This window comes from Micromys minutus (genome assembly GCF_963924665.1).
Source record: "Micromys minutus genome assembly, chromosome: 1".
Taxonomy (NCBI): Eukaryota; Metazoa; Chordata; class Mammalia; order Rodentia; family Muridae; genus Micromys; species Micromys minutus.
In genome coordinates, this window is record NC_137969.1 from 17,465,415 (window position 1) to 17,537,503 (window position 72,089).

The window sequence follows — 72,089 nt, forward strand, 5'->3', positions numbered from 1 at the left end:
GAGCACATCGCCCGTCGGGCCGAGTCCCCCACCTGTTGGCACGTTCCCCCGAGCTAGGTTTTGGACACTGTCCACGGACAGGGAATGTGACAGACGATCATAAATATGCAGGAGGGATGCAGCCAAGACAGCAGAGCCACCGGGTCGGCGCCGGCGGGAGCCACAGAGCTGGAGCCCGGCCCCAGTCGCCGCGCAGCCAAGGCCAGGCGGGTCGCGCCGGCGCACTCCGGCCACCGCTCGGGCCCGAGGGGCTCAGGCCGCGCGGACAGCCACGCCGAGCCCCGCCGACGCCCGCCGTCCCCCACCGCGCGACCGGGCGGCATGGAGCCCGGCGCCGCCGCGCCCCGGCCCGCAGAGCCCGCAGCGCGCCACGGCGACGGCAGGAAGAAGATGGCGGCGGCCGTGGCGGCGGCCACCGCGGCCTCCCACGCGCCGCTGACGCCAATGGCGCGCGCCGGCCGGCGGGCTACGGATGGCGGCTGCCCGGGCTCGGGCGAGGGGCGGGGCGAGGCGGCGAGGGGGCCGGCGGGAGGCGGAGGCCGGGCGGGCGGCTGGAGGGAGGTGGCGGGGACAGTGTGTGGCTCTCGGAACATGGCGGGCGTCTGCGACGCGGCCGCGCCGGGAGAAGGCGGCGGTGGCGGCGCGGACGGCCCCGAGCGGACCGGCCGCGGCGAGGCGGAGCAGCCGGGTGGTGGCGGCGGCCATGGGCCCGCGCCCCAGCACACCGAGACGCTGGGCTTCTACGAGAGCGACCGGCGGCGGGAGAAGCGCCGCGGCCGCGCAGGTGAGGCGAGCGGCGAGCGGGCGGGCAGCACTAGGCCGCGGCGGGATGCCGGGGGGCCGGCCGGGCTGTGGTAGCGGGGACACCAAGCGTCTTCCCTCGGCGCGCGGCTGCCGTGGCTCCCAGGTCCCCGCGGCCGGTGACAGCTACCCCGGCGGCTAGTGCGCGCGGCCCGGCGCTCCCGCGGCCATCCCCGAGCCAGGTGCTCCCGGGAGATCGTCGGTCCCCGGCCGCTGAGTGCTCGCGGCCGGCCTCAACAGTGACAGGCGTCTCCGAAGGAGGTCACAAATGGGAAACGCGGGGTTTGCTGGATGATGTCAATGCCAAGGTGACCCCCTCCCCTTGTGTTTTATGCGAAGTTGAGTCTCGGAAACCTGTTAACTTGCCCGCCGAATACATTTTTCATAGGCTCAGCTGACAGTGTGGTCGTGACCGTGAAGTTCAGTAGTTTTCTCCGGCTCAGAGATGCGCGGCATCCCCTAAAAATGTTAGGTGTGGAGTTTTCAACTAAAACTTAAGCCAGAAGGGAAGAAACAGTTTTGTCACACAAACAAAATACATACCACTTTTAAGCCCTGCTTGTCCATAAACTCTGAAGCATACTGTTAAGACATTATAATACCCGAGTGTTCAAAGATCGTATTATTTTAAAAGAATTTTTAATAGCTTTAGCGTTTATACTGAAGCTTTGTATTAAGCCCGGAAGCAAAAGGGAAAGTTTTGACATGGCCGTTTCATTGAGTATAATAGTGGTTGCATTTTAATTCTTACATCGTAGGTCCCAAGATTTTGGACAGCAACTTGATGTCATTTTCCCCCCAACTTATTCTGAGCTAACTCAATGGAAAAAGGTCCTGCAGCTTCAAACACACGTTGAAGTTACCAGGTTGACTGTTCACTGTGGGTTTTGAAATGATAGTCCTGTAAGCCTATGAGACTAGTGGATAGATCCTGATAGACTTGCTAATTCTCAGAATTGGACATAGAGTTTTGCATCAGTCTCCACGTTTTTTTTTTTTTTTTTTAAACTCCAGCTCAGGCTGTGTGCCTTGTTTGGTCTTCTTCGTTTAGCCAATTAAAATTTCCCCAGTATTCTCTGTTTGGTTTAGTTGTCGGTTAAACACTTGCTTGCAAGAATGTTTGCTTTCGAAATTGGCAAGACCTAAGAAAGACGAAGTCTTTCATCTCTCAGCTGCTTGCTCACTTAGACTTGACTAGGGCAAGCAAACAGATGTGACCAGGCTTCACTACGATTTCTTTGAAATCGTTTTAAGCTTCAGGAAAGCCGTAACTGTTGAAGCCTTTATGTTGTCTGCATGAAGAAAAACAATGAAGCCGTGAAGAGCCTTTGGTGAGCACAGACCTTGAATTTGTGACGGGAATTTCTTCTTCCCTGGCACTACCACAGACCTTGAACTTTTGAAATGAACATTCCTGGGCTGAGCTGGATTCTTGGACTTATATAAAATTGACATCATATCACACACGCATTCTTCACAGAGGTGGCACATTGAACATCATATACTTAGCAGTTTAACTGCCAGTGGTGGAAAATCCTTACTAGGGAGATGGCATCGAGCCTTTGCTATTGGGATGTCCCTTCTTGTTCCACAGTCCCAGCAGTCTTGTATAAGGGAGAAGGCAGTAGGGACCTAGGCAAGCATACCAGGAGCATTTCAGTTAGAGGTACTGTGTGGACTGTGTAAACCACTCTCTTCTGACCCCTGGTGTCTTCTAAGAGCCAGGCAGCTCTCGCTGTGGCCGACGCATGTCCACCTGTGACTGACTGGCTCTGCAGTTGGCTATGGCATACCCACTAGCTTAGAAATCCAGGCATTCTTTTTGTTCACCTCCAAGTGCTTCTTTCTTCAGCTTGGTTATCTTTTTTGCCTCCTAACCAAGAAATAGGAAATGGGTTGCCTGGGCCAGAGGGTACCACGTAGTGTCAGACAACTCTGAGTCGGTTAGTGTGGGGCTCATACTAGAGCTCTACTTGTCCATTCTCTGTAAAGGTGCCTCTGCAAGCTAGGGCAGTGTATGCCATTCTTTTTGACAGTCATAATCTTAGTGTCTTGATGGCCTTAACACTCACTTAGTTCCAATCCCTTTTATTAATTTCCCCAAGGCATTCAGGGCTCCTTTATATTCAAAGGCATTTATTGGTTGGTCCTAGCAGTCTAGTGTTCTCTTTAAATAAACATACAGTTAGAATGCTTATCCATACTTTGGTAAAATAAAAAGAAAGTTTAGTGTTTAAGGTTCACCCTGATTTATCTGTTGAGGAAAATATGTAAGTGTGTTAGAGCATATGCAGTGTGAATATGTAAGTGTATTAGAGCATATGCAGTGTAAGTATGTAAGTGTGTTAGAACATATGCAGTGTGAATATGTAAGTGTATTAGAGCATATGCAGTGTGAATATGTAAGTGTGTTAGAGCATATGCAGTGTGAATATATAAGTGTATTAGAGCATATGCAGTGTAAGTATGTAAGTGTATTAGAGCATATGCAGTGTAAGTATGTAAGTGTATTAGAGCATATGCAGTGTAAGTATGTAAGTGTGTTAGAACATATGCAGTGTGAATATGTAAGTGTATTAGAGCATATACAGTGTAAGTATGTAAGTGTATTAGAGCATATGCAGTGTAAATATGTAAGTGTATTAGAGCATATGCAGTGTAAGTATGTAAGTGTATTAGAACATATGCAGTGTGAATATGTAAGTGTATTAGAGCATATGCAGTGTAAGTATGTAAGTGTATTAGAACATATGCAGTGTGAATATGTAAGTGTATTAGAGCATATGCAGTGTAAGTATGTAAGTGTGTTAGAACATATGCAGTGTAAGTATATAAGTATATTAGAGCATATGCAGTGTAAGTATGTAAGTGTGTTAGAACATATGCAGTGTAAGTATGTAAGTGTATTAGAGCATATACAGTGTGAATATGTAAGTGTATTAGAGCATATGCAGTGTAAGTATGTAAGTGTATTAGAGCATATGCAGTGTAAGTATGTAAGTGTATTAGAGCATATGCAGTGTGAATATGTAAGTGTATTAGAGCATATGCAGTGTAAGTATATAAGTATATTAGAGCATATGCAGTGTAAGTATGTAAGTGTATTAGAGCATATGCAGTGTAAATATGTAAGTGTATTAGAGCATATGCAGTGTAAGTATGTAAGTGTATTAGAGCATATGCAGTGTGAATATGTAAGTGTATTAGAGCATATGCAGTGTAAGTATGTAAGCGTATTAGAGCATATGCAGTGTAAGTATGTAAGTGTATTAGAGCATATGCAGTGTGAATATGTAAGTGTATTAGAGCATATGCAGTGTGAATATGTAAGTGTATTAGAGCATATGCAGTGTAAACATGACATCCATCTATTTCAGTTATGTTTTCTTTCTGTTTCTTTGGAAACTGCTGTTATTTGATTCTCAGCAGCACTTTTTTATGCATGGACTGTGACAAATGCTACTTACAGCTTAACACACTTAGAGATGGAGGATTCACCATTCCCGTGTGTGGTGACTGAGCTGGAACCCTGGGGACAGTGCTCACCAAGAACTGCACGCTCACCTTGCTCTTAACTTTATTGCCACGTCACGTTGCAGCTTCCGACATAGACCAGATTAAGTGACGCCTATCGTCCGGTTCCTGTGTTTTTCCCTCTGGGCTCATCCGGAGAGTTCTAGGTGAGAGAGATTCTATACAGCCAGGTACAGCTTTGGGAGTCACTGCTGAGCAAGTCAGAGCTGGACCAAGAAGTAGGCAATGTGTCTTAAGTCTCGTAGTTGTCTCGTTCTCAGTGGAGACTTAGCCGAGGCTTGGTGTAAGGTAAACACTCAAGTGAGCACGAGGCAGTTCCCTGGGAGGCAGGAGGTGAGCAGATAAGCGTTGCTTGGACAACGAGAAGGCCTGATGCCAGGTGTGGCCACAGCCAGTGTTGTCTGTGTTGGAACAGTGCTGGGACTGTTGTTCTCTTTGTAATGCTGACTTGACTTCTGGAACTCAACTTGTCTGATTTGTTTCTCTCCTGGCTTTTACACCTGCGCTGTATCTCCAGGAGAAGAAAGAAAAACTGAAACTCAGAAAAGCCAACTGGTTTCCTGTTAGCAGTTCCCACAGAGATTGTCAGTGGGACTCAGATTCCTATTCCTTGCCTTCTAGTGTGTGTGAACCTGAATTTTTAAGCTGGCTGGGGGGCTATTGACACCTCACACTTTTAATCCTTTCCTTTGTTAAAAGTTGTCACTTTCACTTTTGAACGTTTGTCTCTAAGCATATGACTGCTCTGCTCTTTACTGTTCTAAAGGAGACCATAAACTTTTTTATAGGGTGGGAGGCAGAGGTAAGAAGCTCCTGAGTTCAAGTCCAACCTCAGCTACATGGAGAGCCCATATCTCCAAAACAACCAAGCTTCCCCCACCAAAAAAAAAAAAACCCCAACAACAACAACAAAAATCATCAAGAACCTGAATGCTTCTTCTTACATTTGACTTAGGAAGGCAAAATTATTGTATTGTCTCCTAGAAAAGTTAATTCCTAGTTTCCCTGTATAAAAGTATGCCTGTGTGTAAGAAAGGTTCATTTACTATTTTAGATACCTGGTTAAACTTTATGAATACCCCTTTTACTTGGTTTCTTAACAGTCAACCAGTATTCCTTTCCGGTCTGCTTTTTTAATGTGCAGTGCTATTTTAAGAAAGATATATTTAGACATATTGCTGAATATGTAAATATATGTATGATTACTCATTACTTTTAATAAATACTTTTGGATCCCAGCTTCTTATTTCTAAAGTAAGCTGTCTCCAATGAGTAAGACTAATAGTTCTTATTTTAGGAGTAAAGGAAAAGAATTTATACTCTTATTTCTCAATTAAAGGTAAAGCATTGCAGAGTGTTTTGTGATAGATGAATATTAAAATATACTGGTGGAATTGATTTGGACTTATGACATATTATTTTGCTTTTATTAATGTTCACAATCTTCTAATTATAAGACGCACTTATAATTAAATAGTAAAATAGCTCTATTTTCAAAAGACTGTACCCAAAGTCATAGGACAAGTAAATTCATATAAATCTATAGAATGCTAGAGAAAGTTTAGCAAAGGCACCATGCACAGGTGCAGTGAATATCTCAACAGGAAGTACGGGTGGCACACCAGACAAGCAGCCAGGCCAGCTTGACGGGTCAGGTGCAAGGTAGTGGAAGCCCCTTCTTTTGGCATGATTGAAAAGCGTACTGTGGCCAGGTCTTTTTCTCTAAGATAACCGCGGGTGACTGGTGTGAGTACGGTGAGAGAAGGGAGCTGCATTTCAGTCAGTTCTGGTCTTCGCTCTCATATGTGTCCTTTTAATTGAGTTCCAACCCGGTCTGTTTATTTTCTGTCTCTTTGTTTGCATATGTGAATATCTTTAAGTCTCCTTTTCAGTTATAATTGTTATGAGAATTACATAATGAACACAAGACCCTTGTAAACCTCCTCAGAGTAGAAGGATCCAGTCCATTAGACCTGGTCTTACCTGTAGGAATTGTTGATACGGAAGCAAGTTAAGGACTCAGGACAATTTCTACCGCGGGCTTGGGCCTTTAGTCCTCCTTATTGTACTGTACCTTTAAAAACAGTTCTTTGGTCTGTTAGCATCATGTTGGGTGTGTGCAGAGACAGTGTTACACTGGAACTTACTAGGATGGACATTGGAAAAATAAGGTACCTGGTACTTGGTTCATTGTCTTATAAGAGAGTGTGCTGTTGGGGTGGCTGCATAGAACCCAAATTCTATGGACTTACAGAGAATGGGAACTGATGACATACTAGATTTTCCAGGAAATATGCAGGTGTCTGCTTTTAAAAGTACTTAGTGCCGGGCATGATAGTGCCTCATGTCTGTAATTCTGGTACTGTGGAAACAGAGGCAGGAGGATCACTGCAAACTGAGGCCAGCCAGATTTATATAGGCCAACCAGCCAGAACTCCATAGCAAGTCCTTGCTTTAAGAAAGAGCAGTAGCGGAATGTGAAATCTAATGGTGAAAAGCACTCTGAAAAGACCAGAACTCTGACTCTGGTCTACTGCTTGCTTTCATGCAACCTTAGATGATATTCTTTGCCTCTCTGTGACTTAGAGACAGCCATAGCTATAGTTTTATAGTTTTGAGTGTTTGTACTTAAAGAATACACTTTCATTATTTAATGCTTTACTATTATAGAACCTAACGTGGTAGGGCGAGATGGCTCAGCAGTTTAGAATCTAACTTGGCGTTTAACACTAAGATTCTTGCCTTTCTAGGGGGAGTTTTCTCACAAGGTCCTCTTTTCTATTTATAATATTGCTGACATATTTTTTGTTTATATCATAACCTGTTTATGAAACCTAATTAATTTAGGTCCCATCCTTAGTCAAATATGCCTGTGTTGCTTCCCACCATAGAGCCAGGACGGCAGGATAGCATTTATAGATTTAGATGACAACCACACCAGAAATGGCTACTGTTCCCATCATCATACAGAAAGGAACTGGAGGTCGTGACACCGCGTCACGCCCTGTGGTTTTCGTCTGCTTTCATACAAACTGTTAAGTGCCTCGAGGATCTGTGTGGAAGGCGAGATACAAACAGGTGTCACTTACAGAACTGGCAGAAGGCTCCGTTTTCCTTTCGAGAACTTGAGATCTGTGGTTTGACCACTGTGGGCCTAAAAGCTGAGAGGGCTGGTGGTGCCAAAGCCCCTTCTCCAGTTGACCCCACATTTGTTTTGTAATGCTGTGAACCAAAATACTGATTACAGCAAAAACTGACCTCAGCAGTCACCAAGGTAGGTACCACTGTTGAAGAGAATTTGCCAGGCCTTTTTGTTTTAATTTGCTTTTTAAAATATAAAACTACTTTATAATGACCTGTCTGTGTGCCTCTTTGACACAGAAGACAAACTCCTGATCTGCCCAGCTTCTGTCTCTTGTTGGGGACGGAAAGCCTCCCATCCTTGCAATGGCACCATGGCACTGCTCTCGGGAGTTAGGCCCAGGCCCCTTGGGCTGTCGTTTACAGTCATGATCACCGAGGACCATGGGCAGAGGCCCAACAGCCTTCATTCCCTGCTAACACCCCAGTCTCGGAAGAGTGCCAGCCCTAGCACCCAGCAGCTCTTCTAGAGAGTCCTGTCCTCTTTCGACTGCAGTTGTCTTATAAAAGTGTACCATTGGTATTTATTCAGTAGTCCCAGCAATGCTGAACACTTGGCTTCCTCCTACTTTTTATGTTCCTATAGGTCATCCTTAGGTAAAGTCGGTGTTAAATAAGATTGGATGGAAAGTGCCAAGAGTTGGCAGTGAACTGAGTGTGCATAGCTTTCTCTTTTGCAGGGCAGTGCGTAGGGCTTTCTTCTCTTCAGATTTTTGTCATAGTTCTAGAAAGCCCAGTGTTTTACTCTGTAGATGAGATTACATCATTGCCTTTAAGACTGCGCAGCCATTAATATAAGCAATAGCATTTGGACCTTGTGTCTACTTGAACGTTGACTTAAGTATAATCTGAGAAAGGAACGCAGGATCCCTATGGTGCACCATGACCCTCTGTGCCCTATGCCAACCAAAAATGGGGAAATGGTGACATTTCTCACCAGGAAGGCTTACCTTCCCCCATTTCACTCCCGGATACTTCTCAGTGTATCACTAATTCTGCAAATGCATTATCAGTTACATGTATAGAGGTGTGTGTGTACTTACATAGAACATATCACTTTAGCAAAAATAAGTGTGCGATGTGAAACTGTTAGAGCCAGAGATTCATTCCAGTGTTGACAAAAGCAAGCTCTGTCCACCTTTTGACTAAGCCTGCTTCTGCCTTCCTGGCGGCTTTTTGAGCTTCATCTTGACTGTCTCCACTTGGTAGTGCATTTGTTAGAGAAATCATAGAGTAAGCTCAGAAATTAGTGTGAAAACTTTTGCGGTCCTGGAAGAAAGTTGAGCCTCGTGCAGCTCATGCAGAGTCAGAAGGTGTTGGTCAGGTAAGGGGTTTGGAGAGGTGGCTGAGATGATGGGGTTAGGAGAAGCAGAACATACCAGAAAGAACTGAGCTCAGGAACCCCGCATTAGCTTATTAACTTCAAGTCCTGCAGAGCAGAACGCATATCAGCTACTTTTGCCTTGCCTTCCTCTACTGATACAAATGCTCGGGATGAATTTACATCGCAGAGCAGAGGCAACGTGGACTAGTGGACAGGGACAAGCCCTAGGAAAGAAAGGTTCTGCTTTGTGTAGCTAGTGATTTCATGGCATGGGGAAACCTTCACTGAGCACGAATACACTTTCATAGGGAGACGTGCTGCTGCTGGCTGGCTTCTGCAGGATCTCCGGGCTCACCCAAAAAGAAGGCAGCTGACCTGAGTTTGGGTGGCTGGCAGAATCGTGGGCTGAAAGCAGTGCTTTCCAGAGCTGCCTTAGGACTGGAATCTTCACAGTTCCTCTTCTGTCTCTGCAGTCCAGGCCTATAGCACCGTGACACCCAGGACTGGTCTGGAAGGTGTTCTTCGGCTCTGTGGGCTCTCAGCAGCCATCCCTTCCATACTCCGGTGGCATTTTCAGCATGCAGCAACAGCAGTGCCCTAGCGCCACTCTCCCGCCACTGGTTTCCCTTTCTCATAGGCACAGACCTGTAGACTGTATATTCCCCGTTTGTTTTCTGTGTTTTACCTATGGCCCCAGCCTGTCAGTTCTTGATAAACATTTCCTTTTCTTTTGTATCATTTCTTTTTTCTGTAGAATTGTCATTATTGAGATTCCTCAGTGCTGAACTGACAAGAGGGTACTTCCTCGAACATAATGAGGCCAAGTATACGGAGCGAAGAGAGCGGGTGTACACGTGTATGCGAATACCAAGAGAACTAGAAAAGGTACTTCTTTTTTCATTTCCGAACATCATTTGAAAATGTTGATTATGAAAAAAAATGTTCACAGCTTCTGTTGACTTTTTAAAATATCGGAAATAGCATGGTAAGTGATCAAATGTGTTCTGGGGATATAGGTTTGCTTTACAGAAGGCAGCTTGTAACAGCTGGTTTTAGTATGAGTGGTTTTACTGGATCTCTTCACGCCTTCACTTCGATACGCATTTGCGTCTTATCCAAACAGCCTTATGTCAGGGTTTCCTCTCCATCCCTCAGCCTGTTCACTTGTTTGCTTCCAGAATAGCATTTTCTCTCTCTCATTTTTTTCTACACTTAATTTAGTTTCAACCTTTTCTGAGGTTTCAGTTTCTTAGAATAGTCACGTATTTAAGGACATATGTGACAGACCACCAAGGAAGAAGATGACTTGCTAAACCTTGTCACAGAAAGCCCCCTATTAAAGACAGAATAAATAACACCAGGTCCTCAATATCTTCTTGCAGAGGCAGGCAGAGGACAGGAATGCCCTTTTCCCTCTAATGCTGCAGGGCTTAGGAGTCCTGTGAGAGTCTAGATCTCATTACAAGGAATCTAGGAGCTAACTCATGGATTTTCATAGTCGCTGCTTCCTCAGAACTGTGATTCATATTAGACTGGCTGTGGGAAGCCTCCCCTGCATGTTCTCAGTGCATTGTGAAGCAAGAGGTGTGGCAGGGGGTGGGAAGCTGCCTCCCAGCCTCCATGGCTGAGAAGAAGCTTTACTTCATGTAGGTTCTTGGTAGTGCCACCTGCTGAAGTGGGAGGGAGTTTAGAAAACCGCTGAGCTTGCCTGTGATCCTCACTAAGGAGGATGCAGGTTCCCATGGAGGAGCCTGAGGGACTGATAGCTGAGAGGCAATGGGAAGACTGAGGCTCTGCGTTGTCCTCCCTCAACACCAGAGTACCTGCATTTTCTCTTCTGAGATTCAGCTAATATTGTTAGCTGGGCAGGTGAGACAGATGTTTCTCATTAATAGGATGTAAGTAGATAAAAGATGAAACCAATTCTTATGCTGGGAGGCACGATTAGGTTGTTTTTCATTTTTATTTTATTTTATTTATTTATTGGTGTGTGTGATAAACCATGGTGTAGAAGTGTGTGGACACATGAGGCCAGGGTGAAGATAATCTGCTGATGCTAAATCTGTGTGAGACAAGACCAACATATTCAGCCTATACCCACCCAGCCTTAACACTCCCTGTGATCAATCCTGGATGCCATGTTTCTCTGGAAATACTAGAATTTACCTGCAAACGCAGCCGGACTTCCTGAACGCAGCCAGCTCTCCCTCACACTTAACCTGATGTCTTTATTACATCTTCCATTAGTTCTGTTCGTCGGAGCGGGCCCACTGCACACATGCATTTTCCTTCCTCACAGCTTCGAAGTGGCAAGCAGATGTCATGTTTCATGGCGAGGAAATACCCACAGGTCTTGATAAGACTTAATACAAGCCAAGTGCTCTTGAACCAAGGTCCACGGTGAGACCACTGTTGGGCTGAGTAATGTATGTGGTGCATTGCCATCAGGATTTACCTTTTCAAAGAGAGAAACAGTGAAATCTCAGAGAGCATTGTGGTACCAGGAGTTAACTGTTTCTAAAACTGCAGTTATATGTGTGAAGATGAAATGCATAGAACCTCAGTTTGAATTAACATTCATTACTCAGTTACTTCGCCTTCCGCGGAAGGGACTACTGGCTGCAGGTATTTCAGGAACATGCAGAATGCTTCAGAAGAGTGGGTATTCTTCATTTGACTACACTTCTCAGCTGCTAACATAGAAGCAGGAATTCACATAAAGCCTAGGAGACCGTTTGGCATTCAGGTTAATCTAAATTCTTTTATTGTCTCCCTTCTAGTGAACATTGTCTATACCAACATATAGTATCTTATTGGCTGTTTTTTTGGTAAATGCTATATTTTCACATAACATCATCTGGAAGAGGTACTTGAAAATCAGAGAGCTCTGTGCTTTTCTGAAGTCTGTAAGGACTACAAAACATTGATGTTTATACTTTGAGGTCAAGGAAAATCAGCTCAGTGTCTTGCCAAACCTGTGGACTAAGGTGGAACAAAATAACAGCAGGATCTGCATGCTATGTCAGGGACCAACAGCTTACACTTGGCACTGCTCTGTGCTCGAGCTGTGCCTCCCGCTTTGCATTAGCACTCCTTTTCATCCTAGAGTGCTTCCTTAGTCTGGGTGGCATCAATTTCTTTTCTTTTTTTTTACACAAACCTCCCTGTCCTGCCTAGCTCTGGGCACTTCCACAATCTGCTACTGGGTGCTTATGATCCACTTCTGGAGTGTTGTTCTGTCTCCCATAAAACTGAGGAGACTGGCTTCTCTGGTACAGTGAGAGGCAGAGACATGCAGTGGCTCTCTAGCAGGCTGCTGCTGGCTTCAGTCCCAGCTCCACTGCTTTTAGCTGTGCCGCCTGTGCTGGGGTCTCCTGCTTGTGGGTCAGTTACATATGAACCCTGTAGAAATGTTTTAAAATCGTTAACAGCCTTCATTTTAGCACCTTTTGAGAAGGGTCCTGCCATGGAACAAGATGAATTTCTTCATCCACAGGTTTCATTCTTAAGCTTTCAAGACACAGCAGGAGATGCTTGGGAGACCTGGTTCTAAGGTTCCCCTGGGTCCTCTTTATCTCCTGCTTTGCTTTAATTAAACATGACTTTGCTAACCCTGCAAGAGATCACTGTCAGACTTTCTCAGATTGCTAACTACACATAGAGAGAGACCCTAGGGAAAGTTTGTTTCCTCTCTTCTTTAACCAGGTTCTCTTGGGTAAAGCTGATCTTGTTCAAGAAGGATTTACTATGTAGGAGTACTAGGTAATGCTGCCTACAGTTGGTTCAGAGCTCACCACTTTTAGAGTGTATCTTCAGGGGGTTGCGACTGGAGACTAGCTGAGGACAGAGACCCATGTCTTCTGGCCTGTGGGGCAGTTCCTATTGATGACTTTCAAACTGAGTTCACTTTCCACCAGATTTTGGTAGATGCAGGTACTAGGGAATGATTTACTATGTGTCAAATATGTAATTATCTCTTGTTCAAGGCTAATTTTGTTGTCTTTGTGGATCTAAAATTATAATTTTGCAAAAATTAAAAATTTTTAAACCATAAAATTGAAAAAAAATCCTGTCCATTATAACATTTTCTAAAATACCTGATTAGTTTATGTGCTAATTTAAGGAGGGAGATAAAGATCATATATTTATTAACCGATCTGTTCTGTCTTCAGTACTTCTGGTATATCCTAGGCATTTGTAGCATAGAAGTACATAGCTTCAGATTTTAGCATTGTGGGAAGTATTGAGTTATAATAGAAGGTACAGAATGGGAAGTGCCATTAAGCAAAATAAGTAAAATGCTGCTAAGAATTTCCAGAAGGGCCAGATGGTGGTGGTGTGTGCCTTTGATCCCAGCATTGGGAGGCAGAAGCAGATGGATTTCTGAGTTTGGAGTCAGCCTGGTCTACAGAGTGAATTCCAGGATAGCCAGAGTTACACAGAGAACCCCTTGAGGGGTGGGGAAGGGGTGTTGCTTAGAAGGCAAGCTGTAGAAATAGTCAGGGGCAGGGCCTAAGAAGGAGCTGTGTGGCAAAGGCAGGAGGAGGTAGATTGTGTACATGCATCATAGGGCATGTGCACATGTGCCAGGTGGTGTGGGTGAACGTTCTGGAAAGATTCAGAAATGGGGATTTAGGTATGGACAAGGAGCCACAAGAACTAAAAGATGGGCCAGGTCTAGATTTGTCTCATGGTCAAGCTGAAGAGTTTAGAACTTGGGTTTCAGAATGAGACTACACAGGTTGTATTCCTTAGGATGCTCTAGCTGTGTAGAACAGAAAGCTAGGCTAATAGAAGCTAGAGAAACTCCGACAGTTTCCTCTTTCTTATGAATGTTATCAAGGGAGGTGTGAGTTGGTCCAGCAGGCTAGTGACATGCCATGGCTGCAAGACCTTGTCTCACCCAGTCTTGGTCACTTAGCTTTTGGTTCTCCTGCCTAATGATTTTAAATAGAAGGTTGACAACTAGAAGTATTGAACCTTCATTATAATCAGGAAAGAATAAAAAAAAGAGTGGCCGATGGTGCCCCCTTTTGGCTGAGCTTCATACAGCAGTAAAGCTTTTCCAGAACTTACTGTGTCTTACTGGATGGATAAACACATGGGCAACCCCAGCTGTAGCACAGGAGACTCAGATAGTAAACAAACACTGAGCTACAGAGAAAAGGATTGGGAACAGTTACTCACTTAGCCTCAGAGCTCTGCTTTTGAAAAACTAGGACAGCAGCAGTCAATGTGGAGTGGAAATGAACTTATGTTCATTTCCTTATGTTCTCTCTCTCTCTCTCTCTCTCTCTCTCTCTCTCTCTCTCTCTCTCTCTCTCTCTCTCTTTCTCTCTCTCTCTCTCTCTCTCTCTCTCTCTAAGCAGCTTCAATTGATTTATTTGCCTCTTATGTCCTTTATTCCTCATGTTGGACAGATATAGGTTGCAATAAGTATTATTTTTATATTTATATATAAGTGTAGATACTATAAGTATAAAAATATTTATATTAGTTTATAAAACCCACTTGTTTATGAACCTTGCCTGTCACCAAAAGCTAAGCTACAATGAGAGTGTACCTTGTAATTGTGAGCTTTGAACAGCCATTTATTTCATACTTAACATACGTTGTACATTATACTTTTAAAATATATTTTGTGCAAACTAAGTTGCACTGTTTAGTCTTAAATGTAACTACTGTTTTTAAAGAATCTTACCAATTATTTATTATTATTTATTTATTTTGTCATACTAAGGATTAAACATGGGGTGAAATACGAGGCAGGTTTTTGCAGCTGAATCCCCAAGTCCTGTTCTTGTCACCTGAAAACAGATCTCACTAAATTGCCGACTTACTGTGTCGCCTAGGCTAACCTCAAAACTGAGGGTTTTTTTTTTTTTTTTTTTTTTTTTTTTTCTGCTTTTAGCAAATCTCACAAATTTTTATGAGACTTAACTGTATGGGGTTGAAGGTTATAAGGAATGGTGTGTATTTGTGTTGGTCAGAGTCTTGACACAGACATGAACAACTAAGGGAAGACAGAACTTACATGTGCACACTATTGTTCAAGTGCATAGGCACTGACTCTGGCTTCTGGGTTGCTAGAGAAGCAGAACCTAGTGACGGGAGTGGATGTCAGAGGCATAACCTGCCTCTTCCCTGGACTTTGCCTCCTAAACGTCTCAGGGTCTCCTAAAATAGTGGCATCAACTGGGAACCAATTGTTCAACACATGAGCCTTTTGAATGCATCCACAAGATATGTGGAGTTGTGCTATTACTAAACATGAACTGTTAACCAAAATGGAGAGGAGTTCCCTAAATACTAGAATCATGTGATCCAGCATCAGCTGCTTGCTCATCTGAGTTGCCTTAGGACTTCACTTTCTTCATCTAAGATGAGAAGGTTGACAGGGACATCTCAAGAGGCCTAATAGATATGAACCTGCCTTAGTTACTTTGCTGCTGCTCTGAAGAAACACTGTAACCATGACCAAGACAGCTTACAAAAGGAAGCATTTCATTGGGGGCTTGCCTACAGATTCAGAGAGTTAGCATGTGACCATCATGTGGTGTGGAGGATGGAAGCAAGCAGGCAAGCTTGGCCCAGAATCAGTAGCTCAGACTTACCTGCAAATTGGAGGCAGTCTTGGGAACTGAGACTGGGCCAGTATAGACTTTTGAAACTTCAGATCTCACCCCCAGTGACCTCCTCCAAGGCTACATCTCTAACTTCCCAAAACAGTTTCACCAACCAGGGAACCAAGCATTCAAATACATGAGCCTACAGAGGCTGTTCTCATTCTAACACCACAGACTGTTTTATGAGTTTGCTTCTGAGGGACAGAGAAAACGGATGGTAACAGAAAAATTTCAAGAAAGGGAAGATTTCAGTATCTAATGGGAGAACTTAATTCTTTCCCTTTTGGGGGTAAGCAGGGTCAGTGTAACAGAATGATTCAAAAGTTCATTTTATAGTAATAAACTTAATTTGCCATCATGTGAAGCTGTTTTTGTTTTATTACAAGACATGGAAAGAAACATAATAAAAGCTATTGGATCACTTTATTTTAGTGAAACAGTTCTCGATTTTATTGTGAAACTGACATTCTGCTTACTTAGACCCTTGTTTATGTCAGGGACTTCTCAGTCACCCTCTGGGTTTCTAATTCCATGAGAATACATTTATAGAAACGTCCTCTAAATCTGTCTTGGGATGCAGACTTTCTTTGTCTGGGATTCAGCCTTGTGGAGATTCCCAGTTACAGAGCTACTGGGAAAATTGCAGGTCAGTGCAACCTGACTGAACCTCAGCACTTTGGTGGGACTTCCTCCCCTTCTCTCCAAGGCATATCCCTGCCTATGGCAACAAGGACAACCAGCAGCCCCCCCCCCGCCCCCCCCAGAAATAAGGCTTGATATGGTAGGCCAGCCTCAGGAAATTCCCAGCTACCTTGCATTGGGAAGTTGCTGTTACCTGCTGGGCACGTAAGACCATCCAACAAATCAAAAGATAACTTTGTAAACTTACAACTTGAGAGCTGTTTGTTGGAAACTCCTTTCTGTAGTATTGACTTTGGATGTCTTAGGTCATGCCATTATGATCCCTTACTTAAGCCATTTTGACTTTAATTGCCCTGACTGCTTAACTGCTAGCCTAATGAGGCTGATCTCTTCCTGAAAATCAGATCTAAGCCTAAAAAGATATCATCTCCCATTGGCTGCCTTTATACCTGTAGGAGCTGTGAAGGCCTCAAGTATTGTAACCTTCACCTACTGCAGGGCTTCAAGGACATTCTTACTGTACTGCATCTGGTCAGCCTCTCAGGGGATCCTGTACTACTGCAAGATATCTGATCACATCGTCAACCCCAAGACTGTGTCATTTACTGAAAACCTGTTTCTAGTTTTGGTGTGCCTCAACCCTTAGCACACATCTTTAATCCCTCTGGCTGGAATACAGACGTGTCCTTAGTGCACAACTTTAATTCAAACCAAGTTAGTAGGCAAAGTTAGAGGGTAACGTTATTTTTTAGAAGGAAGTGTCCGTGTTTGAAAGTGATGTCTAATTGAGTGGCAGACAAAGTGACAAATCAGAGAAAGAGTTGACAGAATAAGATCTACCCAACTGTCATGAGAAGAGAGAGGAAAAGGAAAGCAACTTGAGGGGCAGAGAGAGAAGGGGAGAAAACATTTTTACTGGTACAGTTGTACAGAGACATGTTGCAAAGAGAGAACAAACTAGACACAGGTAAATATGGACTGAGTCAGAGACCAGAGAAGCCAGATTGAATTGGTTAACTTGGAGAGGAGTTTGAGCCAGAATAGCTGAGTTGAACCGGCCAGTGAGAGATGAGAAAGAACTAGAAAGAGTGAGCTTATTCAGCAGTAAGTCTCAGAGCCAGAAAGCATTCTAGGCCTACACAAGATTGTACAGAAGCTAGAAGCTTGTAGGACTAGGCCTAGGTTAGTGGACTGAGGCAGTAAACCTCGGAGATGAAACTACTGCAGATGAATAAAAGATACTTTTACCCTCTGCCCTGTCTGTCCCATTAAGAGTAACAAGTAGTAATTCCACCTTGTGTATTATGAAGAGTCCTAACCAAGTTAGTGTAAATGGGTTACCTAGGGTTACCATCAGATAAAAGGCCAGAAAATGGTACGGACATTCATTGTACATAATTGTTCTACAAATTAAATTCTAAAGTTTATTTACCTTCCAAGAAATATGTGTACTGTTAAATGTAGACATAGATAGATAGATAGATAGATAGATAGATAGATAGATTATGTGCCAAATGTAGATTATGATGACCGTGGTGCATTGATTGAGATTCTTCTACTCTCTGTGGTTACAGATGTGCACATAAACTCACCCATCACCACAGAACCCAACTCAGCAATCCATTTGCTGACCATCTCCTAGATTTCTTGGGGACACGAATTTTTAAGTTCAGATACATAAAAAATATTTACTCTATAGAATGTACAGCAATTGCTTTCAAAGTCAGATTCCTACATGTAGGTTTGTTGGAAACTGCTGGATAAGATAACAGCTCCTTAGCTGTTAACTGAAGATGGCCTTATCACTCTTACATAACTGTATTCACAGCTACACCCTACAGTGCCACAGCATGTGTGTGTGTGTGTGTGTGTGTGTGTGTGTGTGTGTGTGTGTGTGTGTGTAGAATTCTGATTCTCTTTTCTTTGCCCTGCAAGGTCTAGTCTGAGTGTTATGTCGTCTGTGGAGACAGTATTGTCTTGTTTGAGACAAGACAGCTTTCCAGACTCTTGGGCATATGCCTCAATGCACTCCACAAACTTCCCAACACTAACACTATACAAACCTGAGCTTTCCCTGAGCTTCCAAAGTAAATAGTTACTTTAGATTTAATTTGTAGAAAGATTGTACATAATGAATGATCCCTAGGTTGTCTGGCCTCTTTACTATTATGTAGAACATTGTTATATCCCAGGCCTCCATTATACCCACTTGCTTAAGACTCTGCCTTGGCTAACCACTCACTACCCTGGCACTTGCTGCACTATTTTCTTTTAGTCCCCAAGATTCTTAACACCCTGTGGAGCCTCTGTCCCAGGGACCACTTAACCCAAGCATAGAACCAGACCTTTCTAGACAGTGGTGTTTGGGGCTGGAGGGAGCTCTTCTAGGCTCTTACATTTCCCGGCAGCATTCCAGGCTGCTCCCACAGTGCCTCGCCACAGTGGATGATACTTTCTGGCCCAGCACAGGAGATGGTGCTCAGAATTTCAAATGAGCATTGAAGAAATACATTCCATAGCCAGTTTTGCTACTTTTTAGTCATGGAGTTTTATATATTTTGAAATTTCAAATGACATTAAGGAGTTTTTTTTTCCAACTTACCAAAATTTCCATGGATAGAAGCTGGTATTTTTGTTTTGAGACAAGTACTTTGCAAACGGCTAAGAGCAATTTAGTAGATTGTTTGTAATGCTTAAGAGCAATCTTAGACCTTTTCATAAGTGTTTGCTGAGTATTGCCCTACAGTGTTGCAGAAGCATTACCATTCTACAATATCCCCAACAGAGACTATCAGAAGCCTACAAGGAATCTTCTTTTCTTATAGAAGACTAGGAATCAGCAGTAAGTTTGAGTATCAAACTGGTGCAGTTTTCTGCAGACTGGCTAGTATCTTTACCATGTCGCTACTGCTCAAGGATGTATCCTTAGGGTCATTCAGAGTTAGGTGCAGTAGCCTGCCTGAAAAGGTGGCAGTAAGAAGGAACTGCACCTGAAGAGGCCCCAAAACAAGATCTCCCAGAGTCAAACCAACAGGTACCTATGGTCTCTGGCTGTTTTCACCTTCGGAATTACAGGGGCCACCTCATTACTTAAGCCCTTAATTAATTTTGAAGTCAACTTTTTAATGCACATTTGGTGAATCTGTGTTCTGAGAATAAAATGTAAGGGGATATGTGAGACTGGAGTGTCTGCTGTTTGTTATCTGGAACTGTACTCTAGCAAAGGCCCACTGTCTTCTCGCCTGCAGTTTCCCATCAGGAGGGAGCCAGACTTTAACTTGCCCACCTTCATAGGCTCTGAGTTTTATACTGAGAGTCAGATAGATTAGTGCCTCAGGGAGTCATTGAGAACACTATCTGAGTTGCTGCTAAGGATTGGAGGTGGCATGGTTTAAAAGGAGAAATAAAAATCATCATTCTGTATATAACCAGTGTCTGTGGAAACCAGAAGAGCATGGCAGATCCCCTGCAACTGGAGTTACAAATGGCTGTGAACATCTTTGTGGGTGCTGGGAACAGAACCCAGAGTACCGTGTAACAGCCGAGCTATCTCTCCAGGCCCAACTCTGACCTGCTTAACGCAATAGACACTGTTCTTACTGTTTTGCTGTTGTTTGCTTGCTCTTTGTTTTCTGAGGGAAATAGTTTGATTTAGTAGTTTTTCCCCTTTTTTGTTAATATATAGCCCAAACTGGCTTGGAATTCACCGTGTAGCCCAGGATGGTTTGGGACCTCCTTTCTTACTCTCCTGAGTGTTGTGTGTAGGTAGGCACCACTGAGCCTGGCCATGAACATCTGTTTTATTCCGTTGTCAAGATATCTGCCTAGACAAAGCTCTCCAGTGTTTGACTAAGGAAAGATGACCCTAAAGAGTGACCTGGCTCAGGGAAGGTACTCACTCACCTAAGACCTGTGTCACCTCTTACCTTTCTTCCCTGGGAAAACACAAGTGCAGCTGAATGCAAAGAGGTGCAGCCCTGAGCTCCTGTGTGTGGTTTCTTTTGAGTACGTGGTCTCTACCTCCTGCTTTTGGGGGTTATTTTTCTACTGTATTTTTAGTTTTGTCTTTTTATCTTATATGTGAGTGCAGGCAGATGCCATGTTTGTCGTAAAGGCCTTCATGCTGAGCTGAGAGGTAGGTAAGTAAGAGTTCCCTTTCTCCAAGAGAGATGAGGTCACGTGGCTGGCAGCAGTGGAGCTGAAGGGGGAGAATGGGAAGAAAGTGACGGGTCAGAGATTTGATGTCCATCCTGTGAGCATCCACTAGGCTGACAGACCGGTTCGGGGACACATCCAGAGTCACTGCTGTGTTGGTGTCACAGCAGTGCATGAGTCCTGAAATTTTAAATGAATGCTGAAGGAAGACAGGAGACTCTTGTGTCTCAGATAAAAAGCTATGTGTCACTGGTATCATTCCTTTATAGTCCCACTTTGTGTGCTGGAGAAGAAATTCAAATTTATATTTACTAACGGACAGTTAAATAATTTATAGTTATTTAGTCTAAATAAGAAGAAATAGAAATCACCTGTCTTCTCAGGATCCACACCAAGATTTGAAAGTATACATTATTCTAACTGATGTGTTCTCAGAGCTTTTAATTTGTAACATATTTTAAAACTTTAGAAGACAGTCAAAATATTTGATTCATTAAATTCTTGCATTTTTTTAAAAGACAGGAAGCAGATTGAGATATGGTAGCCAAAAGAAAAGCCACCGTAGCTCATGAAGCATGTAAACATAGTGGAGGTGGTCTGCTTGAACTGCAGACGATGGAGATGGGACCGTTTGACCAGACAGACTTGTTAGCTCCTTTGCTCGTACACAGCCTCGGGCCAGCATTCATCCTTCACATCCCCAGCTTCCTGACGTGTCAAGCAGAGGTGATCATTTCCTCAGAGAGCTGCTAGAGCATTAAGTGTTTAACACCTAACAGCTGCCTGGAACACTGCAGACACTGGCAGGAGACCACAGCGTCCTGAGTCACCATGCGCATGAAGGGGGTGGTGGACAGATTACATTCCGCACAGGCCTAGGCTTGCACTCCATACATGTCTCGTTTCTTCCCTGTGTAAGGCAGTGACAAGAATGCTGTTTAGGAGAATGTAATGCCAGAACAGTAAGGACTGTCCTGCTTCCACGGTTCCAAATTAACAGGCTTTTCTGTTCCTTTTCCCTTGCATTTTGTATTCTCACATTTCTGAGTATTTATCCTCACTTAGCTGAAATGTCCTTAAATTGCAGCCACATGCTCTCCTCTATCTTTAGTGAGGTCTGTTGCCAGCTCCAGTGGTCTGGTTACAAGGCCTGCACAGTGTAAGAAAGAGTGGCCCCTCTACTGGGTTCATGTGACAGGCTTGCATTGTGAAAGGAAGGCCATTAGCCTTTTGCTCTGTGTGTGCCATGGAGGGTACTAACACACAGTCTGCTGAGTGGCAGGAGTTTTATTCTTCCCATCCTTACTGTCCATCTCTGTGGTCTTGCCAGCACCTCACAGCAGTGGAGGCATTCTCCCTACCCCTGTGCCAGGCCATCTTTTCTGCTCAGCCCATCTTCTGTGAGTGACACATGCTCATCTCCTCAGAAGTTATTTAGGTGCTTATTGTAAGTTTTTCCAGGGCGGTTTGGCCATTGGCCCTCCCCCGTTCCTGCACACTCAGGTCTGCCGTGGCGCTGTTAGCCAGCATTGCTTCCCTCTCTGACGGTTACCAACTTCCTAAGGGAGTACCACCTTCTGCTTCCTGATACCTCTGTGCCTGCTGGGCTGAGCATGTTACATGCCCACAGTCACAGTGTCAAGGCTGTTGGCTAAAGGAATACAGTGTTCATCCCAGCATGAGCTCAGGAAGAGATAGGTACACTCCTCTTCCTAGCATTTTGGGTTCTCATGTAGACATACCCAGGTTCCTCTTAGAATTTGCAGACAGGAGGAAGTTGTCAAGGGCAGGAGAGTCGAAAGTGAGGACCACTACTCAGACTTCAGTGCCTCTTTGTATATGTCGAAAGCACGGATGGAAACTAGCACTGTACACCAACAGAGTCAGGGTGGCTGTCATGGAGTGAAGACTTAAAACTAGACTTCACATGACTTAGGTTCACATTGTGCCTTCATTGCTGTTCGTGAGTCTAGAATGTTGAAGAATGCTTTATATTCACATTCAGAAATCCGACATCTAATTTATTCCTTAGATTTTTGTCAAAAATTAATAAAATACGGACTTTCATTTTATTATGTATAGATGTGTTGACGGGCATACCTTAACTTAAGTATTCCACATTGGGCAGTATAAGCAGCAGGGATGTGGGAGGGGGAAGCCTGACATGGAGGAGTCACCTTTCTCCTGAAGCCTTTCTCCTTTCTTACCATCAGCCGCCTTCTCTAGAGATCCTCACCTTGTCATTCCTCTGCGTATCTGTATCCTAATCCCCTCTTACAACAAGACCAGTGTGGGCTAGAGAGCTGGCTCAGCCATGGAAGGCTGTGGCTCACAACCAACATCTCCAGAGCAGCAGGCATGTTGGATCAGGACCTACCTATCCCAGTGACCTTTTTCACTCAAATCACTGCTTTAAAGATCCATGTCCTGAGCGTTAGAACCTTCTCCTGAGTCCTGTGAGAAACTGCTTTGCTTATAGCAGTGTGAATTTAGGTAATCCCTGCAGGTGGGCCAGTGCACTGCCTAAGGCTATTAGAGTAGTCTGGTAACATCGGACCATATCGCTGGGCATACAAGAGGTCTACCTAAGTAGCAGTTTGGTAAACAAGGTCTAGTTACTTTGAGCTATGAAAAGATCTCCTCTTAGGAGCTATACTACTAAATTTATTGGTGAAAATGGAAAGTATAATCAATAAGAAATGAGAGAGATCAAAGGAAACAGTAGTTAGTTCTGAAACTAATCAGAATAAGGCCTTCCAAGAATAGTAGCTACCTATTTTTATAAAATTATGTTAAACTTAATCAGTCTACAAAAACTTTTTAAACTAAAACTGTATATTCCAGTCTTCTGATGAACAGGAAATGGAAGGATGGAGTTAAAGGTAAGAATCTTGTCTGACAGATTTTTACGGAGCCTCTGTTTTAAGAAGTACAGGAAAGTCAGATCAGTTGAGACTGAACAACCATCTTTTGAGTAGCTGACTTCTGGGGATTGTAAACAGAAAACTCTGGGAAGAGTAGTAAGAGACTAATGTCCTAGGAGGGAATTTCTCATAGAGTTTAGAAGTCCTGGGTGTTTGAAGTTGTGTCTACAACTACTTAAAGAATCTCTCTTTCTCTCTCTCGTTCTCTCCCAATGTAGCTCATGTTTTTCGGAATATTCTTGTGCCTCGATGCCTTTCTGTATGTGTTCACCCTGCTTCCTTTAAGAGTCTTTCTGGCGCTATTCAGGCTCCTCACTCTGCCTTGCTATGGCTTAAGGTAAGTTTAGATCTTTGGCTATTTTTGGTGTCTAAACAGTTTCATTACTTTTGTAACTTGTAGAGTTGTTAGAATAAAGATGATACATATAATTTCTTTATACTTTGGTTTTTAATGGTTACCTGTTCAATTTATATTACATAATATGTGTTTACATATGCATTTTTCCAGAGAGGTTTTGAATTAAAACTCTGCCTTAGGCTGTGAACTGAGGCTGTGGTGGAAGCCATGCGGCTGAGTAGAAGAGGAACAAGGCTAGAAGTAGAAGCTGAACTTAACCCACTTGTACCAGGATTGTGAGGCCTCCTGGGCTTCATCTCTGAGAAGTCCAGGTTCTAATCTCCTGAGGAGCCCGTACTGCAGGCTTCCTTCTCCAGTTCACTTGTGTGGCCTATGAAGCCATAGTCACAAACTTCTGGTTGGTGGCAGTAGATAACTTTGTGGTGGCATCATTCTGATAGAAAATATCAGCCAGCCCAAACCAACCTGGAGAGCTAGTGTATTGTAGTGGGTGTCTGCCTCCACTAAACTTGTTTCCGCTCAGCAAAGGAAGATACTGAGAGCTCAGCACCTGTCCCCGAGACCCTAGAGATATAAAAAGCATGTCAGTGGAGTGCATGACCACAGCAGAGTGCCACTCACAGCATCCCACAGTGCCAGCAGAGTGCCTGCTACAGCACCGAGTAATAAATCCCAGCTTCTTGCACTTCTGTTCTACCGAACAAGAAAGACGGAATGTGGCACTTAGCGTGCATCTGTCCTTTGGGTGAGCAGGAATTTTGATGTTAGGGTTTTCCTTCTTGACAGTCATGTCAACATGCCTCTGCTCTGTGGGCACCCTTGAGAAATTACTGCTTTACATAGCTTTAGCATAGTCATTTAAGTTACAATTCTAAAGCATGTGGCTTTTGTAAATATTTTCAAAACATTCCTTTTCCATTTGAAAATTTAAAATGCTGAAATGGGCAATATGTGAAACCCTATCTAAATGTAGTGAATGTTCAATGGAACATAACACTTGAAATTATAGTTTCATCAATGAAGTTGAACTAAAAAGTTACCAGTCCATATTGAAAACTGTAAGTTCTGTTTAAAAGACTAAAGTCACAAAGATGTTTCTTTTGAAGTAGGAAATGAGCCATCTACCCTTAATAATAATAAACACAGCCCTTTCAAATGAGCATTAATTAATCCATTTTGATAAGAAATGCTTCTAATATAAATATAAATAATAAGTAATATAATGATTAGGTTGTGAAAGGAGTAAAAGTTACAGTTCGTGAGATTGCAGAGAATACGCAGTTCTAAGAGTCCAGCCTACCCCGGTGTTATGAAGGTTGTGCTTTGTGTCTGTATCTTTCTCCTCTTCCAGAGTGATAGGAATTTTGGCAAGTTTAGTTAATCATAAGTTACCCTGGGGGGAGATCTTTTAAAGTATGTAAGTACCAACTTTAGGATCTGCCAAGAGTTTTACTGAGGAGGGTTTTTATGAATGCTAGTTCTCATTAGTCAGGGTTCTCAAAGATCTTCGGCACTTTACTACTAAAGCTGATTTCTGTACTGAGGCTTCAGTGAGATGACATTTTAGTTACCTTTTCAGAATATGGGGTGAGGGATCTATGAAAATCTTTGCATATGGCTACATAAAGAGTTGAATACAGGGAAATTAGATTAATCCAATGCAACAGCAAGATGTAAAGTAAGGAAGCACTTGCGGGAATACATGTACTTCGTGAGCTAGGTGACTTTTATATTACTCCTAGATCAGCTGTGTTAAGCAGGCTCGTACTACCCGTGGTATGTTCTGACCAGCTGTTGGAGCCCTGGCTAAAGCATTGAAAGGGTTTCTAACCTGGAAACTCTTCCTTCTGGACTAGATCCTTCCTTTCTGTGTGGTTAGCACATTGGTGACATACACTTCCTGCTAATGGCATATCCGTGTTCTCAAGAGGCTGTTGAGATGGAACTCATCTTATTAGACAACACATCTTGTTCTTTAGACATCTAATACTGCTTTATGCTCAAAGTCATTTCTGTTTCTCTGTCACTTGGGGAAGCAGGTCACTATATATAAGCAGCATGTAGCATACCCTTCCCATTCTGAGTACTATGTATTGCAGAAAATAGGGATTCTTAAACCATCCGGTTTACTTCACATAATGATTGTTGCTTCCTAGAGCTAACATTTCTATAGTAGTTTAAATTTTTAGCACAAAAAGATGATTGCTTTAAGATTTTAATCTGAAGCATTTTCAATCTAAATTAACTTCAGTGGCATTTTAAAAATGCTTTCTATTTTCATGGTTTTTATAGCTAAAGGGACTGTAGGGGGCAGCCTGTTATAAACGTCTAATACTCTACCTGCACTGCTAGTTAACTGAGGTTATATTTTATGCTGTCGTTCATATTTATATGATAAATGAAACATGAGGATGCTGTTAAAATCATGCAGCCAAATTTCAATCATCATGAATCCTCTGTATGAGAGAAGCAATTTTACAGAAAGTATGAAGTGCTTTTAATGTCTTTATACCTTCAGTGTTCAGTGTCTTTATACCTCTTTTTCTGAGTTAAGCACTGTGTTACTATGAGCCACAGTTATTTTCTTGGAACCATGAAAACAATGTTTCTTTAAGCATGGAACTGAAAATATAGTACACTGTGAAAAATGACTGAACAAAAAATACTGTTAATATTATGCCCAAGGCCATTCAGGTGTTTCTAGAATACCCAAATGCTTTTTATCTTTATAGAATTATTTAGAAATAGCCAAATCCTGCTATCTTACAACTTCTCTTTTGTTCTCTACTAATTTTAAAGATTATTTGATTTGTTGCTGCCTATAGCTGCTTCATGTTCCATCTTTTCTCAAAAAAGCAAGCAAAGGTGCTCTTTCCTTCAGTCTGACTGAAAACCTGCAAAGAAGTTAATTGTCTACTTTTCCGAGATGTCACCTTTCTCATCTCTTCTGTTTCCGTCTTTTGTCAATATTTATATTTCTAGTCTCTTTATTTTTTCTGAAAAGAGGACGGTGTGTCTGTTAGTTAAACGCTGACATGGGAGCAGTATTGCCCAGCAGCAGGGTCAGAGCAGCAGCAGCAGGACGGTGCTGTTGCCCTTGCGCGAGTGTCTCTTCCTCTGCCTGCCCCTCTCTCTGCTGCAGCATCTCAGGGAAGCTTCTTAAAATACACCAAATTTCCTGCTTTGAAGCTACTCCTAGATTTTCTGCTATCTTGATGTCTTTGGCTTTGGTTTGGTTGAGGTCGTGTTGCCACTGATAACAACTGGGTGAGCAGACATCACCTTTAACAAAGGATGATCATGTCGCCTGTTCAGTAACTCAGTCCTCATCTTGACTGCCCAGTCCCCAGACCATTTGCCAATCTTCAAGCAGTTAAAGTTGTGCTCCTTGGGAGCTGTTGGCGGGCGCTACTGTGAACTGATGGTGGTGTGCACTGCTTGCAAAGGATGCGCTGCTGCCGTAGAAAATGGACGCCACTCTCGGTGATGTCAGAAGGGCTTGGTTGACTCTCTTTCTGATGAATTAACAGTCCTCACCCCTGCTGCCCAGTGCTCAGTGAAGAAGGAAGGCAAGAAGGAGGCATCTACAGTCCTGGAAAGCTGGTTCCTGTCTTGCCTGGATAGGGTAGCAAGCTTCTAGATTATAGAGAAAATTGGGGTGTTGTTTTTATTGAAGACAGAAACAGAATTAGGCTGTGATTTGTTATGAGTTATTTGTGCTTGATAGATATCAGAAACCTTTCTAGGTTCATCTGTGAAATACATTAAAATACCAAGTATCAGTGTGAAGACTGTCTCTTCCTAGAATTTTCCATTATTTTGTGCTTTAGAATTCTGTCACACTTAAGTTATACATGGAATGAGATTACAGAGGAAAATTGCAAAATTTAGAACCCAGAACTGACAGCTATCAGTAAAGAAAACACTTTGAACATTATATGGTGCTAAGTAAGTTGACTCAATTTAGGAATGATGGAGTATTTTCCTTTTGCTATTAGAGTAAATTAAATTCAGGCAAGCAAATTTTCTGATCTCTTGTCTTAGTTTTAGACATAACTCTCATTGAAGACTTCATTGACGTCTTTTGTCTTTAGGTGAGGAATATCTTTTCTTTTCACCCCCCAAAAAAACTATGAATTTCAAATTCTCAAGTTTCTTAACCTGTTGGCTTTCTTCCATGTGCCTTACCTCTTTAAATTTAATTGTGCTCAAATTAACTTTATCTGTGTTGTATAAATAGGCTTTTCTCTTTGCACACGAAGTTAAGCATTTGATTCTGGCCTGAGTCACTAATGCCACCACAAGACCATGAGTGTAGGAGAGCTCTGTCTGTCAGGGAACCGAGCATGTCCATTCTTTCCTCTGACCACGGCTGACGGGTGCCGCAGCAGTGGAGAGAGTGCACTGTTATGGAGAAGCTGTCATAGCGTCATCAGGTTTTGTCGTCCCCCGTTCCCCACCATGACGCTGGAAGTAGCGTAGCAACATTCCAACCTTCTTTCTTTCTTTCTCTCTTGTAAATCAGACCGAAGGGAGGAGCACTTTCACTTCCTTTATAGGATGGAGTGTGGTGGCACAGGGACTCCTTGTGGTGAGTAAACCCTGATTTTTCCTTTTATACTCTTGGCCAGATTGACCTCAGTACCAAAGCAAAAGCACCAGCATAGGCCACAACCATTTGAGAATGGGAAACACCAAAAAAAATAAATAAACAAAATAAAAAATGTGGCTCTCAGCCTTCAGTAGCATCCTCACTTGGGTCTTAAGCCTTCTCCATGTTTATTCCAGTGTTTGACTACACTGTCTCCCTAAAGACTTGTGGGTCTCTGGTAGCAAACACCTCAGTCCTCATCTTAGGACTAAGCCCAGCTTGTTCCTAGAACCACTGTTTATTTTGTGTTATTCCAAATACAAATAGCACTTGATAAATCAGTCACTTCATTCTAATTAATTAATTTAATGTACAAGAAAATATATTAGCTGTCCCATGCAAAGTGATTATTTTTACTGTGTGCCAAATGTAAGGAATGTCGAGTTTCCCAGTTGAGGAAAGCATCTTGATCTTAGTTCTTTATTCCAGTTCACTTTAAGACCATAAAGGGGCTTCTCTTAAAACTAAAGTTGTCATAGTGTGTGTCCTCCAGCCTCAGTTACACACACTTTCCAGAGAAATCAGTCATGCGCACCCCGGCCTCCGTCTGCGCCGTGAAGTGAACTGGCAGGAGGGCTTTGCTTGTCCTTGTCCCCTCTTCCTTCTTGGTCTTGCCAGTCCCAGTTCTCTTCAACAGTCGTGTCAAGGGGTGGGGACGACTCACAGTGAGCAGCTTTTTCGGCCACACAGCTCTACTTCCATGAATCTATGAGCACTATAAACAGCTCGGAGATGTATGAGAGCAAAATATGTAACATGAATTGTCATTTTTATAACTGTGAATGTGTAGTGGGAGTATATGAAGGGGCTAAAAGAAAAATTTAGAGATGCAGAGAGCCTACTCTCAGTTTAGGTGTTTTTAACTTGATATCTTTTAAATTGTGTTAAATATCTTACTTTTATTGGAAGTTCTCTTGAGTATCTTATTTAATCTTGTCTTGCCATGGCATGTAATAAAACCATTAGTCTAAACTAAATTAGATTAATGTGGGGTCTTTTTTGATTGGTTGGTTGGTTGGTTGGATGGTTTGGCTTTTTAGTTTTCCCAACATTCTCTTGAGATCTCCAGCATTTGCTAAGGAACGGCCTATAAATGCTCTTTAACAGCCATCCTAACTAGGACTTCTATCTAGGTGCCCATTCAGGGTTGGTTAGCAGCGTTGTAGATAAGCTCCTTATGGGGCTTGTAATGATTACCGATGGTCATCTAAAAATATCCTCCAGAATAGGAGCAAATGCTGTGATGGTCTATGTTGCTTTAATCCGCCAGACTCCTTTGTGCGATGGATCTGGAGAAGCTGTGGTGCACACAGGCATCAGTGAGACGCCACTCGAAGGGTGTGCTGTTTTGCTTCTGATGCTTTCCTTCTTATTAGTGGGCATTTGTGTAAGGAAAGTTCTTGCTGATAGAGGCTGTGAAACGAGGTTATGCTGCGTTGGAACGGTAGCCCTTCACTCTGGAAGCCCGTACTTGCTGTAGCAGGCAGTTAAGATGTGACGGCAGGGACAGCTGAGGAGCCAGTGCAAGTACACTTTGTCCTGGTTTTCACTGTGTATTTTAGAAATTAATAAAGTAAAGAGGTGTTTTTGTTTCTTAATACATAATGAGTATGAGTCGCTGGCTGCTGAGTTTGGGAGTTTTGTGTAAAGAGCCTGCATTGGTGTCTCTCGCTGTGTTCCTGGCCATCAGTTGGAGCAACATCTGTCAGTAGCCCAGGGATGCAGGACCATCTGTCTAGTATGTCTCCTCTAGATATCTGAATTAGACGTGTGTTTGCTCTTGACAGAAGAACCACTGCTCCCAGCCAGCCTTCCGTGGAGTAGGTGGTGAAATTCCCCTGGTCATCAGTTAGCCGAGGAAGTGTGCTCTCAGCTGGATGTGAGGGAAGATAAGTCAGGCTGAAAGTAATGATGGAGGTGGTGCGCTGGGTGCTGTCAGCCCAGAGCTCAAACTTAAGCTGCAGAGAACAGGCGATCCGCATTCCACAACCGACAGAGCCAGGCCCGTCTCCATGGAGGCTCACTAGATTGGCTTTCCATCTACTACAGCCCTTCCTGAATGAGCCTCTCATACTTGCAGTATCCCGGATTGAGTCCAAATTAATCAAACTAACTGGAAACCCGTGGAAAGCAAGAATACATTTACTCAGAGCTGGTACCACAGCCTAGTTATAGGAACATTAAAAGACTTACACGTTGTGTTGAAAAAGGCCCTGCTCATGTGGACAGGCTGAGAAGGAGCCGAGCAGGAGCAGGACAGCCAAGAGACTCTGAGGCCAGCGGCACAGTAGCCAGTGAGCTCAGCCCACACGCAGCTCGCAGTAGCCACTGTTGACAAAGATAAAGAGGCCACAGCTCCTAAACAAAGCTCCTAGTCCTAACGGTTGAATGTGCAACAGGTAAAAACCTGCCAAAACAAAAGCCTGAACATTGATCCCGAGGAAATAGCCTGCAGTAGACTCAAACATAATCATCCTTGTCATGAAAGTGTTATGTCCAGTAAAAGGGAATCTTAAATTTCTTCAAGTCTGAAAAATTCAAGTCATGTTACAAAGAACATACATATTTCTACAGTAAAGGTGTCCGACAAACCACCAACCCACCCCCCCAAAAGAGAGAGAGAGAAGATATGAAGAGAGGAGTTATTGGACATGTAAATAAATCTTGGATTCATAAGAGACTCACTCAGAGTCAGGCCTGGTAGCACAGACTGTGACCCACACTGTCGCAAGCTCAGGGCCTTCTCGGAGCACCAATGGGACTTTTTTTATTATTATTATTTTAAATGGAGATATGGCTCGGTGGCAGAGTGCTTGGCTAGCATTAGCAAGGCCCTAGGTGGTATCTTCACCCAGTACCAGCTCTACTCCGGAGGTAAATTAACATAAAATTATGCTGGGTTCTGTTTTTTCACCAATGCAACTGGCAAAGATTCAGAAGTTGGTCTTGTGTTATTTTGGTGCTTTTGGCCACAAGCTTCTCAATATGCTGCTAGCAAAGTGTAGTTGACACAAACCTTTCAGAGGCTCATGTTGGCCATCTTTACTAAAATGTCAACTGTACATCTTGAATTGTAGAATTTTACAATACAGATACATTTTTTTTACTTATGAGACGTACATTGTGCTAGCTTATAGTTGGAAAAGACTAGAAATTTGACAATAATGGATTGGAAAATTATGGTATGTACTCATGGGGGAAACGACATAACCATAAAGATGTGAGGAAAGATCTGGAGCTAGGTGTGCCTGTGATCCCAGCAGTGGCCTGACTGTGTGGCCAGTAGGGCTGTTGGGAAATATAGTGGACAAGGTGCAGAGTGGAGTGCTCAGACACCCACAGGTGGGCAGGCGGACCCAGTGGCCATGAGTATAGTGAGGTCTGCTTCCCCCACCACACACACACACACACACACACACACACACACACACAGTTGTCACCTGCACACTCTTCAGTTCTGACCCACCTTTTATCTAGCATCTTTAGATTCTGTACGAAGCAGAAAAGGTCCAGTTATACCGCCATTCTAGTGACCATCCTTGTTAACATTTATAAAACATTAGCCTGACATTTACCATGACCTTGATATGCTATTGTGTGTCCAGTAAAGATGTCTTGTTTTTCGAACACCTAGAGTAAAACTCCTGTCTCTATTACTTGTATGTTTCAGGGACAGACGCTTGCTTCAGCCCGCACAGGTGTGTGACATTTTGAAGGGTGTCCTTTTGGTCATCTGCTATTTCATGATGCACTATGTTGACTACTCCATGATGTACCACCTGATAAGAGGCCAGTCTGTCATCAAGCTCTATATCATCTACAACATGCTGGAGGTAAGGCCATGTGCTCACCCTGCTGCCTGCAGGAGGCCAGCACTCAGGACCCGGGTCCTGCAGAGGGAAAGCCATTGACGAGTTCGTCATTCACCAGAGGATCTTGGCACAGAACAGACTCAGATTCAGCAAGGAGGTGCCATCTGAGCCACTGGTGCTGAGTCATACTTGAAGGGAGAGTTCCTCAAAAGCAGGTGTGTCCCCCAGTTAAAGCAGACATTAGCATAGAGTTATGAAGTAGCAATGAAATCATTTTAGATTCGGGGGTCACCACAGTATGAGGAACTGTATTCAGGGTCACAGCATTAGGAAGGCTAGGAACACTAAGTTAAAGGAAAGATTCCCACTGCTTGCAAGTTCTGAGAACACATGCTGTCAGATTGCAAATTTATTGGAAAACCATGTATGCACTGGTTTTTGTTGTTGTTGCTGTTTTGTTTTTGCAAGAATTGTGAAGATTCTGTATAACATAAATATGTGTGCTGAACTTTTTACATCAAATTTCCCAACATTTTCTGTTTTGGTGTTTGTTGTGTTTTGCTTTTACAAATGGCTGATTCAGCAAAGCCCATTCTGGTTCCATGAACGTACTGAGTCCTCAGCATGTAGCAGAGCTCATGCAGAGAAGTGTGAACAGCCTTTGCTCTTCCTCAGCTTCCCTCCAGGACCACAAGTCTCGGGTCTGGCTGCTAGTAAAAGACTGAAATGAGCAGTTGAGAAGCACACTCCTACTGTTTCTCTCTGCAGGTAGCGGACCGGCTATTCTCCTCATTTGGACAAGATATCTTAGATGCTCTTTACTGGACAGCCACAGAGCCAAAAGAAAGGAAAAGAGCACACATCGGAGTAATTCCTCACTTCTTCATGGCTGTTCTCTATGTCTGTATCCTTTTAGACTTAGAGGACATTCCACTAGCCCTGCTGCTTTGTTTGCTCACCCCTGCACATAATGGGGTGTGCGTGTGAAGGTGACTTCCTATTCCATGTCCTCAGGTAACCAAACAACACCAACTCCAGACTTGCTTCTGGGTTCACTTTTAAAACTTTGAATTATCATAATACAGATATACATCTCTTAGTCACTTTCATCACTTGCCATAATTTCTTCCATTTTTAATTAGCACTTTTCTTAGGGCCTACTTCGGTTTTGTTGTTGTTTGTGGTGGTGGTTTTTGTTTTCTTGTTTGTTTGGTTTTTGAGGCAGGGTTTCTCTGTGTGGTCCCGGCTGCCTTGGAACTTACTTTGTAGACCAGGCTGGCCTCGAACTCAGAGATCCACCTGCCTCTGCCTCCCAAGTGCTGAGACCACAGCCTGGTGAGGACTAACTGTACCAACTACCAGAGGTACGGTTCTAAATAATGGGTGTCCAGATCTCCTCTCTGCTTCCTTCCCTCGTGTAGAGTACATATATCATTTCAAGTTTATATCAACTAGATAATAAGAAAATTGTAACAATAAGAAAATATTTGTCAGGAAGATTTGTTAGAAAATATGATCATCTCCCCCTTTTCTTACTTTGAAGATTGTATGCTACTGTGCTAATAATTGTGAGACAAGTGTTTTCTTTGACTTGCTCCTAGTTCTACATGCAATTCTTATCATGGTTCAAGCGACGACTCTCAATGTAGCTTTTAACTCTCACAACAAGTCACTGCTGACTATCATGATGTCTAATAATGTAAGTACGAGGTCACACTCACACTGGGAGTTTAGGAGGGTGCTCACGGTAATGCTGTGCATGGGAGGAATTCCTGGATACCTGTTAGCCTAAAAAGCCTTTTGTGGAGAGAATTTATTTTTACAATTGTTGAGGTGTTAAAGTGATAAAGATGGGGCTGGAGAGATGGCTGAGCAGTTACGAGCACTGGCTGCTCTTCCAGAGGTTCTGACTTCAGTTCCCAGCAACCACATGGTGGCTCACAACCATCTGTAATGGCCTGAGTCCCTCTTCTGGTGTGCATGAAGACAGAGCATATATATATATTTAATGTGTGTGTACACTGTATGTATGTATGTTTATATTTTAATAATTAAATATTTTTAAAGTGACAAAGTTGGTATTTCTGTTGCCATTTCAGTTTGTTGAAATTAAAGGAAGTGTATTCAAGAAGTTTGAAAAGAACAATCTCTTTCAGATGTCAAATAGTGGTAAGTTGTTAAATTCTGATTGTGGCTCTAGTTAACATTCATTGAAAGTGACTCATTACCATAAACAAATGTTGGATAATAACATCTTAATTAAAAGTAATTGTATTTCAAAACATTTTTTAAAGGTTTAAAAATCATGTTTTCTAAAACAGATTAGTAGTTATTGAGGTATTTTTTACCTAATAGTGGTTACTGATAGGCGTTTTCTCTCCCTCAGTCACACAGATGTAGGGCAGATTACACCAGATTAAAAGCAAATGAAGTTGTATTCACCTTTCTCACAGGTAGAGGTCAGTGAAGTCACACATCCAGGCTAAAGCAAGGGGGATTCACAGAGTTTAGGCGGGAGCGATGACAAACCAGCGAGGAGCTGGGGTAGTGCCTATACATGGTCAAAAGCTGAGCCCCTGGGCGGGCACTCTTGGGTGGGTTGTCGGAAACTGGAGACAAGGAATGATGACCTGTTAGCTGGACTTTTCTCTGTGCGGGTGGAGTTGAGGGAAGGAGGGCAGACAGGGCTCCCAGCTTGTGCAGGGGATGGACAAATCTGGAATCAAGGTTAAATGAAAGGCCTTTGATCCCCATCCTACTCCAAGAATGTTCATTCAAAGTAATTTATTGCCATAAGTGTAAATGTCACATCTTAATTTTTTTAAAAAAAATATTTTATAAGCTTTGTTTAGGGGAACATTTTTAGAGACTACACAAAATTACTAACCATAAGGACATTATATAAATTGATTTTCAAAACGAAAAAAAAAATCTATGCTGATTCAAAATTAAATGAAAAGGCAGGGTCTGGAAATGGGGCTCAGACTGCATGGGAAATGCTGTCCCAAAAACTAAACAAAAAAGCAAAAAAGCCAAAACCACCACCACCACCATTAGAGGTTAAAAGCAATGGCTTCTTCATTTCTTCATGTTGTGTCTGCAACTCCAGTTCCAGGAGATCTACTGCCCCTTGTGGTCTCCATGGGTACTGCAGGGACACAGAGCGCAGATGGACTCATACACATAAAATTCAAATGAAGGGAAAATATTTTTTTTTAATGAAAAAGCAAATCACATATACATTAAGAGAAAAAAGTTAAGGGTATATGTATATCTGAGAAAGGCCATTACTATTCCCGAATACATATTGCAAATTTTGCCAATTAATTATGAAAGTGATTTGACTTAGAGTAGCAGAAGGATTGGATTTTGAAAATGAAAATGTATGAATGACCAATAAGTTGACATGCGTCATTAGGGAAACACAAAGGCAAGTCGGTGGGACATCACTGCATTTCCTCCCAGAATGCTCTTGTAGGTAGGCAGTGCTAAGAAGGAAGTTAGGGACTAAATGCTTCTCCATGAGTGTGGGTGTGAACATTGCAGCCACTCTGGAAAGCTTTGGGACAACTTTCTCTGTGGCTCCATTACACACCAAAGCCCACTTGGCTGACTTGAAATGATGTGCTCCTTTCCTTCTGATGATGCTTGGGGTAAGAACCAAGTTTGTTAGATACAGCCACTCTTGGGATTGGTATGAGTGCATTTCTTTGTTTAGTTTGTCCATGAGAGTTAGAAAGAATAGAGCGCGCATGCCGAGACAGATCTGTGAATAACTGTATAAAGTTCCAGTTAAACACTAGAAAAGCAATTATATGAATTAAGATCCATCTCTAACTAAGTACAGACTATTTCCTTCCCTCAGTCTGACTTTGTTAGGAGCTGTGCTTGGACAGACTTTAAATTACATCCCCTTTGAAATCATGTGAAAGAATATACACATGTGTTGTGGAGCTGGTCAACCTGTGCACTTGAAAATCCCACATACGCTTCTCCAGTTTTTTATGCATTTCAGAGGAAGTATTTCTATGTTCTGAACCTTGAGTCAGCTGTGATACATGCCTTACACATGGTATTGTGATACATGCCTTACACATGGTGTTGTGATACATGCCTTACACATGGTATTGTGATACATGCCTTACACATGGTATTGTGATACATGCCTTACACATGGTGTTGTGATACATGCCTTACACATGGTGTTTTGATACATACTTTACTTGTGTTATTGTGATAGGCAGATAGACTGGAAGAGTTGGAGAATTTAAGGAAGGCACAGACAGTGAGGTAGCTCACCTAGAGGGGCTTTGCAATGAAAAGAAAGTATTTCTCTACTCAATACACTTATATTCATTCTCTCTCTTTTTTAGATATTAAGGAACGATTCACAAATTATGTGCTTTTGCTGATAGTGTGCTTAAGAAACATGGAGCAGTTTTCTTGGAATCCAGGTAACTCTCTGGAAACATGATATTCCTGTTAATTTACTCTTGAGGCAAATCAATGCAGGGCATTGGTAGCACGAGTCTTTAATCCCAGCACTTGGAAGGCAGAGGCAGGTGGGTCTCTGAGTTCAAGGCCAGCCTGGTCTATAGAGGGAGTTCTAAGGAACCAGCACTGCTATTCAGAAAAACCATGTCTCAGAAAAACTACAAAAAAAAAAGATTGTCCTTTCACTTGTAGTGAAGTCAGTACCCACTGTCTGTGATTGGAAGTTGCTCTTCCAGGGGATTGGATGTATCGAACTCTGCAGGCTGGGATGCTGTCATTTCTCATAAGACCCACAGCGTCTCTGCAGGTGTTGTGGTAAATAAACATACTCCACCAAGCACAGCAGCTCAGGGTCCTGTTGGAGCTGTCGCTGGCACAGTTACTATGGTTACCATTAGGCTAGAGTCCTGCTCTTCATCACACTCACGGCTTTAAATGGGGGTAGTTTTAGAGGTAGAGTGAAAACAGTAATGTGTGTTCCTTCTCTCCACTCCCGAATCTGGGCCGACAGGACGTTGTCAGATTCCGGTGTTAACCTGTTCAGTTAGCAGTTTCAAGCTGCTGTGCCCCATCCATGTGTGAGAAGAGCTGAGAAGGGTGCGGGCCCCGTGAGCTGCTGAGGTAGAAAGTGAGCACAGTGCAGCGTGAGGGGGCTCTGCTCATTCACAAGCTACCTTTCCTGATGTACAGTTTGTTCTCAATGCCTCAGGCAGTGTTTTATCCTTCTTGTGTTAATTTCAACATCAAGAATGCCCTTAGCATCTGAAGCCTCTGGTTAACTTAGTAGTTTGTGGCTTGTTTTCAGGAACATTTGAAGAATTAAAATCACATATAAAGTGATACGGAGTTTGGAAACATTTTTCCAGAAGTTTCCTTTTTACTAAACCTGTAAGGTCAAATCATAGATCTTATCAGTTGTAGTCAGAAAAGATCCAAGGCCACTTGACCTGTGGTGGTAAAGCTCCTGATGTCACACACCTGACTTTGTGTTATTCAAAACATTACTTTTAAACTAACAAGTGTGTGTGCGCCTGTGCGTGTGCGCCTGTGCGTGTGCTTGCTCACTTGTACTTTCAAGGGAAGGCTGAAGAACACCTTCTGACAGTTGCTTTACTCCTTTGACAGTGGCAGTTCTAGAGCATGAACTCAAGTGGTCAGGCTTGGCAGTGGTTGCCTTTTACCCACTGAGCCATTTCTCTGACTGAATGAATTGGTACATAGTCGACAAGATCAGCTAATAAGTTTCCACAAAAGACAGAGTGGGCTACACAAAAGACCCCAGGAGCCTAGATGAGAACAGTCCCACGGGAAAGGAATTGTTATGCCAAAGGAAGACCTGAGCCTGAGAACTGGATCTGTGGACTCCTATAATCGTACCTTGAGTCTCTCTTATCACCACTGTGCAGTGAGGGGAACACCATGCTTTCCCATTGGACCCCAGGGAACTAACAACAAAAACACTCTGTATGGAAAGTACATCGCTGCATACCAGTATCTCAGTTAAATCTTGGAGTTATGAAATATGGAAATTTTGATTCTTATTTTGTAGATAAGGAAACTGGAATTTAGATCTTAGGAAATTTGTGTAAGAACATTGCAGGAGATAACAGCACTTAGTTTTAACAGTTCCACGAGTCTCGTAGCTTCATCGAGTTGCCAGACTTAGAAAAGCTGCCCAGTATTGTCCATGAGGCAGCCCTGCCCTCCAGTTGTAAGTTACATCTGTGTGGCTGTGAAATAAATGAACCTCAAGTTCTTCTAAGTCATAGAGACGAAGGAGGGAAGAACATCAGCATACCCTAGGGATTTACTGTCAGACTGAGGTAGTCATGGCTTTTCTAAAGAACTACTTACTCATGTCACCTCTCGGGTGTCTGGACTTCTGCAGATGAAGTGGTACCAGGACAGTGCGAACTGCTGAGTAAATACCACCCTTTAACTTGGGAAAGCCTGACTCTGGCAGTGAAGGTTATGGCCCATTGAATGCTAGTTCCCCACCATGAATTAAAAGTTCGAGAGTGTGCCTTGTGGGAGGTCGCAGGCTGCTAGCAGCGTGGGATGCCGGCTCTGCCTATGTAAGGAAGTCTAATCGTCTGTTTCTTCCATGCTTACAGATCATCTCTGGGTGCTGTTTCCTGATGTCTGTATGGTGATTGCATCAGAAATTGCTGTGGATATTGTAAAGCATGCCTTTATCACCAAATTCAATGACATCACTGCAGATGTATGTATTTCTAGTAATTTCTGTTCAGTGTTTCATTGATAAAGATATAGCCTTTGGTTTATTGTATTTATGAAAAATGAGTTATTAAAATCATACTGAGTCTATTTTTAAAATAGAACCATCAAAAAACCTTGGCAAGTTTTCAACTTGGCAAACTTTCGAAGTTTAAAAGTTGGCTTCCCCCTCCCCCTTTTATTTTTGGTGTCTAGAGACAGGGTTTCTCTGCATAACCCTGGCTGTCCTGGAACTCACTTTGTAAACCAGGCTGGTCTCAAACTCATACATCTGCCTGCCTTTGCCCCTCAAGTGCTGGGGTTATATAAACAAATGCCTAAATTTCGGGAGCTGAGCTGTACATTTTATTTGTGAACTCACTTGAAGAAGCTATGAGGAATTTGCTTTATGTTGTAACTGTTTCCTATATATCTTTAGAACTAGGTCTGAGGCTGCACATCACTGTAGATATGGTGCAGGTGGGGTGTCCTGGCAGCCTCATCCTTAGTGCCAGAATAGAGAACTGGCCCAGCACCTCTCTTGGTTTTCTGGAGTTATATTTTTGACAACCATAAAATGGTACTTATTTATTGTTTGAGTGAAAGATTTAAAAATAAATGTGGTATCAGCTGGAAAATTCTGTTTCTGGTTTGCTGAATGCTCGAAGCATCTTTTCTGTCCTTTCAGTAAAGCAAGAATCAAAAATGAGTTCACTGTTTCTCTCTTGGCTTCTTTAATGCAGGATTGTTCTCTTTTCATAGGGTTATTTTCTCAGTACCTGAAATTAAAATTAAAGGATTGATTCAGGTAGTTCATGGGTTTTTTAGTGGAAATGCAGTTGTAAACACTTCCCAGTGGCTGCTACAAGGGTTCTAATGTAGTCCGGCCCCAGATTCTGTCTCTCACTCTCAGCATCCTTTCTGTGGAAGGTGTTATTGTTGTGGTTAAATACACAGTCATAATACTTAATTGTACAGTCAGAATTTCAGATTTTTTTTTCCATACAGCGCTGCTTAAAACAGCCACTTCTCCCTAAATTCTGCACTGTGGGAATGAGAGTCATTAGCTGTCACTTGTCTTTAAAGCAAATCCTTTATAAGCTCATGAATGTAGCAGCTCAGGGGAGCTTAGACTGTTTTCCTAAGCTGTGAGTGTCTGGTTGCTAATTAGCATCTGCCCCTGTGTAATTAGGAAGCATATTTTTCTACAGAGGCTTAGCCTTTCCACTGTGTGTATTTGTTCTAGTCTACATCCTTTTTTCTTATTTGCCTTCAGGTCTACAGTGAATATAGAGCCAGCCTCGCTTTTGACCTTGTTAGCAGCCGACAGAAAAATGTAAGCATTTCGTTAAAGGCGTTGTCTAAAATTAACTTACCAGTGGGTACGTTATCAGTGCTACAGATAAAACTAAAGACTTGAACTTGTCTTCCAGACACTGGCTACTGAGGCAGTAATAACATTAAATAGTGTTTCTGCCGCATTGTAGTCGTGATAAAGCTTTTCACTTGAAACTCTTGTCGGCCGTTGCTCCTGCATCCTTCTGTTCAGTCACATGGCAGGTGCTGGGTTCTCTTCTGTTCTTGGACACCTGACCAGAGCACTTGCTGGCAGTGAGTCCTGCTCTCTAGGTGCTGATTAACCAAGTGGGTCTTTTTCTCCTTTGCGTGCAGGCATACACAGACTACAGTGACTCGGTAGCTCGAAGAATGGGCTTTATTCCTCTCCCACTAGCTGTCTTAGTAAGTTCATGCTTTTCTGTACTTGTCATGATGTGGCCATCATCATAAAACATCAGTATGTAGTATCAATTTCAATGGGACTTGCTTATTTTAAGAAATGATACGTAACCTGAAGAAAAGTTTGTCTTAAATCTAAATGCATCATTCCTTTGTGTTTTGAGCTACCCAGAGGAAAAGTGACATCATGGGACTGCTTGTCCAGATAGCTTTTCTAACAGTGAGGCTACTCTTGCCTATCCATTGGGCAAACAGTTGTCTTCTCTAATGGTTAATCCCAGCGGTGGGCATTGTGCTGTGGCTGCCGCAGCATGGAGGTAGCCGCTTGCCTGATGCTGTTTCTAGAGAGCACTTCAAGACTGAGGTGCTAGATGCCATCAGTCCAGTGTGGGAACTAGTGCTGAGGAAGTAAACACAGAGGGCACAGTGTGTGAGTGGTGAGCAGGACTGAGCGTTGCGCTGTGCTTAAGGGGGGTATGACTGCCCTCTTCACTACTGGATTCAGCACCACAAGTAGAGCTGTTTTTTATCAGGAGGCCTGAAAGCAGTTGAGTGCAGGTTAGCTAACACACGTACAAGAAAGCTAGAAGTCACAACAAGTATGCTTAGATTGATTTGCCTAACAGTTTTAGATGGTAGGTGATGACGGGCTTAAAGTAAAATTTCAACACCTTAACAGATAACATATCCTAAACATTGTTATGGTTTTAGTCACTTATTATATAGTAATGAAAATGTCTTTCCTTTACGAAAAGGCAACCTAAACTTTTGGAGAAATTTAGATTTTAAAGGTTATCTAGTATAAGTTAAACTGAAAAGGATAGAATGTCAAATTTTTATACTTGTTTTTCTGGAATTAGAGAGATGACATCGTGAGTCATAAGGGTAAATCCAGACTGCTCAACTGATTTGCAATAGAAGGGTTAGTTAGACGGCAGTGGCCAGCTGCAAGAGTAGCTTCCGTGCTGGAGGCTGGGGTAGAGGTGAGGGCTTTATGGTGGATTTCTCATGGTGAAACTTGTTTAAATATAGGACAGTCCATTCCCATATATCACTTCTGTTGTTTTTTTAATTTGCAGCATTTAACTGTATTTAAGGCACCACAATAGAATCTTGACAGTCCTGGAGGAGGCCAGTTACCTCTGCTTCATTTCCATGTAGTTGCTTGTGGGGCTGTGATGTAAATTGTTCTCTCAGCAGGCTTCTGGGAATAACACTGCTATGTCTATACTTCTGTTACATGACACATGGGAGCCACAAGTAACCAAAAAGACAGATGTTCATGGCTTTTAAGTAATTAATTGTATGCTCAGTTTCTTAAACAATGTAAGGCTTCCAAGATTCCCTTTGGTCTATGTTTTCTACAAGTTATTGAGGACTCTTAAAGAATTTGAACAATGGACAGGAAAAAAAAAAAAAAAAAAAACAGGAAAGAGAAAAAATACTCAACTGGTATTATCTCTGGCAAGACCTAGATGAGCTTCTTCCGACCTTACAGAACGAGCTTCCACTTTACACGAGAGCTGATGTGCACCTCTGTGAGATGTAAGGAAAAGTGCCAGCAGCAAAGTGGGCTGTTGGGGCTGTCAGGAGTGGGCAGCAGCAGGCCTTGCCTGCGCACACCCAAGCCACCACAGATGACTGAGGAGACATATTATGTTAGGAAGTCTAGACCCCGCCTCTTGAACTTAGATGCAAGTATGGTCTAAAATGTTAATGTAAAAGAGAAAAAAACAGTTTTTAATTATCCACTAATAACTCTGGTTCTGTTTTTTTGCTGTGCTTTTGTGTTTTGGTTTGTTTCTGGCTAGCTCATCAGAGTTGTAACAAGCTCAATTAAAGTGCAAGGAATCCTGTCCTATGCCTGTGTCATACTCTTCTATTTTGGGTAAGATCAAACTATTCTTGATTATGTTTGACTTTACAGTGAAGTGTGTATTGACTGCAAGATGTAATAGAAACTGATTGCATCCAGTGGTATTTCCTATTCTATGTACTTGAGTTTGAATCTTTATTCAAAAGTTTATGGTAAGGTCTTTTTTGCTCAAGATTTATATTTCAACCATATTTACTCTTTTTAGGAAAGGTGTTTCATTAGAATCATGTTTCCATATTAAAAACACCTTTGATTTTCCTTTGTACTTGCCACTCTAATATTCAGCACACTGGGCTTGTTTCACATTTAACCTAACTGATGCAGAAATAGAGTTTTTGTAGCTATGGGCAACTGAACCTTTTGCAAACTTGGTACCAACTAGCTTACGTGCAGGTATTTTACTGGTTGTAAAATATAAGCAGTAAGTAAACAGTTTAAGTTTAAATTTAAAATAATCAGAAGGATAACAAGAAAGTGATAATGTCGGTGGTTATTTTGCTACTTTTTGACTTTTCAAAAAGTGAACTAAAGTGAGGAGCTGACCTGAGTTCTGATGCCTTTGTCCAAAGGGAAATCAGGAGCCCATGGCTGAGCTGGTGTATGTGGGTACATGGGCATGAGTTTGAGGAATGCTGGTCTGTGGGAAAGTACAGCCCCGAAGAGCAGCAGAGGAAAAACCTGTGGAGCTGTCTGCTATTACAGTCTCACGTTGAGTGTTGCGTATGTCCTCCTGGTTCCCACATGCTGCTGGCACCTCAGACTCCTCTGTGAAAGCAGCTCAGACATGGTGGTCACTCCTGTGGGCTGCACTTGATATCCCTTGTGTATTGCAAGTCATGAGCATTCCACAGTGCCTGTCTCAGCCGTCCTCCAGAGCTGTGTTCAGGGGATGTCACTGAGTGCTTATGGTGTGCACTACCATGCCTGGTGTCTGCTGTGTTGGGCATTGTCTTGGGACTCTGCATGCTAAGCACACATTCTGCTAACTGAACTACATCTCCAGCCCACACTTCTGTTGTTTTTGAGACAGGATCTCACATAGCTCAGACTGGCTTTGAATTCCCTACATACCAAAGGCTGGTTTTGAACTCCTGATTCTCCTTCCTCTGCCTCCTGAGTGCTGGGATTACTGGCAACATGCCACCATACACAGCTCTCTCAAGTTTCACATTAAGGAACAGTGAGTCAGGAAGCAGTGGGCACCACCAGGGAAAGGTGACCAAGGCTGAAATGGTCATGCTAGCAATGGGAGGACTAGCACGTGTTAGGTGGGTACACGTGGCTTGTACATGAAGTATAAAAGGAATGACTTCAGGTATGGTTGCAGAGCCTGGTCACAGGCAGTGAAGGCAATAGAGTTGCCACTTACTATGGCAGAAGCATCATTTAGGGATGGGAAGAGGAGGTTCTGAGGCTAGAAGTGGGGATTGGTTTAAGTTTGGAATTCTCTTACTCAGAACCCCAGAAGCAAGGGAGGAGAAAAGGTATGGTATGGGGAGACCTGGAACTGATAGTAAATTTGTACCTGTGTTCCATGGGCCATCCATGCTGTGTTGAGCCCCTAGTGAAACGCCTGAGGACCAGGCAGGAATCCTCATCTGTTCCCTGCGCTGGCTCACAGGTTCAGCCACTGATGATTCTCACGGGCTGTAGTCCCATGTTACTGACAGCCTCATCTCAGGCACAGAGACAGCCACTTACTTGTTACCTCGTGTTACAGCTGTCAGTCACGGCCCACAGTGCGTGAGAAGATGGGAACGGGATGCTGTGCTCTCTAAATTGTCTTGCCATAATTATAGCAGATGTTTTACAATATTGGGTTTTGGCCTAAAATTTCCATGTCTGTAATTATAGGTATTAGCAGTTTATTTTAATAAAAGTACAAGATTAAGCTAACTTTTCTTAATCACAAACTTTTTAATAGAAGCAAAATGTTAGAAATAATCCAGATGTCCAGAAATGGGAGCTATTACGAGTAAGTTTTTGTTATAGAGCCCACACCACAAAGTGTTCCTAAGATCACTTAGGAACCGTAATAGACAAGAAAAAACATTTGTAAACTATGTATTATGTATGGGTGTGTGTGTGTGTGTGTGTGTGTGTGTGTGTGTGTGTGTGTGTGTGTATTACATAAGTATCAGCTGTGAAAAATTTTGCCCAGGACCACAAAGAACTCTACTCACACACTGACCCCACGTCCTTCCTCTTGTTCCCACATTGCCTCCACTACAACCTTGTAAATAGATCCCATGTCCAGGGAGAAGGTACAGATGATGTGCTCAGAGTAGATGGCTGAAAATATACTGGGTGCCACCCAGGGAACTGTCTGTAGTTTTGTCCATCTGATTCTACCTATTTTATAGAGAAGAATATATGTTGGATTCTCTGTATTAGGAGAAACAACTGGCTGATAGAATTTATTATGAATTAGAATGTATCAGGAGTCTTCCTTTGTGATAAAGAGCCTCAGGAAACTCAAACTTTGTACAAGGAACTCATGTTGCTTAGCCCTCTGACTCTTGGGCCCATCCCTCAACCTGTCCCACATCTCAGAAGCCAGGCTAAGAGGTTGGCTCACATCATGTCTTAGATCAACTTTGTTTCTTTTCCTAGGTTAATCTCCTTGAAAATACTTAATAGCATTGTGCTGTTGGGAAAGTCATGTCAATATGTAAAAGAAGCCAAAATGGAAGAGAAGCTATTTAATCCTCCCCCAGCCAGCACACCCGGAAAGCCCTCCAATAAATCCCAGGGCAAGTGCAAGTCCTCTCAAGGTACGTTGGCTTCAGAGTTCATCTGAATTCCTCAGAGGAATTCTGGCACATCACTGCTCAGCCAAGGTTAAGTGTTGCTTAGAGATGTTTTCGTTGTACTTCACTGTTGGGTCCTTTAATAGTTACGATCTAGAACAGAAGCACCTGACCCAGCACGGTCATTACATTTGTTGGTGATTATTAAGAACCTATTACATGTCAGGACCAGGGGATATAGTGGGGAGAACAAGGCCTTGTCTGTGCTCTGGTAAACCTAATGTGGACTGTTAGGGAGACGGAAGAGCAGTGAGAGGGGCATCTCACTGCAGTGAGTGTGGCCAGGAAGGGAGATGAACTGGGCAGAGGCCTCTGCTGTTTGGAGGGATAGCAGCCAGGTGGTGCTGTGGCAGGACAGGGCTGACTTGGTCTGAAGCTAGAACTGTACCTCCTCATCCCCCAGGCCCTGTCACTCGTGCCAGTGCATCTTGACAGCACCAGCTATGCTGGGGAGTGCAAATCTTGTTCTGAACAGGGCTAAGGAACCAGCCTGTTCAGGGTTTAAACCAAGATCAGTCTCCTGTGTGTTTTCTCAGAAGCTATAGTGGCAGCTCAGATGGTACCTCACTGTAAGAACATACAAGTGCTGTTAGTGGTGCAGAGATTGTAACTGTGTCAGCTTGTGTTCTCTTACATTTACAAACTAGTAAATGTCCATCTTACTTTCAAAAGGGGCCAGTCTAATCAGACCAGGGGCCATGTCATGTCATGTGAAGTGTATTTAAAATGAGTATCTTAAAGATGCCCTGGAGGTCAAGAGACTATAAGCTAGAGATGATAGGATGTTGAAGTCAGGCCCTGAAGAGTGCCAGTCAAAGCTGAAGACAGTGTTAGGCTCTTCACCTTCTTCTGAGTGAAGACCCAGAAGACTACTAGGTCTCAGCAGGAGTGCACAGGGCAGTTTACCTACAGCTCACTCTGGTTTAAAGCTTCCTTCAAAGGATCAAGTTGTGGGGAGGGGTCCTGAATGAGGGTGAGGATATTGGCTCAGTAGTTGAACACTTAACCTAGCAAGCATAAAGTGCTGGGTTCAGTCCCCAGCAGCTGGGGGAAGGCAAGGGAAGGAGGGTGGATCCTGTGCTCTTCTGCTGCTTCCACTGCCAGGCTCCTAGATTCCTGGGCAGGGGCGAGTGGGTGGGGTTTCTTCACATGTGGGCTTCCTGCAGATGATGATGCTGGACTGAGTCTAGTCCACCTGTACAGAACAGAGGTGGGGCACGGTAATCTGCTTAGCTCTTCCCAGAGGCCAGGGAGCAGAGCCAGCATTGTTTTCCACTCGGGCAGAAGTCCTGAGAAATTGTGGTCATGTGGGAAGGAGCTGCAAAGTCTGAGGCAGGCCCTTTCCAGAATCCAGTGCTACTGTCACCTATGGGGTAGGTGATATTTGGATGAACAGAGTATGACTAACTTCTGTATTTTATTGTAAATTACAGCGTAAGCAGTATGCTTTTAGTTTTCATTTGGTGTATCTAAGAGGAAAGATTACAGATACCTTCCAGTACTGAAAGCGTAAGTGGTTTGATAAGTATTTACTGTGACTGAAGGAAAATCATCTCCTTTTCCACAGGCCTTTCCACAGAAGAAAACCTGTCTGCCTCCATCACCAGCCAACCTGCTCATCAGAAAGAAAACGTCATACCCTTACTTGTGACCAGCAATTCTGATCAGTTCCTGACAACCCCAGATGGTGATGAGAAGGACATAACGCAGGAAAATTCTGAGTTAAAACACAGATCCTCAAAGAAAGATTTGCTAGAGATAGACAGGTTCACAATTTGCGGGAATCGGATTGACTGAATTGGTGGCTAATGAAAGATGAAGATGGCGGGCCCCAGGCCACAAATGCTGGGTGCCAGGACACTTGCTAAAAATGGCACTTAAATATTTATTTAAAAACTTAAATTATTAATGGCAAGCAAATCTTAGTATCTTCTTCCAGTAATGTGGCCTTGCAGAAGGGCAGATCACAGAACAGCCATGGCCTCTGGCCGTGACTTTGGATGCTGACAGTTAATGAACACTTCCTCCTGCTTGGCCAACAGTAGTGCCACTTCCGGCACCTGGCCAGAGCACTGCAAAAGCTCCTTTCCTTTGTTGGCCTGGGCTTCCAGAACTTTGGGTTTTCCTCAAGGCCTCTTCAGTATAAGGACACACCTGGGAAACTGTGAAGCTTTTACCATGAGTTACCTTTCCAGCCTCAGACTGTTTCCACACACTCTTTCCAAACTTGACTCCATCTGCCAAAGCATTGACAAGTTATTACATATAAGTCCAGATACATGCTCTTACCACCAGAGTCGTCCTTGGCAATACATCTGAGCTAGTCAGAATAAAAGGCTGCTTACCTACAACATGACGAGTAGCAGCGTCCTAGAAGAAGCTATGAGCTCTTGGCCCAGCCATTTACATTATGAAGGTCATGTGTCATTGAGAAATGCTTCCTGCTGCCTCAGTTACTCTCAGGGCAGTGTGAGCTCTGTGACACAGGCACAGTGATAGGAAAAGGCACAGAGCAATGTCAACTTTAAGATGCAGTGTGACCTGGTTTCGCTTTAAGGCTATTTTCTTCATCGTTTATTCCAAGTTAAAGGATTCGGTGTTGAATTGGCTGAAAAAGCTGTTGCTAGCAACAGGCTAGTTTGTTGGTTCTTGTTTTGAGTAACAGTTTTAAAGTATTCCCAGCAGATTGAGTAGCATCACCTTGCTGGGTTTGTAAAATGCATTTGTCTTTCTGTGGGTGTGTTCTGTGTGGGACGAGACATGAGTGCTTGTGCTGGGAGAGACCTTCACATGACTAACTGTAAATGGGGTATTTGGGACAGAGGGGTACTTCAGCATGAACACTGTACCTAGCAACCAAAAGGTGCTCTAGGGTTTCTGTCTGAGATAAAGATGCTATTCCTGCTTCATCACTACCTATTGGCATCCAAGAACAAGTTCTTGCCACCCCACTTTCTCTTAAGAATCGTTTCTGCACTTCTCTTAGAAAGTTGACTGTTTCTGGTCTGAACTGTCTGGAAGATGGTACTCTTAACTTCATTTCCTATGCTATCTTCTGAAACTCCGTTCTCATGCAAACATTCTGGGCACAGATGGAAATTTTTAAATGGTTTGACTGTATTCTGGATAAGCATAAAACTAGTTTGGATGCTTTGGCTTATGCATTTGAGATACAGGAGGGTTTCCAGTGTTTTTCACTAACAATCTAAAGATAGCTGTTCGAGATACTATATATTAATGCCTTGTAAAACCAGGAAGCAATTTTACATTTAAAATGAGCATTTTTATTCTTCTGTGTATGTTTTAGTGGGGCCCCACTTTTAAACCATTCTTTTTACCAAAAGAAAGTGTCCATGGCAACCAGGAGCACCGTGGAGAAGGCTTTGCCAAATGGAGCCCTGGTCAGAACAAGAACACGGCCTAGATGTATCTTTCTGTTTCGCTTGAGTCTTCTGTTTCTGCGCTATTCTCTGAGGATTGCATTTCCTTTGCAGATGCTCTTGGGAGTGTGGATGATACTCACTTCTGTCATAATGGCATTCAGTACTAATTTTATAAGTGCATCTTGTGTGAAACTCAATAAATTCAATTTTATAATCTTTTTTTAAAAAGGTCACCAAATTTCTTGTAGCAATGATTACTATTATATTTGATGAAATGGATATCTCACTGAGCTATTTCTAGTTTAAGCAGAACTTATTGCTAGTTTACAAATAATAGGGCTATATTAATTATGTTTAGTTACTCTTGTCCTAAATGATAAAAAAAAAAAAAAAAACATGTTGCTCTTTCATCCTTGAAAAAATAGCCTGCATATTGGACATAGACCATTTAGTGTCTCACCACATGACGACATTCCCATTCTGTGGTGCATCTTGATGTCACAGTGTCGGTATCTTCTTGCCATAATTTGGGAGTCACAGTCACAATATGGATTTTAAACAGTCTAGTTAAGGTGCAACATACATCAGCCCCATTTTAGCTTTGCCTACAGATCAAAGTACCAAATGCTATTGAATTTATCTGGGCTCCGTGTGGTCTTGTGCCAGCATTTGTAAAAAGTTTGCTAGAATTAGCTCCTCGGCATGTGCCCCGTCACTTCCGTAGCACGTGCCCTGCCACGTCTGTTAGCTCAGCACAGATGAGTTCACGAGGTTGTCTTAAAGTACTTTATTATATATGCCTCAGCTCCACGTGGCTTTTCCCCACAGTGACCTTTCAGGAACTGCCCCAAACAAGGGATAGCAAGAGACACCAAGGTCCCTGCCTGCTGGGCACAGCTGGCCAGTGATCAGGTAAGTATGGCAGACCTGAGACAGCACAGTTCCCATTGTGCTGTCAGGCTGATCTCTCCCTGTTCTGTGTGCTTAACAGTCATCTGATGGCACTTTCCCAGAGCTCTCTAAAGGGGTAGGAAGGAAAAGGAAAAGATTTCTTTACCAAATATTGCTAGTTGCCTGCCAGACTATGGCCTTCCTGCATGCCGTGTACAGGACTGCCACCAAGCTTCGTGGCCTTTACCGTGTGACGCAGAAGGTGAATATGCCATTTTCAAGTCAACGCCCTCGTACCATAAGTCACCTTCAAGTCTGTCCCCTTCCCACCCCTTGGTACCCAGAGACACTGGTGGCTATCCCCAACCATATGTATTGCACAGCACCCCAAAGTAGCAGGGTCAAGGAACTGAGGCCTAGGGTGCCTCTGAAAAGGAGCATTGCTGATTGGCTTAGAATACTCAAGACTCATGAAAGAGAAAGAAGCTCAGGAAACGCCTGTGTTCTCGACTCCGGTGGGCAGGTCTGTGCCCCACCCCAACCCAAGAAGACCTGTTGACAGCATTGTGTAAAGGAGATGAGGGTCAGACCCATTTCCAAAACGTAGGCTTCTGCGGCGCTCCCTTCGGACACCCCTGTTTACCATGAGTCATCAGTAGAGGAAACGGTTACATCAGAGGTGATGCTCCACACGCCTGGAGATGAACATTAAAGTCTGACTTGTTCACAGACTTAGTGAACAGGTAATTCTTGCCCTGTGTGTCAGGAAAGAATGTGTAAGAGTTTGCTTATAAGGAGCCAGCAAGATGGCTCAGCAGGCAAAGGCACTTGCTGCCAAGCCTGACAGTATGAGTTCAGTCCCCAGAATCCACACTGGACGAAGTGAAACAATTCACCCAAGGGAGCCACACCTGTGGTTGAAGGTTGCTCGAGGTACAGTCCATTGTGGTATGCGGTAGTCATTAAATGCCTCAGACATCCAAGGATGGTTCAGCAGTGGTTTCCAACCTTCACCATGTTCAAGCCTTTAATACAGTTTAATACCATTCTTCATGTTGCTGTGACCACAACCATAAAATTACTTCTGTTGCTACTTCATAACTGTAATTTGGCTAGTGTTCTGAATTGTAATAGAAACAGCTATGTTTCCCAGTGGTCTTAGGTGACCCCTGCAAAAAGGTTGTTTGACCCCCGCCAAAGGGGTTGGGACCCATAGGTTGAGAACTGCTGGTTTAGCGTTGTTTTCTTATAAAACACCTAGAGGAGGGAAGGAGGATCAGTGACGGAGTGGGGTGCGTGGTGAGGAGGTTTTAGTGATACTCAAATGTTTGCTCCAAGGGTGGGGAACTGTGTGCCCAGAGGTTGGTGAACAAACAAGGCATGACTGGTTAAACTTCCACAGGAAAAGGAAACGTGAGCCAGGTAGTGCAAGGCGGGGCCTTCTGCCAGCTGGTGAGGCTGCCCTTGAGATGTAGTCATTGAAACACAAGAGTGGGCATCCGCTGCCACCTTGTTAAGAACAACACATACATAGCTGGTCTTGCCCAGCAATAAATATTCTAAATTTTTGCTTTATTTTTAAGATGACAAGTTTATTTCCCTTTTGGTTTGCTATGCAAATACAAAGCTAAGCCACGAACAGATACAACCAAGACATTTTATCTCACAGTTACACACACACTCCTGTCAGATCCTCCACGTCTGACCACTGACTGGGCTAACAAATAGTACAGGGAAGACTTTCTTAGCACCATCATGAGGCTGGGAGATGGGGGTGTTGAGGACAAGGGTAGGTGTTCCAGTAAATATTTTAAAAGGAATAGCTTGTCTCTGTTGCAGTAAATATTAAAAAACGGATTGTTCTCTTTATCAGCCCCGCAGTCTCACTCGAGGGTACCGCTTCCAGCATGGAGCCGGGCACATGAACTTTGTCACTCGCTCCACAAGCTGTATTTTCCACGCGGCTCCCTTCTCTATAGGCTCACTCTGTCTGCCCTACTGCCTCCGTCCCAAGTGGAATTAACGCCCTGTCCATCACAAACATGACTCTAAGGCCTGATAGCTTTTCATACAGGTTTATATATTCAATTCTTAATCCACAGACCCTCTATACAAGATTACATCAAATAGACAAAGATACAAACTGCCCTACTATAAGACCCACAAAATCCTTAAAATGTTCATAGCTACCTAACACCAATTAAGTCCACCTGGATCCAATTCATCCTTCTCGAGCTCCATCTTAGTCCTTCACCTGGTCCTCCTCTCTCCCTTCCCCTCACCTCTGACCCTCTCTCCACCTCCCTTCCCCTGCCCAATCACAGGCTCTCGAATTTATTTTACTAATTAAAATGGGAAAGTTCAGATTAAGTCACCTGAGTATGTGACTAGGCCGCCCTTCTTGGGCTTGTATCAAAATACAAACAGCTGCAGGACCCTTTGCATGTAGGCTCTTATACCTGGCTTCTGAATCCCAGCCCCCTGGACTGAAGGTGAATAGTTATTCTTCCCCAGGGAGGGAGAAGGAAGCCACCTACTCTTGCTGGAAGGATGTGTACTTAAGGTGCCTTATTAGAATAAGACAGAGGGGAAGGGAAGGGGGGCAAGGCAGTTGTCACTGAAGAAGGAAGAATGCACAGCATGTCTGCAGCACAGCCTTGGCCCACACACACACAGTGCCTATTGAGAGCCAGCCACTGCTGAAACCACAAAGAGGAGGTAAAGGCCTCTATATGGAGACAGGGCTTGAGAACTCTTAATGCCTTGCTGAGGATTCTCTACCTGATCTTACTCAAAGAGAGGGATCGCTTAAAATCGCTTGTGTGGGATTTTAAGTTCAGTTACACAGAGGATAAATGAAGAGGCTACTTTGTAAACTATAAAGTATTATAATCAGATATGTGTTAAGAAAGGTAGGCTGCTGGCCTTCCAAAGAACTGATACCTAATAGCTGCTGGAGTTTTGAGTAAATGTTGTTCTCATCTTCCACATCATCTCACCTTTGTCCCCCTATGGAGTGCATGCTGCTGTCCCATCTCACAGCTAGAAACACGGTCTAGAAAGGAAGTGTAACGTGCAGATCACACAGGAAGCAGAGCAGGATGTTAGACCCCTTTCTGCAGTCTTGGCCTGTGCCATCAGCTATTTTTGGCAAGAGAAGGATTGGGAAAAGGAAGCCACTGGGGACATCCTCATCAGCCTAAGGACCAGAGGAGCTAAGATATCGATGCAGGTACCCAGTGCAGCTGCCATGGGATGAAGAAGGCTAGTGGTTTGTCCGTGTGGAATGCAATGGGCTCATGAAGACCTGGGGCCACACTAGGGCAGTGTCAAGACTCCAGACTGTCTGGAAGGTGCCGGCCAATATCCCTTGGTGAATCCAAAGAGAGGATCCTGACCCCAGACTTGGTCCATTTGCTTCAATGCTAACACCATCTGAAAAGCCAAGCTCTTACCTGATTCTCTTAAGTGGACTATCACACGCTGGACCCTCTTCAAATCTGTCATGCTGCAGGAGTGACTCCAGGGTCAAGCTGGCCTAGCTCATGGGCCCTAGTGGAAGACAAACTATGAGGCCAAAGAATGATGGGTCTGTGAACCCCATGCTGAGCACCATGTGGTGTTCAATGAGCTGAGCTCTCTCCTGTGGGGCAGAGCAGAAAGTTGGGTTGCTAAAGCCTTGGTAAGATGAAATAAAGCCAGTTCAGGTTCCCCCCAGAATACTCAGCTGGCTGCCGTTGCAGAGATGCCTCAGGCTAGTGTGCAAAAGTCTTCCTGGCTTCAAGTTTGCAGGTTCCAGTCCACAGTCAGTTTTTCCCATTCCTTTGGCCCTGTGGTGAGGTAGCACCTGATGGTAGGGACATGAGGCAAATGGAGGCTGCTTACACCACAGATAGCTAAAACCTAGAGAAAAAGGTATGTGAGTCTCACAGTCCCTTTCGAGGGCCTGCCCCCAAAATACAGCGCACCCCCACAAAGCTCCACATCCCTCCCACACTTTCCCTCAACGGCACCAACTGGGAAACAGGGCTTGAGACATCACAGGTCTTTGAGGGATATCTGAGTCACAGCATGCCACCATCTTGGCTTGAAAAATACAGAAGAATATGTTCTTTCCCTTGCAGATGGCTATAAAACATGATTCACTTTGCCCTCAGAGGCTTAAAGACAACTTAAGCTGTGGGCTGGTGGCCATTCCATTAGTAGAGCACCTCTAACAAAGCATCCAACCCTTCCCCGAGGCACACATCCCAGTACCTCCCCTCAGTCGTCTCCTAGCTGTGTCTTGCAGTATTAATCGTGGTGTTTAAACCTTCCTTACTCAACTACGACAGCTACCATGCCAGGCTCCTGCAATCTAGTCCCTCGTCTCTTCGGCACTGTGTCCCCTGCAAAGCCCCCATTTTGTAGATTCGGAAGTTGAGGTTCAGAAAACCCTTTTCTCAACTAAGCCACTGAGGTAGGAGCCAAGATTTCAAAGGGTCTCTCTGCTTATAGAGTGGGCTAGACATTCAGACAGCCTTGTATGTGAGAACCTCCACAGCACACATTAACCATTTTCCAACAAAAGCTTGCCCAGATAAGCCGGCTTCTGGCCCTTCTACCTTATACTTCCCTGGTCTTTGCAGTGTTGTCTTTAGGGTTGGATTAAGAATGGATCGCTCTGGTTATCCTGCTTTTCTCTCTCTAAGGAATCAGTAAACGGAAGGCAGATATCTTAAGGTTTCTATTCCTGCACAAAACATCATGAACAAGAAGCAAGTTGGGGAGGAAAGGGTTTATTCAGCTCACACTTACATATCACTGTTCATCACCAAAGGAAGTCAGGACTGGAGCCCAAGCAGGTCAGGAAGCAGGAGCTGATGCAGAGGCCATGGAGGGATGTTGCTTACTGGCTTGCTTCCCCTGGCTTCCTCAGCCTGCTTTCTTACAGAACCCAGGTCTACCAGCCCAGGGATGGCACCAACCACAATGGGCCGGGCCCTCCCTCCTTGATCACTAGTTGAGAAAATACCTTACAGCTGGATCTCATAGAGGCATTTCCTCAACTGAGGCTAATTTCTCTGTGATAAGTCCAGCTTGTGTCAAGTTGACACAAAACCAGCCAGCACAGAAAAATAGCACGGACTTATGTGATGTTAGTAGTTTTTAAGTGCACTCTCTTTGACTTTGCTTTTGACACTGCAGCATGTGCCCAATAGGACTGATGAAGCTCTGGTTTTTCAGTAGGTGCTATGCTAGGCCTAGGGAGGATGGGGCGCCACAAAAGCTTGTTACTATTTACTATAAAGGGCTTCCAGCTCATGGGCAGAATATGCTCAGCACTGCTGTCTCCATGCTGAGGAGGAATTGTGAAGAGAGCAAGTCCTTTGTAGCTCAAGCAAGTATCAGGCATATTAAAGGGATTAGTTTAGATCCTCAAGTAATACTGATTTAGTATAGATAAAAACCTAAGACCTTTTTTAAAAGTAGGACAAACAGAGAGATAGCTTTATAGTTAAAAGTATCTATTGGTCTTCCAGAGGACCCAAGGACCCAAGTTGTTCTGAGCACCCATATTAGGTAACTCAACCATTTGTAACTCCAGTTCAGGGGACTTCATGGGCACCTGCAATCATGTGTGTGTGTGTGTGTGTGTGTATGTGAGTGTGTATGTATGTGTGTGTGAGTATGTGTATGTGTGTGTATGTGTGTGTTTGTGTGTATGTATATGTGTATGTATGTGAGTGTGTATGTATGTGTGTGTGAGTGTGTGTGTGTGTATATATGTGTGTGTGTGTGTTTGTGTGTGTATATGTGTATGTGTGTGTATGTGAGTGTGTATGTATGTGTGTGTGAGTATGTGTATGTGTGTGTATGTGTGTGTTTGTGTGTATGTATATGTGTATGTATGTGAGTGTGTATGTATGTGTGCGTGTGTGAGTGTGTGTGTGTGTGTGTATGTGCATAAGCACATGTACATGGGTGCCTCCAGAGGTAGAAGAGGATGGCGGATTTCCAGGACTTGGAGTTACAGGCCTGAACTTCTGAGCCATCTGTCTCTAGCGCTCCCCACTTCATACTATATTTTTTTTTCTCCTTAGTTTTAACATTTTTTTTTATTGTTAAAAATTTTGATGAAGGTTCAACCCAACTTTTAGGGCATCAAAATGAGTTCACACAGGTAGAAGTTCCTTGTCCCACTCAAGATTGGTCAGGCCCTTGGTGACACTCATAATTCACTGTGTACCCTTGAAATATGCTGTCTTAGTCGGGATTTTACTGCTGTGAACAGACACCATGACCAAGGCAACTCTTATAAGGACAACATTGAATTGGGGCTGGCTTACAGGTTCAGAGGTTCAGGCAGGATCATCATGACAGGATTATGACAGTATCCAGGCAGGCATGGTGCTCAAGGAGCTGAGAGTTCTACATTTTCATCTAAAGTCTGCTAGCACAATACTGACTTCCAGGCAGCTAGAATCAGGGTCTAAAAAGCCACACCCATAGTGACACACCCACTCCAACGGGGCCACACCTTCTAATAGTGCCATTCCCTGGGCCAAGCATATACAAACGATCACGTAGGTTATTAACAAAAAAGAAAAAATGTTAACATGTTAAATGCAAGAACTTTTGTTGGAAGCTTAAGAGTAGAGCATGTCTCTGAGGGGAAAAAAAAAAGTCTCAGGATGGAAAAGAGTAAATTCTAAGCAAGAGCTCTGGATGAAGTGGGGGGAGGGGGGACAGGCCCTGGTGGTAGCATGCACCATTAGTCCCAGCATCCAAGAGGCAGAGGCAAGCAGATCTCTGAGATCAAGGCCAGCCTGGTCTACAGAGTAAGTTCCAGGACAGCCAGAGCTACAAAAGAAGACAAGGGAGAGAAGGGGGAGAGAAGAAGGAGAGAAGGAGGCTGGAGGGGGATCTGAAGAAGTGAGAGTAGAAAGTACTGGAGGGCTCCCTGGCTACATTAAACTGCTGCTTTCTCTGCTTCTGCAGCAAGCATAGAAGTTCCCACACCTTAACCAGTTAGCTAACCTGAAGATTCTCCCATCTTCTATGGTAATGCAAATTTCACTTGCCTCTACCCGGCTCCCCATTTAATAATTTCACAATTATTAAATATAAATAATTATTGCATATTGAAGTTAAATAACTGTTTTCTTCCATTTACTAACCTGCCTCAGAGTCTAGAGATGCCCACTGAACTCTGTGTTTTTAGACAGCCAGCCCAGTGAAGCCAAAGATAACGACCTTCCATGGCACATACTTCAGAAAAGAGAGAAATTATCAAACAGAAAAAGATAAGCCGACTCCCTGGCTGCTTTCCAACCCCTGGAGTCTTAGAAGCCACCAGCCTTCATTCGATAGATCACTGAGGGTAGGGATCTGGGAAAGTTGTCCCCAATTTATCCTCTCTTGGAGGCTTTCTGAAGTCCTGTACATCTTTTCTAAGGAGTAACTCAGACAGTAAAAGCTTCGTCTTCTTTTCCCAAAAGCAAGTTTTGTTTTGTTTTGTTTTGTTTTGTGGAAGGCTGCTTGCCAGAGGCAGTGGGACAAGCTGAGCTTTACAATCAGAAGAAGCAGAGTCTGATGACCAGCCGCAGCATCACATCTACCCCAGTGAAGGACTTGGGTCAAGCATCCTACCTATCTGAGACTTCCTCCCCTGTAAGCATAGTGGAATTAGCAGCCACCTGTCCAGCATGGCTGCCTGTTTCAGTAACCTATTGAAGACACAAGGATGCTGTGGAATAATTCTGCTCTGCTCTCCTGTCTTCCAGTCTACGATACAAATAAACGGCCTGATGTCTTGCCTGCTCTGTCAAGTTCACCTAGCAAGTATTTATCTGCAGTGTACTCCCACTGCCTTGGGAAGTGATGGGAGTGATGACGGTGTATCAAATATGTCACCGTAACTGTAGATACAGAGTCACCACAGGAAGAACCTTCAGGCACAGCCCTGTGGCAAAGAAGGCATTTAAAACTGAATTCTCACACATCTGCCTGTGGTAGGTGAGCAAACTCTTGCAGTTTTTAGCAAGAAACCAGCTGGGACAGGGTGTCTCGACTTTATCATGGCTGTCTGGCAACACTGGCTACAGAGCTGGCAGTGTCTCTGTTGGTCTCGAGGTGGTTGGTGCATCGCAAAGCACCACACTTGTGTTAAAGACAGGACATGAGGAAGAGGCAGATGACATGCTAACCCATGCCTGTCCACTAACCAGGAAGGCAACAGCTTCCTAAACACTCCATCTGCAGCTGAAAACATTCCTCACACTAACTGGAAATACTATGGCTATGCTTAGCAAGTGGAGCTAGGAAATTGGACCCAGGCCTTACAACTGGACGAAAACAGCATTTTCCAAGGATTTATACTGCAACCCATAATAAGAAATCAGTTTCACTGCAACCCTGAGAAGTGCTCAGTCGTGTCCAAAAGTAAACCTAGATAGAATATTTGCTTTTACTTGAATTTACTTGAATATGTTCTGTTTGTAGCTTTTTGATGCTTGTCTTAACATGCCAAATTGATTTCGTAATCTGATGATGAATCATGTCTCATAGTTCAGAAACATTCACTTATCCCAACAAGCATAATCAACCACCTGGAACATATCAACCCTAAATTCTACCAGGGACCATTAACAAAGACTCTAATGGAGGCAGATATCAGGAAGAGACAATGGACAGCAAATGAAGGCAGTGTGTATACGTGTAAAGGCTCTGTGAGTGGACGCAGAGACTCTGAATGTCCAGGGCCAGGCCAGCTGTACTCTGGGATGCCTGAAGGTACAAGGCCTGTGGGTCTTGGCTACTACAGAAGGGCCCTAGCAACCCAAATGTAATGGGAGGTAGAGGCAGAAGGATGAAGAGTTCAAGGTTATCTCTGGTTACCTGTAACTGCAGTTCTAAGAGATCTGATGCCCTCTTCTGGTCTCCTGAGGCACCAGGCATCTGTGCAGTTTACATGCAGACAAAACACTTACATACATAAAACAAAAATAAATAAATCTTAGAAGAAAGAATCCACTCTATAATTGAGCTGTGTACAGTAGTATGTAGTCTACAGTCCTCCCTGGATTCCCTGCTATCTGCCAGGCCAAAGAAAGAGGGTGGCTTGAGACCAGGGGTTCGAAGCCAGCCTGAGAAACACAGTGAAACCTTGTGTCAAGAAAAAGTCTGAAACTCATTATGGAATGATGTATATTTATTTCTCTGTGTCATCTGAAAGACTTGTGGAAAATAATAAACAACAAGAAAAAAAATATCCCCACTCTCTGGAAGGTAGGGTTCCCGAATAGCAACAGTGATCAACCCTGATATTGTATGAGCCAATACTTTCTCAATTCAGTTTGTATTGATTATGTTTGTTAGTGGATTGAATAGGCGTGATTATGCTTACATTTGAGACCATGTGGAAGTCCATGTTCCTACTAACTCTAAAGGAGCGGGCAGCTTCCTCTGCAGTGGTATCAACTTCAGACTGCACACTTGAGAAAGGGAGACATGGAGGATTATGTGACAAGCCTACCCTCACCTCCCTGGAAAGAACAGACAACCTAGACAAGAATCCATTGAAGAGAACTCTTAAAAATTGAGATAAAAATTTACTTACTACTTTTATTTAGGGAGGTGACTGCTGGGAGTTTGACTGTGTTCCAGTAATGGGGGCAGCATAAGTTGGACTTGTTTGTTTGGGTGTTTTAAACATTTTTTTCTGGGGGGAGAGGAGTCCACATGGTGGAGGGCAGACATGGAAGGAGGGAGACATGAGAATGATGGGGGTATGTTATTTGCAAATAATCAATTAAAAATAAAAGACCTGGAAAGGTGAGATGGTCCATCCTTGATCACTCTCATCCTGGTGGCAGAGGCTCACCCAAATCAGGCCTCTGACCTACAACTCCAGGTCTCCTTACCACCCTGGGAGAGAGCACCCTGCAACATCACAAAGGTAGGGTTGGTATCAAACGCACGCACACACACACACAAAGTGATTAAGAAAGAGCCAGCTCCTGTGAGTGAAAACATAAACTAAGCCCAGAACGAAGCAAAGTCTCCTCAGGAAAAATCCTGTACTCCTGTACTTTCTCAAGCATCACTACAGATAGAACATACTTAGAAATGATAAACTCTGGTTGTTCCCAAGAAGAGCCAACACTCATGTATGGCTCGTTTTCCTTCCAGGTAACAACTGTGTAATCTAGCCTGTCCCCTCTAGCAGGAGATTAAGCAAGACTCCTACAGTCTAAAACATGACAAGGAGCCACACAAGGTGACAGATTAAAAACTCAAGACATGGTTCAGTGGTTAGGAGTGCTGGCTGCTCTCCCAGAGACCCTGAGTTCAATTCCCAGCAACCACAAGGTGGCTCATAACCATGTATAATGAGATCTGGTGCCCCCTTCTGTCCTGCAGGCATATATACAGGCAGAACGCTATACATAATAAATAAATAAGTTTTTTTAAAGACACATAAAAGGGAATGAATTAAAAGGGTGGGTTTTTAGCTCAAGCCTGGAGTAGAAAAACTCCATGACATGGAAGATGGAGAAACATGAGGCCTGAACTTCCTCCAGATGTACTGTTGGGATAAAGAAGAGGGGGTACTTCAGCAGGTCCAGGGCCAAGGTATGGTGTGGTCATGCCATACCACTGAGCTAACTCAAGAGGTTTATTGGGGGCTGGGGGGGCGGGAGTAAAATGCCATCTCAGAGTGGAGACATGTGAGAGAGACACAGACAGACAGACAGACAGACAGAGTCCGGAAGACATGAAGAACAAATAAAACAGAGAGTCATCTGGGGTAGCCAGGACCTTTTAAAGGGGGTACGTGCAACTCATAGTGACAGTGGAAATGCACCCCAAGTGGAGGCAGCAAGTCATCCCGTAAGCTGAGTTGCTGAAAGGCAGGTTGGTGGAGCAGGCTTGGTTTACAAAATGTCCCCTCCCCACATGTTTACATCTACTGCCCGACGTTAGAAAACGAGGACAGCAGATGGTATCTCTACTGATGCCCCCTGCATCTATGAGAATTGTAAACCCCTTGGTAAAGAAACTACCCAAACCATCATGGGGGCAGCTGTCCGGGCTCTCTGGAGACTTCAGCATACCTAGAAGTCCTTGGGAAAGAAGGCAGCCACTGCCTTTGTATTGGTCTGGGTATAAATGGGGATATAGATCTGCAGACTGCTTTTCCTATCTTTGGTTATGAGTGACCCCTGCAGGGCCTGGAGGCCTAGAGAACTCCATAGGCTGGCAAGAAAGCCTAGAGTATTCTCTTAACTCATGTTTCCCATTTCCAGGTCCCTAAAGGTCAAAACAAAAGTTCTATGTCTGCCTGGGTGGTTCTCAATTTGTGGATCGCAACCCTTTTGGAGTCTACTTACTCTTTCACAGGGCCTGATTAAGACCATCAGAAAACATGGGCGTTTACATTGCAGCTCATAACAGTAACAAAATTATGAAGTATCAATGAAAATAATTTTATGGTTGGTGTCACCACAACATGAGAAACTGTATTAAAGGGTCACAGCATTGGGAAGGTTGAAAACTACTGGTCTACATCCTTGTGCTCTATGAGGAAGCTATAAACACATAAGGAAGCCAGGGGTAGCATAGTTATGGGGAGATGAGGATGTAGGATCATAAGAGCAGGGAAAGTGATGCTTAGGGACCAGTAGGGTTTACCAGGTAGCACTTCCAAAGAGAAGCCCTTGGTGGGGGCAGTTCTCTGAGATGCTGGTCAACTGTGGGCCAGGCTCCTCCTACTGGGCATCTGTAAACAACCTCTTTGTTACCTACCATCTATCGTTTGAAAGGTAACAACCAGCATAGCTAAGGCCTGAGTCAGTTGTGACTGGTGAATTTATATGCTTCTGGGAAGGGAGATGTAGCTCACGCCCTTGAATCTGAATAACATTTTATTACACATAAATGCCTGGTGGTTTACAGCAATCGGCCAGCTCCTCCCTTCTCGTGGTCCTCTTGCACTTTATGTCATAGCCACGTACATATCTAAATCTAGATCCTCCAGTCTGAGTCTGGCTTGTTTCACTTAACACTGTTGGCATTCTCTCCATTTCCTTCTCTGTAGCTGGACAAAAGTCCACTGTGTGTTTGCACCATGTCTTCTTTGCCTAGTCATCTGTTGATAGAACTCTTGGCTGGTTCTTGGCTAAGAAATTTTCTTAAGAAAATTGCAGTAAGAACATAATATATGTACAAATATCTCTGTGCTACGTTGACTTGAAGTCCTTCAGGTATAGGCCCTAAATTGTTTAGTTGGAGCTATGGTAATTCAAAAAATTTTTTTGAGGAATCTCCATACTGATTTCCATAACAGCTACATGATTTTACACTCCTACCAGCACTGTAAAAGGTTTCTTCTGTCCTGGCGATCTCATTAGCACTTGTTATCTTTTTATTTCTTTATTTTTTTCCCTTGAAGATAGCCACACCAACTGGGGCGAAGTAATATCTAAAAGAAATTTAATTTTAACTTTATAATGATAGTTAAGAATGCTGAATGCTTCTTCAATTATATTGTCCATTTATGTTTCTTCTTTAAGAATTGTCTACTCAATTCACTGGCACACTTATTGAATAATGGTTTGGTTTGATTATTTAACTCTTGAACATCTTTTCTAGACTCTAAAGATAAACCTGTCAGATATACAGCCGTCAAAGACTCTCCCATTCTGTAGACGTTCTCTTCTCTAGACTCTGTTGATTTTCTTGCTTTGCTGCACTTTTCAAACTCATGAAATCCCATTTGTCAAGTCTTGGCTTTGCTCTCTGGCTGATTGGAGTCCTTTTCAGAAAGACCCTTTTCTAGGTGCATCTTCAAGAGTGGTGCCTGATTTCCACCTAACAGTTTGACAGCTCCAGGTCATCTATTAAGACCTTTGATTGGAGCAGAGAGGAGCAAAAGAAAGGGTATTGGAATGTGTGTGTCACAAAAGCAAAAGAAGGGACCATTGGGGTTAAAGAGAGGGAACGGAGGCAGATGAGGGAGACGGGAAAGGAAAGGTAATGGAGGGGACAGATAAGAAAGTATAATGCAGGGCTGGAGATATGGCTCAGCAGTTAGGAGCACTGACTGCTCTTCCAGAGGTCCTGAGTTCAATTCCCAGCAACCACATGATGGCTCACAACCATCTGTAAATGGATCTGATGTTCTCTTTTGGTGTGTCTGAAAACAGCTACAGTGTACTCATATACATTAAATAAATAATTTTTTTAAAAAGAAAGTATAATGCTTATATTTTTGATAGTATGAATCACCTGAACAGCTATTTGAAGAAAAGTTTTTTAAAAATTAAAAGTTCTATAAGCTAACTCAATATATCTAATGGAGTAAATGAACAGCTCAAGTTTTAAAAGCAGGTCATTTTAAATTTGGTTAAAGCTTCCACTTTTGACCAGTGCCCTCAGGAAATCACTGTCTTCAAGCGACTATGACCTAATATGAACAATGGAAGTCACGACAACAACTGAGAACGAAGGGTCTCTGAGCATCAATAGAGGCAGCGTCTACAAGGCACTTGGTTCAGTCACAAACCTTTATTAAGTATCCAGTGTAAGGTTATCTCTGTATTGTGGTTAAGAATCAATTCTAAGGGATGCTCAAAAAGAGTACTATGCTCATAAAAAGCACAAACTGCAGTGCCTTTTTAAATGTGGGGTGTTCAAATAGATTATATATCTTCCAAAGAATAGAGTTCCATGCTGCTGTTTTTGAACATAGGAAAGTCTTTATTGGTATAGAAAAAAAAAAGGTTAAATGTGTTGCTAAGGGAAGAAGGAACAGCTTTTAAAATTATCCAAAAAAGGAAATCTTACGAAACCACCAAGAATATTAGTCACTGTTAGAAGGACAAAGGTCCTTGTGCTCTCAGATAGCATTAGGGAAACAGAATGTTGAACACACAGGATTGCCTTTTCAAAGGAAAAGTTGTATAACCTGTTTTCTTCCCAGAGGCTGGGACTGGAGTTGGATAATAGTCTAGATAACTAACCCCTGTGCTATCTGTGTGTCCAGGCCATAACCTGGCTGCCCCAAACTCCCACAACTAGGACTAGAGATAGCTGATAGACTAACTGATGTCTGTATTATCTGTGTGGTTTAAAGCACACCAGATCCTCTGGTAGGTTCTTAAGATAACACATGCAGCCTAACTTTAGAGCCTATCTCTAAGAGCCCATCATTGGAAAACGTGATATGTACTTTGAGAAGAGTTTCGATGTAATTATGCTTTCTTGTACACATGGGACTACATTATACCAGAAAAGTTCTTCCCAAATTGTACTATAGTTAAATATGCCCACAATAAACTGCCTGGCATCGGGATTTAGAAGGTTGAACTAACACCAGCTACTGAGTCATGCTGAACTTGATTTCTCTCTTGCCTCAAGGAGATTGATACTTGGCCAACTTTGGAATCTGCAGAGACCACCACAACTCACACTGTTAAATGACCTTATAAGTGTGCACAGTTAGGATGCTAAGTGATTTTTTTCCCCACCTATCCAATTTTTTTACAAAAATCACTTTTTAAATGGGGTATTAAGTCTTAGCTTCACGTCAACATTGAACACGAACTATTAAGAGTCCCATTGTCTTCTACTTTACATGACCCTCACCTCTGTTACCACTGCTATTCCCTGCCCACTAAACTGCTACCTGCCAAGAAGCCTGACTTGGCTCAGGTAAGCTCACCTCACCCAACTCTACAGTGGTGATTAGAGCTCACCCTGGTGCTGCACTTCATTAGGTTGTAGGGATATATAATGCTATGTGTGCCCTGTGGCAGCACTGTATAGAATACCTCCGCTACTCTAACAGCATGCTGTGCTCTGCCTGTCCACTTCCTCCTCCCTAATCCCTGGACATACTTCTTTTTACTGTCTTCATGGTGTTGCCTTTTCCAGAACAGGGATTTTTCTCAGAATGTGAACAGGAATCATACACAACAAAACCTTTGCAGACTCTCTTCTTTCACTTCGAGACATGTATTTGAGGCCCATCCATGTCTTTTCATGACCTATTAGCATTGAATGAAATTCCACATGCTGTAGACACCACTGTGTGCCCAGAAATTGTCTTAGTTGTCTTCAAGATTTGATAATTTTAAAATAAAGCTGTTGCTGGGGGAGGAGAGGTTGAGGAAAATTAATTAAACTTAATTATTTTTTTAAAAGTTACTGTGTAGATATATTTTATGATTTTTGTAATAGCTTTCTTTATTGACATACACCTCTCATATCATACAAAGCATCCATGTAGAATGTACATTCAAGATCTCCCAGGATATTCACAAAGTTACACAACAGTGGCCAGAACCCATCTCACAGCATTCTCTTAATCCCAGGAAAAATGTGCTATGCATTTTTAGTCACTCACCAACCCAACAAGCACTGCCTTTGGCAACGACTAACCCACTTATTATGATCTGTCTCTTCCAAATATTTCCTGAGCATGGGACCACACGCATGTGCTCCTTTGTGCCTGGGTGCTTTCTCTGAGCCCAGTATTCTCAAGGTTGGCTTACAGGATAGCCTGCATGTCACTCCTTTTTGCCTGAGTAACATTGTATGGGTACACCATACGATCTCATGGCCATCTGGGCTGCTTCCATTTGGGGCTGTTTGGAATCATCCTGGGAAGGACATCTGTGCTGAGGTTTGTTCTGTCGATATGTACTGTAATGCTAAATTCTATATCCAAAGGTCTAAGCCTACAAGTGACTTCTCATGTTCAGAAGCTTTTGCTGTGCAAACCTTGTTCCTTGATTTTAAAGTACTGGTTAAATAAAGTTGGCTACAGCCAATTACCTGAGCGATTAGACATGTATGGGTTTTGAGTGACCTGGTTGAGAAAGAGAGATGAGAGGAAGAGGAGGAGAAAGAGGGGGAAAAAAGGAAGCCGCCATGAGGGGAGATGGACCATGAGCACATGGCCAGGAAAAACAACAGGTATCTGGATTATACTACTTGGAAAGTAGCCAGACTGGCAGTTAGAGGATTAGGGGTTAACCCTAGCTAAATAAAATAACTCTAGTCCGAATCTCATTTATTTGTAAGTTAGTTGACAATAAGCTTAAATTGGTTGAACTACACATCCACAGGCAGCATCTTACATGGATATGTTTCATTTCTCTTGGGCATATTCCTGGGAGTGGACTTTGTGCATTCTGCTAACTCTTCTCCAGCTGAGCTCTTCTTTACAGTGCAAGTGCCCTGCATTCCTGGTGTGTGAGTCCTGCAGCTGTCCATACCCACTTGAAGTCTGTTATTGTCTGTGTTTTTATGATGACCATCCGGGTGGACGGGGTGATTTACATCCATATGCATGTTACTGTTTTATGAGAAGTCATATATCACTTCAGTAACTGTGAAGAGTATGTTATTTTTTAAAAAGACTGCAAGTAAAAAAAACAAAACAACAAGAATAAAACATCACTTGGCTGAGTAAGGTTTTCATGAGCAAAAGTTCTTAGAAAACCCAGTTCCAGTTGGGAAGTGGGCTAGGGTTCTATAGAAAGACATGGTAACCTCATGCTATTTTGCTGCTACGGTGCCTCCTGACCTATCTAGATACCTGGGTGTGCCAGTAACAGCCCTAGTCTGAGTAATTTGCCTTGTAAAGTTTGTGACTTATGGCTGCAAGCTCCTCTCCCTCAGAGTCTTGTATACCCCATGTGAACTTTGCTGTAGACCTCTACTAAGACTAACCTCCTAATCCTTGGAATCCTCTATGAAACAGAGATGAAGCTCAACCTTCCAGCATCTCCAAGGGTAAAAACCATTGTGACCAGCCATGTCACTCAAAAGAAAGTCCTTTACCTCCGGATGCACTGTACATGACAAAATAGAAAAATCCAGGTAGCTGTTAGTTATTCATAGAGGCCCTGTCTAAAGCTCTTCTCCCATCAACAGCTTTTAGCCGGTTTTGATAGATACCCAAATCCCTTTATTGAGACTCCTTTTGTCTTGATATTCAGAGAAGGGATGGGAAGCTGCTTCCATTCTGATAGCAGAATTACTCACCTTGAGTGAGCGTCCCACTGGAGCAAAGTCTCCCAGCACTCTGCTGGTCCGAACCACCCCATTCCCTACCAGGAAGAAAGGCTTTTTCTGTGGAAACCAACATATGCAGTACACAAGCTGGTCCCAGAGAATCGCCCATCGCAGGAGCAATGCTCTACCCATTGTATACCACTTTCTGGCCAGTCTCCAGGCAAAGCGGATGCCCCACCAAGTGTTTTGACATTCTTTGAGGTCTGTATCACTTCCCTTGCTGACCTGGGCCTTCGATTAAGCATCAGTCCGTGGAGAACAGGAGTCACCATCTCGGTGAAACTGAACAAGTTCATAGCAGTATCTATTGAGAAGGAAGCCTGAGAGATGGTGGAAATCTGAGCAAACCTCCTGCCTTCTGCTTCTGCAGATTCGGGCTCTTGGTGCAGAGGGCAACCAGAGTTTTAAGAGGAAACTGGACCAGTGCCCATCAAATGTTTCTATCTAAATGTTTCCTGTTGAAATCCTTTTTATTCCCGAGTCTTTAAAACAATGCCCTCAATCTAGGCGTGGAAAATAGCCAGTTTGGGTCATTGTTGGGATGGTAAAAAGATCTCAGAGGACTTTGAACTTCTAATCCTTTGCCTCTGCCTTCTAAGACCTAGGATTGTAGGCCTGCACCACCATGCCTGGTTTACACGGTACTGAAGGTCAAACATGATGTGTACTAGGCAAGCATTCTACCAGGTGAACTAAATCCTTAGTCCTCAAGACCATTTCAAAGACATTTCTCTTCCCTTATCTCAGGCCAGACAGATGCAGGGAAAGGATCATGTGTATCTTTGAACCATCTCACCTCTCAGTGCCTTCCATCTTAGTTCCCTTTCTATTACTATGATCAAATTCCCTGGATTTAAAAAAAAAAAAAAAAAGTAACTTAGGGGACAACAGATTTTATCCCAGAGTTCCAGGGTACAGAAGATTGCTGCAGAGAAGTCACCACATGAGGAACCTGAGACAACTGGCCATGGTATATCCATAGCCAAGGAAAGACAGCTTGTGCTAGCTCACTTTCTCCACAAGAGCCTTACACAGTTCCTAATCTCCTTGCTAAGTCATGTTACCACCCACAGTTGGCAAGGCTTCCCTAGCAGTTATCATAATCAGGAGACTCTCTCCAAGATATTCTCTAAAAAATAAATAGTAATAATAATAATTACACATGCTGTGCCCGGCTCCTCTGGGATGGGGAGCAAAGTGATCCAGGAAGAAAATGTGAAGAGTGCATCTTGACTGACTTCTGTTGGAATACCTGGCCCTGGGCTCCTGTTGTATGACAGACATCTAAACATTGACTCCCATGCTCATGGCTAAGCGTGGGAAAATCCTAGGGACTGCAATTCACAGCATGTGAGTCTAGTTCTCTAGTTTTGGAAGCCTGTGGTCCAAAGCCAAAGTGTTGGCAGGGATATCCTCCTCTGGTGCTTCTAGAACCTTCCTCACCTCAGGCAGCTCCAGGAGACCAAGCTATCCTTGAGTGTCTATCGCTTCAGTCAGCCTCTGCGGCCTCACAGCACTGTCTTTTTTAGCTGAGCCCCTGACTCCACTCTTATGCGGACACCCGTTGGGAAAACCCCAATCCTGCTCACTTAACTAACAGCATCAACCACGTTTCATCCCACAGTCAGCTCAGAGCCACAGGAGCCGAGGGGTTAGAAATTTGACACGGCATTTCAGGGACCCAATTCAATCCATAGCGACTCTTTGTGGTTTCCTTCCCATCAAACTCTTTTTTATCAGTTTTTCATTGCTCCTATTTTTTATTTATTCTTTGTAGCGTGAAATAATAAAAAAAATAAAACCACCCACGACGCCACCCACAGAGCACTGGCTGGCTGACGGGCCTGGCCTGTTCTCATCCCAGTGACACTCTGACCCCAAGCTCCGAAGTCTTGCCACCTGGCTCTCTGAGTTCCAATGGCGGGTCACTGCCACACCGGCCCCATGCTTCTAAATTCCTGTGACTAGCTGGGGTGCCCCGCCATCGTCGTCACATGAAAGAAAACATCACGCAAACTTAATTCAAAATCAACAGGTAACTCAATTGCTGGGCGCAGCAAGTAACATCCTAATTTTGTAAGCTATTTAAAATATAACTCCTCCAGTGGCAAATCCTGGCAGGTTGACCATTTAAACTGGGGGTCTCTTGTTAGCCACATTTTGTCCCCCAAGCTCTCCCTGTTCTAAAGTAAGTTTCCTTTTTCTGCCTCTCCTCTTCCCCTCTCCTTCCCCAATGATTGGTTCCTAGAAATCTTTATTCATCTAGAGGAAGGTTCACAGGAAGTCACCTGAGTTTGTGATTCATTCCTTGCCCTAGGCAGCCCTTCTTGGGGAAGCAGAATTAACATCAAAATACAAACAGCACCAGGACTATCCACAATTCTTCTCTCATGTATTACATCCCTGACACAACACAAACCCTCCTACTGAACAAGACAACCCAGGAGAAGGAAAAGGGTCTCAAAGGCAGGCAAAGGAGTCAGAGGCAGCTCCCGCTCCCACTGTTAGGAGTCCCACAAGAAGACCAAGCCACACAGCCATAGTATATATTCAAAGGACATAAGTCAGACCTCTGCAGGCCCCCTGATTGTTGGTTCAGTCTCAGGCCCCGATGAGCCCTGTTTGATTGATTCTGTGGGCTGTGTCTTGTTGTGTCCTTGAGCCCTCTGACTCCTACAATCCTTCCCTTCCCCTCTTCTGGAGGATTCCCAGAGCTTCACGATATTTGGCTACGCCTTGCCCCTGTCTGTCACTACTGGCTAATCATGGAGTCTTCTCATCTCTTTATCCTGCCAGAGGAGCCGACTCTGGAAGTCTCCTTAGCCTTCTTGCCAAGAGCTTCTATTCCAGGTATCTGTCATCTGGTGCCTCTCTTGGTGTTTCCTTGGAGATACACACACACTTGGCCTGCTAGACTCTGGAGGAGAAAGGTGTATTTACCAGCCTGCAGCCTAGCTCTCTTAGAGCAGGATCGTTTGAACTCCTGCCTAGTTTCAAGGATACAACAGGTCTTCCCCTGCATGTTCAGGAGATAATCACTGTCAAGCTAGACACCAAGCTTGTGGGCACCTACCCCTCACCTCTCCCATACTTTCTTCTTCTCGAGGACAGAGACCTTGCTCTCTTCTGTTCCTCTCAAAAGAAGAGACAGTGGAAGCTCTGTTAAAAGACAGTCTTCTCCCTCAGTCTTCCGAATATCTCCTCTTTGGAGTAGTTTAAAGAAAGCAGGGAGTCAAGATCATGACTTGGACATTTCCAGATCTAATACCTTCTTTTAACATGGGTGAGGGACCATTATCTTTACTTTAGTGGACTTGGGAAATCACAGTTGCCATGACAAACTCCCCTCCACAACTTAGTTGAAGCATAAAAATGCCACATTTATGGCAAGCACCCAGTGGGGGACACTGAGAGTCAGTGTTACTGAGACTGCAGGCCTGCCACTGGCTCCTTTCAAAGTCTCCCCAACTGTCATCGGCAGCCACAGCCTTGTGGAATCTTTTTTTTTTTTTTTCTCTTCTAATGCATATCCCATAAAAGACATGTCACCAAGTTTTCATCTTTCACTTTCATTTCATCATAAGGGCACCATTTGTGGACTCCAATCCCCTGAACTTGGAAAAAATAGGCATTTGTGTGTGAGTGATATGAGCCAGCCAGTTCCCTGTTCTTTAAGTACAATTGTAAGAGGGCTTGTCTGATCACTTTATCCAAAAAGGAAACCATTTCCATCCAGATGGTCTCCCTGCCTCTCATAGCACAGCTGTTTTCACTACTGAAAGCGTCTTAAGCTAATAGGGTGTTGGTTTGTCTCCTTTCTACTAGAGTGGGGCCGTCATGAATACTGAGCTCTCTCTCTCTACTGTTTTCTGCGGTGTCCAGGGTTTAAGACAGAGCAGGGCTGTCGGAGGTGGATTGGATTTGGTGGTGTTCCTGTCTTTACTCAGCTATAGCAACCAGAAACTGTACATAAAATTCCTTTGGAGAACAGTCATTGTTAACATAATTATGAATTTCTTGAAGCTCTGAGGATCAAATCCCTGTCTTTGTATATGGTCAACAAGAGACGCTACTGCTGAGCTACAACCCAGATGTTGAACTAAGATCATCCTGGGCTAAGTCAAGCTCTACGTCCAATGATGGACATACTGATGAGGAACGAGTGGAAGGAGAGGTGGAGAAGAAGCCCATCTGAAGCTGAGGCAGATTGTGGAGTGATATAAAGACAGACAGCAACTGCTTGGAGGCACTAGAGGAGGAAGAAGCATCTTCCTGAGGCCCTTCACAGAGGGTCTGTCAACAAGCTGATTGTAGATCCCATATAGCACTGGAATTGCACGGGGCTGCAGAGTAGTAGGAACAGAGTTTCGTTGTTTTTAACTCCCAAGTTGGTGGTGATTTGCTGTAGCCTCTGCTTAGAAACAGAGACAATTGACCTTCAGTGAGTGCTTCGTGCACTACAGGTACTTCCACGCCATTCCTGTGTGGCCTCAAGCCTCTTTCTGTCAGGGTCTGGAGAGCGTCAAGCGCTTATCTTGGAGTTGGCTTTATGAGCACTTCATATCAAATATTTGGGGATCTAAGTCTTTTTAAAATGCTGTTAGAAAGCTAACTTCGAGTTCATCTTAGCAGGCTAATGTGTGTTTTCTTAAAAACATTCACTAGGAAGTGATATGTCACCTACAACTCCCCAGCTGGGAGAGATGTCTCCATGGCCTTTTAAGAACACTGCAAAGTCCAGGAAGTTAGCTCTATCTAAGCAGCTCTGCATGTCCCAGTATGTCAAAGGCTTAGCTGGCAGAGGGTCCTGGGGATCCCTTTAGAGCAAAGCCCAGGCTCCATGCCCAGTAACAGCAGCTGCTGTGTGTCCACATCTGCCCATCCCTGGGGCCTCATGGTTACCTTAGCAATCATTTCTGTCCTAGAGCTTGCGACAACAGATGGGACCAGCTGGCACTAGGACTGTGGGTGAGCTGTCCCCTGGCCAGGGTGGACGTTTTATGAAAAACCAAAGACTTTCAATTCTAGGTCAGGGTGGAGGACATCTGCCTAGGAATATCACCTGTCTGTGCTACAGGCTTATTGCCACTGCACAGAGTCAAGGGTGCCACCTGGTATTGTCACAGCTCCTAGCAAGTCTGGCCTTGTTCTCCGTCCTACGGAAAGCAGGGTACGTGGGACAGCTGTTAAAATCTACAATAAGCCCTATTTGTTTACAGAAACTGCCTTTGTAATCTCCCGGGAGTGCCAACTCATTGGTTCTAGAAAGCTTATGTGGCTTTTGCAAACATTCAGCTCTCCAAATATTTGCCATGAGGTTCGGCTGACCTCAGCCTCCTGATCTTTCCATCCACTCATTCTTCCTGGTCAACTGCTGGCTCAGTGGAGCGATAATGCCTATGGCAGCTGAGTGGAGCCAGAGAGGACAGACATCATGACAGATGCCAGGACAGAACATGCCAGTTGGGAGAACAGCCTCTGTGCCCTTGAGGGGAAGTCTCAGGATCTCTCTGTGTCTTAGATGACTCAGTAAGAAAACAGAGATCATACTGTCTGCTTTGCTAATGTCAGGCGGCTTTAGAAGGATGCAGGCAGCCATGTACTTCAATGTCCAATGGTTAAGAGCATGAACTCAAACTAAGTTCA

At 43.6% G+C, this 72,089-nt stretch overlaps 1 protein-coding gene across 1 annotated transcript; it reads left to right on the forward strand.

Moving 5' to 3' along the window:
• The first annotated feature begins 548 nt into the window (after positions 1–548).
• TAPT1 (transmembrane anterior posterior transformation 1) lies at positions 549–48,531 on the forward strand. The gene is made up of 14 exons (XM_080933072.1): positions 549–784; positions 9,555–9,685; positions 23,366–23,484; positions 31,827–31,989; positions 32,737–32,872; positions 33,570–33,667; positions 34,068–34,137; positions 36,342–36,422; positions 38,577–38,686; positions 39,956–40,015; positions 40,351–40,419; positions 42,228–42,304; positions 44,906–45,066; positions 46,670–48,531. Exons 1-14 carry the CDS (start codon positions 592–594, stop codon positions 46,897–46,899), a joined length of 1,698 nt encoding a protein of 565 aa, XP_080789198.1. The 5' UTR covers positions 549–591; the 3' UTR covers positions 46,900–48,531.
• The last annotated feature ends 23,558 nt before the right edge of the window (positions 48,532–72,089 follow it).

Bases quoted from the DNA above. Each gene is read 5' to 3' on its own strand.
- TAPT1 (XM_080933072.1), top strand. From the start codon at position 592: ATGGCGGGCGTCTGCGACGCGGCCGCGCCGGGAGAAGGCGGCGGTGGC. The intron at 34,138-36,341 runs GTAAGTTGTTAA...TCTCTTTTTTAG, and splicing joins CTTTCAGATGTCAAATAGTG to ATATTAAGGAACGATTCACA. The intron at 36,423-38,576 runs GTAACTCTCTGG...CCATGCTTACAG, and splicing joins GCAGTTTTCTTGGAATCCAG to ATCATCTCTGGGTGCTGTTT.